Genomic DNA, 70,992 nt, shown 5'->3' with positions numbered 1-70,992 from the left:
CAGAGGGTGACGAAGTGTCAAAATAATATTCCTCTGTGTGCTCTGGGTGGCAGCCTAATTTAAAAACTTAATTTGATGATTGTCGCCATTTACATGTTGTTCTAGGCTGACTATAATGCTCAGATCCCCTTGCATTCTGGATTACTACTACAAAAAAGCTAGGGTTAATAAATAAAAGATTAAAGCTTCTTTTGACAGTGAAAATAGATATTCTGCATAGATCAGGACAAAAATAATAAGAGGAACTTACTCTAACTTACTTTATTACTTTTTGGGTCCTTTATAGAGGACCTCACAGTTGTCATTTTATTATTTATACTGATTATAAAAAAGATAAACAGTCATATAGACCAGCGGTCCGCAACCTTTTTTGCGCCACAGACCGGTTTATGTCCGACAATATTTTCATGGACCAGCCTTTAAGGTGTTGTGGATAAATACAACAAAATAAAACCAGTACCGGTACCAAAAAAAAGAAGATTTATTCATAAAACACAGGAAAAGACCCGGGGAAACAGAGTTAACGATAAAAACAATAAAAGAAAATAACAATAAAAACCAATAAAAACCCTGGAAACCAAAAAATAACAATAAAAAACAATAAAAACCCTGGAAACCATACATTTCACACCCGAGCCTCAACTCTCGCGGCCGGGTACCAAACGACTCACAGACCAGTTCTAGTCTGTGGCCCGGGGGTTGGGGATCGCTGATATAGACAATTTAATTGCAACATAAGGCAGAGGTTTTTTTTGTTAAGGTTAGCGTCATTAAACGAAAGCCTGTTGCTGACATTTCATCTTAAATTTTAGCACCCGCCAGATTTCAGCTGTTTGCTTTAACTTCCTCTACTGCCACAGGAAAGCTGGAAGATCAGCAATAATTTTGGTTTCTGATTTTAAATTCTCTTATTAATTTGCCATGTAAGGTTATTTGCTGAACTTGAACTTCCCACATTTGAATAAAAACCAAAAAGAGTTCTAAAAACTTTTGACCTCTAAATCAAAACCTAAACTTTGGGCAACTTGCAATATGTAACCTTGTACTGCAAAGCGATATAAATTACCTCTGGGATGTAACATTGTTTCTTTAAAGAGCTTATTGTTGTGGCATGTATAGGCTTCCATATCGTTAGCTTCATAGCATAAGTGCCTAAGTCATTGACTTAGTCAAATGACTTAGGCAATTATGCTATGAAGCTAACGATATGTAAGAAGTTAAAGATGAAAAGTAGAATAGTTTGAGTCTTGGACCTGAAAGACTTTTCACACAACAATAATAGTCCTGATTAATAAAAAGAAAAGTACATGTTCAGAAATATTTTCAGTATTCAGTCTGTGATAAAGCTTACAGTCACTGAGAGATGACAAGAAGCAGAAAAATCAGGGGGGTAAAAAGCTAAAGAGATGTGTCCAAAAATCCACTCAAAGCCTCAGTTGTCACGCTCTGCCTTGAGAATTAATCTCATCTGTTCATATTAAAGCAAAAGAATCTCTTTATTTAAAAAAATGTTGCAACTTTTCAATGCTGGTCCAACATTTTAAAGCTTTCCTGTAATATTGCACAGATTTTTCCCAACTGGTTCAGCGGAATGAACAATCCCGGCCAAGGCCATGGTTTTGATTTTAATAGCAGCGAGCACAAACACTATAAATTTACAGTCACCGGAGAGAGTTTTTTTAATAGGCGCTCAACTTTGCAAAGGCAGTAACTCTCCCGGTGTAACTTTCACTCTGAAATGCTCCCACTGTTTGCTGAGGTAGCTGAGGCAGCTGGCAGGACTCAGTGCTCAGCCTGACAAGGTGCTTTGAAATACCAATCACTGAGTTTATTCAACAGGGAGTGCTCGTAAATATGTCGAGTGGGAAAATATACAATGCCATACTTTGGGTTTTTTTCTGGTAACGAAGGAGAGTTATGGTCTCAGCAGTGTGTACACCTTTCAGGTGATATAATATATGCTCGGTCTTGTTCTAAAACCCATTTATCAAAGATGACAGTAGAAAGAAGTGCTAGTTCTGTTATCCTCCTGACACTCCCCAGTAACCTCACTCCAGCACCACCCACATGATATTCACAAATGCACATGGATACATGAGACACCCGTGCAGGCTGGCTGTGGCCACGATGTGAGTCATTTACAGCAGCATGTGGCAGGAAGTGAGGAGAAGACAAAATAACACCTCAAAGTGCAAGTTTTTTCTTCTCATTTCTAGTCAGCAGATGTTATTTTTATTTTTGCTGAAATGACAAGAGCTGCCCTTTGTAATTGTGATGAAGTTGGTTCCTAATGATCCCTGGGTTGTTTTTAAAAAGAGAAACCTAACTATGTCAAATTCTGTAGATGTAGACATAAATAAAAGAAAAAGAAAAGCAGTTTTTCCCAAGTGAGAGTTGAGCCAAGACCTCTGCTGATTTTATACATGTGTGTAGCATGTTTATGCTTTCCAGTCAAATCTTATATGTACCCAGTAAAACATCAAACTACAGTAGCTTTTCTCTCTTTAATCTGTCTGTCTATTAAAATGAAGTACTTTTCTAAGGTCTTTCAGTTTTCAAGGCAATCCACAAAACCAGCTGTCATGAGGAAATGAGATTCTTCATGCCTCGTGAAACTACAGCTTGCACAAAGAAACTACAACTCTACTACACCCTAACATGGTTTCCTCTCTATCCATGAACCTCCAGGACGCTCCTAAAATAATTGTTCCAACTTTCTTTCTGTAATACCTGCTGTAGAAAACCCAGGATGGAACTGCAAGTTACCTCTTTAAGTCTGTAAGTTACTGTACAATCTAACATCCAGCATTAACTGTTAAAGACGGAGGATGACAATGCCCACTGGTGTCAGTGATTTGAAGAGAGATAAAGCAGGGAGGAGTGAGGCTTACAAATAGCTAATGCATCTTCAGGATGTGAGTTAATGGGAAAGTCGCGCAAGTAATTGTAAATATAAAGTGCAATCAATGTGAAAAGTTCTGGTTTGACATCTTAGAGAATAAGACCATGTTGTTGGTCTTAAAGGTACGGTTTTATCCTGGTTTAAATCTTACCTCTCAGAGAGGTCGTTCTCTGTTGCTATGGGGCAACACTCCTCGCCCTCTGCCCCTATTTATTGTGGTGTGCCCCAAGGGTCCGTACTCAGTCCTGCTCTTTTCTCTTTGTACATGTTGCCGTTGGGATACATTTTTAAAAAATATAACATCTCCTTTCACTGTTATGCCGATGATATCCAGATTTATTCACCTTTGAAATCCGATGTGTCTGCTTCTTTGCAACCTCCAACACTCTTCTCTTTACCGGCTTCAGTTAGGTCAGAATGCAGCTGCGCGTCTCTTAACAGGTACTAGAATCTATGAACATATCCCACCAATTTTAGCCAACTACATTGGCTCCCTGTTAAATATCGCATAGATTTTAAAATTCTTTTGTTCACGTTTAAAATTCGAAATAATTTAACGCCCAGCTATCTTTTCGAACTCCTCCACTTGTACAATCTCAATACAGAACTTAGATCGTCCAATCTGATGATCCTAGCACAACCTAGGTCTCGACTGAAGTCCAGAGGTGACCGGGCCTGTGCAACCGTAGCACTTAGACTCTGGAATAACCTCCCTGTTCATCGTACCGCCGAGTCTATCCAGTCTTTTAAATCAACTCTTACTTTGGCTTTTGATTCTAACTAGTTGGCTGTTATCTGGCTTGTTGTGTTGTCACCTAGTGTTTCCTGTTCTGTTTTTATTGTTTTGTTTAATTGTCTCATGCTTTTACTGACTGTGAAGCACTATGGTCAACTTTGTTGTTTTTAATATGTGCTATATAAATGCATTTTGATTTGACTTGATACAGTGAGATTAATTCAACTTTACAATGTATGTTTCTGTTCGGGGCTGTACTAACATAGTATGCAGCAACTATATTTATTGATGTAAGGAAACAAAATGTGAACTTCTTAGAATAAATCAAGAAAATACAGCATTTAAAACAATGTAAATTGTATGTATTTCTAACTGTTGACTCTTTGTTCTATTTTGTGCATGTACATGCTACGGAGATTATATTGTAGTTCAGCTCCTTTGTTATGCCACATCAATACGTGCGACAGCCAAAAGGTTTGCTGTGTCTTTCAGCACAGTCTCAAGCGCATGGAGGAGATTTCAGGAGATAGGCTGTCCTAGAGCAATTGCCTAACAGGACCGTAGAAGGTCCTAACCTGTCAGCAGGACCTGTATCCTGTAACCTGCAACCCACCGCAGACACTAGTGTGAATCAGAAATAGAGTTCATGTGGGTATCCCAATCTCTTCCAATGAACCCTGCCCAGGACCGTGGCACCTTGTTGGTATTTGCCATAGAATACCAGAATTGGCAGGTCCACTAATGCCGCACAGATGAGAGCTGGTTCACCCTGATCACATAAGACAAAACTGAAAGTTCTTGTTGAAGCTGCGGAGGACTTTATGCCGCCTGTACCATCATTTAGCATGACTGGTTTGGTGGTGGGTTAGTGATGGTCTTGGGAGGCATATCCATGGAGGGATGCACAGACCTCTACAGGCTAGGCAACAGCACCCTGATTTCAAGATGAAATCCTTCAACTCATTGTCAGGCCCTACACTGGTGCAGTGGGTCCCGGATTCCTTTTGGTGCATGACAATGCACCGGCCTCATGTGGTGTTTTTCCCCCTGAGATCTGTTAAAAAAATTTTGAGGAGTGTTTAATCAAACATTTAACCTCCTTGTAATGAAGCCACGTGTGATACCTGCAAAAAACACCTTACTTTTTTCTCAGCTTCACCAGTGCGTGGCTTTTGTTTTCATTTCAGGTAGAGAACTTTCAAACATAGCACGTTCCCACATTTTTATAAGGTGATCGTTCTCCCACTGTCATTGTTTCCCCTGGAAATTTGAAGTAATTACACCATATGCTGTGGGCTGTAATGTAAGGTGTTGTGAAACTGTGAAACCAGCAGCAAACAAATTGTGTAGAGATCCATTTCGACTTCCAGGGGTTATATGTGCGTACTAAACAACAGAGTTGTGATATTTTTACCAGATGTGTTATCAATGTTTCTGCCAATAAGCTGAGTTACACCGAGGGGAAAAAAAGAAGAAATAACTGAGTCAACATCCTGCATGAGTAACTGAACGCAAGTGGTAGAGAATCGGTGGGAGGTGAACAGAGGGGAAAGAGTGATCCATTCTTCATACATATCAGGAGTAATGTGTATTTATGATTCTGTGGAAAATCACGACAGCATCTCACCCTCTAAAGTTCTTGTGGGCTTGGAGCTGGAGGGGAAACTGCCCTACTTCAGTAGAAATCTGAGGTCAGCGCAGAAAATATTTCACGGTGTGTCAGACGGCTTCTGCGCACGGTGAATAATGTTCAACATGACACTGTAATGCTTGTTCAGGTGAAAAACGGTTCCTTCCTCAACTTTCTGGGGCAGTGGTAATAATATTCCATCCAGTGGTGGGGCTCTGTGTGAAATATGGCACTACTTCAAATTCATGTATTCATCCTGGAGAGATAAATTAGACCCCAGACATTTCAATCTAACTTCCTAAATAGAGCATTTTGTCATCACTAACTAAAGGAGAGAGGGGGTGGGGTGGATGTGTGTGTGTGTGTGTGTGTGGGGGGGGGGGTGTTGGCTGATCAGCGGAATAATTCATGATTCGTGACATTTTTAAGCATCAGGAACAGCGGTAAAATATACTGTAAATAATTACCACGCACAACAGGAAGACAAAAATACTACTTTACTGTGAAATAATTCCTCATCCTCTTCGAGTTTGCAGCCGAGCATGAACTGCGTCCTTTGTGCGGACTTCTGCAGTCAAAAATCAAGCAGAAAATAAACTAAGAGTGCTGCAGCAGTCGGGTAAGATTGTTTGTTTGAGGTGACGTGGCTGATAGGCGTTGATTTACTTACACAATAATGGCCTTTTAATTGAGCTCTTCCGTCCTTTCTAACATCAAAGGCTGACAAGTGGTTTGACAACTGCGCTTTCTCTCCCCCCCTCCTCTCTGACTGACAGGCGCAATACGGTTGCCTTCTTCCCACTCAGCTTCCCTCTTCTGTCACGAAGCCTGAAACTCGACACCTTTGCCTAAGGGACAAACTGTATGTCCAAGAGAATTTGAAATTAAAGCAGAGTTTTCCCTGTAGAAAACAGAGAGTAACTGCAGGGCAGTTTGATTTTATTTGGCTCCGCATTAGGCAAAATGTGCAACATGCACGCTCTTGGTTTGATTTATTTGGAAAGACAGAAGTACAAATAAAGAAAGCAATCTCATTTACCACCTTCTAGTGTTGCCATAGTCTGTTAAACCACAAGTCAAGTGTGATGACAGACTTTGTCTGTGTTGCTGGCATGTCTTGAGGGAGAGCAGAGGAGGCGTGTGGTGTGTGGAGCGATGACAGATGTGGGACGAATGCTGAAATGCATCCCTCCTCTGTAATGGTGTGTTTTAAGGGTGGAAATGGTTGCCACTGACCAGTGATTATGTGGCTGTATGCATGCGGGAACACAGCCTACGTTTGGCATAGTTCACATTTGGGTTTCTAAATGGTGCATGGATTCATTCTTGACATTTATGAATGAGGGTTGTGCTGAGGGTTAAGTAAATAAAGCCATCAAAGTGGGGCACATTCAAAGGACAGAGTCATCTCTGCTGCTTCCTCTCATTCTTTCATTTTCTCCCTCGTTCTGCTCTGTTTAAACAACCTACTGGTTTTTCCATCAAAGCGGCTTATTGAACAGGATGAATCAATATGTGACAGAGATCCTGGTCCAGTGCTCTGTTACAGCTAACTGCTTTTTCTTTGATTTCATAGACAGGCCCAGGATTAATGGGATCCAGTATGAGAGCAATTGACTCCTCTGTTACTTGCTTTCTCATCATTAGCACAAGGAATCATTACCAATTTTAAATGGCTCAAAGAGAACACATTTACAACTCAAAAGACTTTAATTTGACTGACTGGCATTACAAGTATTTTTTTTTTTCATTTTTATGGGGGGAAAAGGCAAAGTTTCAGTTAAGTTACAGTGAAAAATCTGGATTTCTTATCTTTGTGCATATTTGTCACACTTACAAGCTTCAGATCACCAAACCAATTTTAATATTAGACAGAAAAAGCAAGAGTACCTGCCAGTCCTGTTAAATCAAAAATCACATAAATTGAACCTGGCTAAAAGTGAAGTAGGGTAACAGGTGGGAAACAAAGTCATTAACATCTATCAGCCTGGAAAGCCAGTTCTAAGGCTTTGGGACTTCAGCGAAACACAGTGAGAGCTTTTATCCATAAATGGAGAAAACCTGGAATAGTGGTGAACCTTCTCAGAGTGGTCAGCCCAGTAAGAAGTAATCAACTCCAGATCAACATCTAAAGAACTGCTGGTCTCACTTGCTTCAGTTAACATTCATGATTCAACAATAGGCAAGAGACTGGGCAAAAATGGCATCCAGGGGAGGAGAAAACCATTGCTGACCAAAAGGCACATAAAGGCTCGTCTCACATTTGACATCCCCAAATGATCCCCCAAACGTTTGGGAAAGATTTTTGTGGACTGACGAGACAAAAGTTTAACTTTTTGGAAGGTTGAGTCGCGTTATATCTGGCGTAAAACTAACACAACAATTCATCCCAACAGTCAAGCGTGGTAGTGTGATTGTCTGTTCTATTTTTTTTGGACAGAACAGTTCTCATAATTTGGCTAAAAGCTGTTTTCCATAACACTTTAACAATCTCCAGCTGGCTGCATGTCAGGTGGTTACAGAACATATGTAAATTGTATCCACATCACCCATCCCCACAACTACATCCTAAAGACTGCAGTGGAATTTTGGCACAGTTACAAACTGACTGGTTGTCACCACAATCGACTTCGTTCTTAGTGGATATGTCAAAGTAATCAACAAATACAGGATAAGTTTCTGTTTAGTTATTTAAGAATTGACTTTCTTGTCTATTTGCAGGGACACATCCACACTTTTAATACCTAATGTGATTCATGCTGTGGCACATCAAATGACTGCTTGCACGTGAGACTTGTAGAGATTAAACTCCATGAACAGGCATTGTTTAAAAATGTAGGCAATCCCTTTCATAAACCCTTTTGGTGAGATTTTCCCAGACGATGAACACTGGCTTTAGATAAGTCAGTGGCATAAACCCTGACAAATGTGATAAGCCTGACCTCCACTTTGCCTCTGTTTTGAACAGAAGATCAGTTGTAAATGATTACGTGGTAAAGGCAACAGGGTGCAAAGGAAACCTTTGTTTAGTGCCTCCAGGGTTGTTCTGTCACAATCAATTTCCCTGCAACTGTCAAGAAAAGGTCTGGAAGACTGTTAAAATGCCTTGAAGAGAGATATTGTTTTTGTGGTTTAGCAAAAGTCTTCCTACTTATGATGTGCTCATACCAGGCATGAAACCCCATATGGCGTTAATTTTGTGCCACTATTCTGAGCGCAGGTAAAAAAAAAAAAATTGAGCGCACGTAAAAAAAGTTTGCAGGTGCAAGTGTTGTATTTTGAGGAGAAATTTATTTTGAGCGGAAAAAAAGCTGAATTTGAGTGAACAAAATTCATTGCTGCTTGCAAAAAATGTATTTCAGTGTTTGCTATTATCCACACACACACAACAGCGTTTGTTTTAGTTCAAAGGCTTTATGGTTTTTCCTATAATACCTGGTGGTGTAGTCGGCCGATTTTTTGTCAGTTCAGCCTTATATATTATGTTTAACCCGAGTGACCACCCGGTCAGCTGGTGGGTAACAGGCATCTCCGAAAACGTTAGAGCACTTTTGCAAATATGTGATGTCTTGATAAATCGAGCAGGTATTTGAAGTTTACACAGCACCATTCTCTCCTGAAAATATCTTAAAAGTTTATTTCGTGACCCAGACAGAGTAATATTTCAAACTCCACCACGCTGTGTTCCTCCGCCACTGCCTTGTTTGAGTTTTGGATGAAATGGATTCTGGGATATTGCATTTCGTCATTTCGAGCTGATTGGAGACCAAAACAGCCAATCAGATTTTTTTGCATCCACGTCTGTGATTGGCTGGTTTTGTGGCACAACTATAACGGTGTAGAGATAGAGTTGAGCGTGCACGGGCAGAAATATTGAGAGCGCAAGCAACACATTGTGATCAACACTTGCACCTGCAAACTTTTTTTACGTACGCTCAAATTTTTTTCACCTGCGCTCAGAATAGTGGCACAAAAATAACGGCATAACCCCACCCCATCCCCCAACACCACCACCACCACAATTCCCATCCCATACTAGAATTAAGTGGTTGAGTACAGCTCAGCTTGTCTCATTCATATCAGTTCGATTCAATTCTATTTATATTACGATCATTTACAATAAATACCTTAAGGCTCGTTATGATGAAAGGTAAAGGCAAAGAAAACGCCAAAGATCAATTTGGTCACTTATAAGCAGCACTTGGTGAAAGTGGGGAGAAAGAACTCCCTCTTTAACAGGAAACCTACAGGGAAACCAGGTTCAGGGAGGAGCAGCTTCCTCCTTTCGCTATTGCGTGCACTTGCAAAGCACAGTCAGGTTGACTGAATGCATACATACCCACATCTTCAAGCAGTTGAACATACTGTGTCTTGGCATGCAACAAACACATTAGTCAAATGAACTGCCCTTTGGAGGTCATACTCTGGCATGGTCACCTAGTGTGAGGTCACCTTTTATTTGTTCAAGCTTCCCCCTTCCTGCACAGTTTACACTTTTTAAAGAGATCTAGATTCATTGTAGAAAACAAATGCCCCCCTATTCAGAGTCAGGAACCACATTTCCAGGTAAAATGACTACCGTGACTAGCAGAGTTTATCTGATCTAGCGATTTCTTCTAAATTTCTCTAAACTTCGTATTAGTATCTTGGTTTCAGTCCAGTCGAGAATGGATTTTTTCTAAAATCAGTCTGGTAAGACCTTGTTATGGTTTCTTAGTGCTAGTTCATTTAGTATTGCTTACTCACATTAGAATTCAAACTGAAAGGTACACAGAACCATGGGCGCAACTTTGTGCTGAACATTTGGGGGGGGGGGGGGTCAAGATCTCTGTCTAAATAAATAAATAAATCAAGGTAAATTCCCAGATAATTAAACATGCCGCAATTTTTCTGGTAATACCTGAATTGAGTAAAGAAAATCAACAGCCTATTTATGCAAGATAATTCAATGTTTTATTGGGGGGGTATTATATTGGTTGGGTCTGATTGTTAGGGGGGGTCATAACCCCCTAACCACCTGTTGCACAGCCCTGCACAGAACAGAAAAAGGCTATAACTGCAAATTTTTAAAAAGTATTTTAAAGGAATCACTTTTGGAATAAATTTAGTGAATAACTAAATTAAACCTGTTGTATTTAGCCTTTCCTAAAATGCACCACAAATAGTCTGCCAACAAAAAGAAGATCAGATCACTGCTATAATAGCTTTAACTCAGTCTATATGATTAGCAATAAAACCATAAACTCAGCCTAATCCCACATGTTGTTATGTAAGTTAGTAACTTGAACTGCTCAGTATAATTTGTTCTAATCCTGTCTTGGGAATTATGCATTATTCTTTCAATTGCACCCATTTTCACAATAATCGTTGGGAAGTTGTATCATTCAACTTAGATAAAACAAGCTGCATTAAACGGTCTACATAATTCCATCAAATCAGTTAAAACAGAATTCCTGCTTTGGCACTCCAACCTTTTTATCTTAGAGTACCGTCGCCAGCAGGCAGCTCAGAGTTTTTGGAATAGGATCTCCTCCCAAAAAAAGGGAAAAAGCACCAAATCTCGAGGGGTGTGAAAAAACATCTTTGATGTCAGATTTCAGTGAACAGCAGAGCAAAATCTGATTGCAGGCTGGCATCCGCTGGCAGCCTCATCTCCCTGGATCGTTCCACCCACAGGAAAAATGCATCTGTGCTTCTGAGAGTGTGAGTCTCCTGCACGCTCATCTAGGTGTGTACAGAAGAGCTGCTTCGCTTTAAATGTGTAAGAAAGACATTTTAAAACAGTTTGAAAAACAGTCTTTAATAAAATTTAAGCATTAAGATGACAAATCTGGTTAATTGCCCAATGAATTCATTTTCATTGCTGAACAGTATTCATATGCTTATGAGAAGTATAAATTATATATATTATATATAAATCTATAAATAAATATTATTTATAAATATTATTGATAAATACAGTGGTCCCTCGCTATAACACCTTTCACCTTTCGCTGTCTCACTGTTTCGCAGATTTTTTTGGTGCAATTTTGCATGCTTTTTTTTTATGTGAGGGCGGTGCAGGACGTGTATGAGGACAGCGAGAAGGTGCCATAGGAGTGACAGATGAGTTTAAGGTGGGTGTGGGATTACATGTTTGTAGTGGTCATGGGCAGGCTGGCACGTGAGTCTCCTTGGGCTATATGGTCTATAATATTGTAATCTGCAATGAGAGTAGGTATATACATACATGTATGCAGGCAATTCTCTTAATCAATTTCACTTAATCTTGATTTAGAATGAAAACTCCATAATAATGAGGTCATATCTGCTGTGTTTGCACAGGGTTACCACATCAAAGACAAAAAAGAATAGACTATCAATCAGTCTTTGGCTTTTAGCAGAGTGCAAACAATGTTTATGATACGGTGTCGTAGAGGGGCTCTTTAATAGTTGTTTTAGTCTGTCTTTCAATTTTAGTTCCATTGTTTTGCCAAGTGTTGCTCCTTTGATTATTTTGAGATAAGGGAACAAGAGGAAAGTCATTTTAAATTAAATAACAGGAAGTAGTTATCGCTGGCTGTGCCACAGCTTGTTAATGATCAACCTCAAGGAAAGTCATGGAAGGTTAAAGAGAAGAGCTTGATTGTTTTCTGGGACCTCTTTGTTAGTATTTGACCTTGGCTATTTTTTCCTCTCTGCTCACCTACCTTTTGTCTTTCCTCGCTCCACAAACATTCTCCAACTTATATTATGAATACATCCACACTTTTGCTACCTTGGAATTGATATACAAGACTGTATATACTGTGTTGGAGGGCTCACGGGTATATTTATGTATTTTATTCCATTATAAGTTTAAGATTATTTATATTGGATTTTTTCCATTTAATATGTTTTAAAGAAAAACACATTTTAAACGCAATGCAGAAACCACAATGTTTAGTCTGCCTGGGGTCTTTTATTTTGAAGGTTGATCTAGATTCTGTACTGTCTTCCTCTGTCTGACTTCCTGCGCCCCTCACCTGCTCCATGCTGCTTGATGTGATTACTTTAAAATATACATATAATAAGTAATAATAAGTATTATTTTAGTAGTAGTTCTGGCGAAATTCTAGGAACCAAAACACAACATGACCACACTTAATGTATTCCTATGGGTTTATAATGTTAATGTGTATATTTTAACCCAAGCCACAATGCTTTTTTTTTCTTTAAGTCTACCCAGTGATAGTAAAAGCAAAAAAACTTCTGCAAATTTGGACTTTATCACTCTGCAAAGGATCTGATAACTCTTTAAAAGGCGACTGTCAATTGACAGCACCCCATTTTGCTGTGTCCTGTTCACTAAGGCACCAAATTTAAAGACACTGCAACACTAGCATCACCTGACAGAACAGCAGCATTTGATGCCTTGGATATGTGGTTGAGATGTTGCCTGTTATTAGTTGTTTAAAGGTTATATTTAATATGACCTGACGCGCGCTCCATCATCCAGGTAAGGAAATCCCAAAAAGCTGAAAGTGTTGACCTGGATGTAGCGCTTTGCCACGCTGCCCCTCCTTGAGCCTGGCTGGCTGAAGGTTTCTTCCTGTCCAAAGGGAGTTCTTCTTTCCTGCTGTCACTAAGTGCTTGTGCATAGGGGGTCATCCGATTGTTGGAGTTTTCTCCGTATTATTGTGGGGTCTTAACCTTACAATATAAAGTGCCTATTGCTGTGATTTGGCATTTTATAAATAAAATTCAATTTAATTATCCTAAATGGCCTGTATTTGTATAGCACCACAATCCTATGACTGTCTTAATGTTTTCTCAGTCTCTTGTAATGACTTGTGTACTTTTTTCTCCTATTGGTACTTCCCTACCACCATTAGACTGTTTTACCAACACATACATCAAACTGCTCCTCTGGTTTCCCTGCTGTGTGCTCCACAGTGGTGCAGACTCTGACCTTGTTTCCTGATGAGATGGTGCTTCCATTCTCTACTTCTTATCACAAATGTGACATTGATGGATGGTTGTGAGTAGCTGTGCTGCTGTTTAATCCATGAGTTCAAGGTACCAGCTACTTTAACCAAATATTTGCTTTTTTTAGGGATCTGCTGATTCAGGGGTAGGCAATTAATTTTCTCAAGGGGCCACATGAGAAACTTTGACAGTTGTGGGGGACCACACCATTACACTTTTAAAGATATAAAATTAATATTAAGAAGAACTTAATTCAACTTACTGATGTGGCTCTCTGCAACAGTTCCACATGTGGACCTTTGGGAGAATAAAACCCACAGCTCTGTAGCAGATTTTAGATCACTAGCAAGAGCTGGAAGGAATGCCAAAAAAAAGAAATATTCATAGTTGACAACATTTCTAGAAGGAACACAAGAATAAACTTATCACCCTCTCTTTATATTTACATGGGAACCATTGCTTTTGAAGATTAAGGAGGACCCTGCGAGATATATACAAAAATCCGTCAGCTAATTCACATTATGCAGCCTTTTGCCCACAGGTTATGAAGGATTAGGAATGATTTTGCACTCAATTGAGGCTGCAAAGGATTCAGAGAATCAAAGCCCCTTAGATTCAGACTATTTTGGGCTTCTGCTAATAGTTCTTGTCAGCCATAATTTTTAAGTACTTTAACCAATTCATTGTATAATTAGGTTAACAAAATTAGCTCATTGCAAAGTCAGTCAGCAGGCGGTAATGCAATAAAGTTATTAACATTCCAGATTTATATAACCATTAATATGGAGGTGATTTGTCTTTATCACATTTTTCTTCACTGGTGAAAGTGGCATAAATTAATAAAAGAAATTAGACTGCAGTGTGACACGTTCTGTATACTTTATTGATTTTTGTGTGTGTAGAGTTGCTCAGAGCAAAAGCCAGAAGACAAACGATGTGTCACTCTGCACGTCAAAAGTAAACGCAAACCTAAAAGTTGAAGCAAAAGGTTAAAAGCAAATGCAAAGTAAAGTGACATTTGAAGTCTTAATGGAATAAGAATGACTCAATGTGAAGCAGCTTGTAAACAGACAGGTACACTTTAGAAGGGTTAGCATTAAGTATGTGGTCTTCTCTCAGCTGCCTATTATGTTTGCTCCATGTGTTTACTTTTATTATTGTAATAATACCCTGTACAGCGTAATGTATGCAGTATGCGATGACAGAGATATGCAAAAAAAAGAAAGAAAGAAAAGAAGTAGGTCACGCTATTAGATTTACTGCACAGCACATACATGATCCGGTTTTTCTGGACACCATACAGATATAAACATTTCATATCTCCATATTTAGAGATCAAATTACAATCACCAGTGCAATGTGGTTTATAAATGATGCTCAGTGTGCCAGGATATCCATCCATCCATTCGCTTGTCCTTTTCAGGGTCGCGGGGGGCACTGGAGCCTATCCCAGCTGTCATAGGGCGAGAGGGTTCACCCTGGACAGGTCGCCAGTCTGTCACTAACACACAGAGACAGACAACCATTCGCACTCACATTTATTCCTGCATTCATGCAATTTAGATTAATCAATTAACCTATCCCCACAAACTGCATGACGGTGGGAGGAAGCCGGAGTGCTCCCAAGCAAACACGGGGAGAACATGCAAACTCCATACAGAACTCAGGACCTTCTTGCTGTGCGGCAACAGTGCTAACCACCGTGCCACCGTGCTATCCAAGAAAATATCCAACAAAAATACACCTACATTCTTACATCAGCAACACCAGCCTGAACTTCTGATACACTGCAGGATGGATCCATGCTTTGTAGTGCTGTCAGCGTTAATCTTGTTAAAGTGACGTTAACGCTATAACTGCATTAATGTGGAAAATCTCCGTTAACGAGTTACCGCGGATCGCCCCGTGCATGGGGCTGCACGGTGTCGACGCATTAGCGCGGTTAGCTCATTAACGCATTGATGCCGTGCATCCCCACCATAATAGTGTAGTTCATAAATATCTGCATGTTAATATGCTAAACGATGTGCAAATTATTGAATCAGTGTTAAAATATTACCATCGGTTATTGGGGATTTTGCACTAACTTTTAGAAATACAGTACCCACAACCCATGACTTTTATTTTGTTTATATTTACAGTGTACCCAAAGTTAATGGATTTCTTTGATGCTGAGGAACACTGTGTGCACCAGTGTGACAAGACAAGAAAAATAAGGACATAAATATGGGCTCTTTTTTCCTTTTCCTTTTTCTAGAATGATGCTGTTGGCAATAATGGAGGCATGGTGATCTCTGGCAATGAAAAACAAGCATCTGGACTCACAAACCCCCTTTTGGTTTTTGTCCTTTTACGCAATGCTTTGCTTGTCGTCAACTGAAAGATGACTCATGTGTCTGCACACTTTGTTCTCTGCACCATTACCCTCACAAAAGAGCATTTTTAGTTTTAATAAGAGGTTTCTGAACCGCGTCCCAGCAGACTCATGGTATCCCTCTCTGCGAAGTTGACAGCAGACTATTTTCTTGTGTTCGGTGAAAGTTCTCGTCCTTCCCTTTGATCCTTGTTTCATGAAATGATACGATTCGAATTGGCATTTGACTAAAGTTTCGTCTTCCAAATTTGCTCGTGATTGTGTGGTTTTATTTAAACGCTGAAACGCCACATGCCAAATATTTGTTGCACACAAGCTTATGATCCAATGGTTGGGATTTTGTGGTCCCCACAGAGCGTCTACTTCGTTGCTTAAACAAACTTGTTTTTCCATGACCTCAAAAAAGTTCGATTATCAGATATTTTCTTTTAATCATTAATTGTTGACACGACTTTGGAAAAATGCCCACCAATTTCAGCCTTTATGTTTGTGCAAATTGAGATGTAGGAAACCATAGATTAAGCAATTTTGGCTTAAAATGAAGGATAACATCTGTCCAGGGGTTTAGAGCATATAATTATCTGATTTGAAGATGCAGATTATTAATTTGTCTGCCAAAATAAATATTTTTACAGTATTACTTTGGAAGTTCTTTTGCCATTTATGGAAAACAAAGTCAAAGAGTTATAAACTCCTGTATACAGTAAAATAAACACATTTAGTTAACGTACTGTTTTCAGTTTCTTCCATAAAATCGTAAGACTCGAAGATGTAATTTGTAAGATTAAAATCGTGGTTGGAAATCCTTAGATTGTGACCCTGTAGGAAAATGTTGTTTCAACAAAGTTCTACAAATGTTCAGTATATGCGAAAAAGTCAACACTGTATTAAAATCTAATCGAAATTCATCTTGCTCATTTTTACTTTCCATTTAATCATCTCACAACTGCTTAAATTTATTGACCTACTCCTTGAAATAGCCCAACCTCTTGGTTGGTTGTTTTTCCAACAAGACATTTTTGGTTTATTTTTATTTTAACTCTTTTTATGGATTCTGTTAATAATGTTAATGGAGTGTTTTGGAGTGTTGCATTGTTACTTTAAGTAAATGGTTTGAATACTTTATCCAGTTACTTAACCTCCATCATATAAATGTCTTAAATGCAGGATATAACAAACTTATAGCATCAGAAGTAACGTATTCATCCAACAGAAGGTCAGCCCTGTGAGTAATACATTATCATTAATTAAATATTGAAGCAGCTTTAGAGGGAGTTCTTTTTTTCCCCTACAGTTAGTGGTTTCTGACCTTTGGGTTAAGCTTCGCCAATGGGCCAACAGAAATATCTGAGGTTATGAAATTATTAATGGAAGGGGAAAAGAAGAAAACACCGTAAAACAAAGTAATTATGCATAAATTTAAATGAATTTAAATTGATTTTTTTCTGGGATCATGTTGTGCCTCAAGATTTGATTAAATGGGGTGAATTTATTGGGACTTCCAGCAAATTCACCAGCAGGGCTCAAAAAAAGTCCAAGAAACCCCCTCCCCCTCCAAGAGCTACACCTTAGACTCTAGTTACAGGCTTCAGTTAGCATGTTAAATGTTAAAGTTCATGACCGTGCAATTAGAAAAAGGCAGAACAGGTGTGGCGTGTTTGGAAAGATTGCCAGGAGAAAGGCCTCTGTGTTTGTGAAAAGAACATGGCAACATGGCAAACCTTTGCAAACGTCTCACCTGAACAAAGCACAGGATTTCAGGACTAATGTCCTTTGGACTGATGAAACCAACTTGGAGATGTTTGGTCACAATGCATTGCCATATTTGGCAAAAACCAGGGTGAAGATTTGAGCTTGCAGCCGCAGGACCTGATACCTTGCAGTTACTGAGTAGGCCATGAACTCCTCTGCATGCCCAACTATTCTGTAGTCATATGTAAGGCCATCTGTGCATAAACAAATGCCCACATTTTTCTTCTTCACTCTACATATGTATTTTCTGTAGAACATAGTGGAAGACATCCACATCATCAAATCACACACATGGAATTTTGCAGTGTGAGAAACTGTGTAAACAAAACACGTTTCATATTTCAGATTCCTCAGAGTTTGCCTTGATGACAGCTTTGCACGCTATCAGCTGTATCTTAAGCAGCTTCATGAGGCTGTCACCTGGAATGGTCCTTGATAAACAGATGTTTTTCTCATACTCCAGATGTTGATCTTGCAGCTTTGACTTTCCAACTAAAGAGTTCGATCACAAATCTTAGATTATTGCAATTCTCTTTTAATAGGAATTGGGCAGGGCACTTTGTCACGCTTGCAATTAGTGCAAAATGCTGCGGCACGATTTTTATAAAGTCCTTTTATTGGTTTTTAAATCTCTAAATGGTCTGGCACCTGTTTATTTGTCTGACTTGTTGAAGCCCCACGTCCCCACTCGTTCCCTTCGGTCAGCTGAGCAGTTGCTGCTTTCGGTGCCAAAGTCACGGCTGAAACTTAGAGGAGACCGAGTGTTCTCTGTTGCAGCGCAGATGCTTTGGAATAACTTTCCTCTCCATATTAGACAGGCTACATCAGTGCCAGTTTTTAAGTCTTTATTAAAAACCTCTTTTTATTCCCTGGCTTTTAACTCTGTGGGTAACTGATATTTATATATTTTATTTTATTTTTTTATTTTATTGCTATGTCTGGTTTTATTACTATGTGCATATTAGTATTGTACAGCACTTTGGTCTACCAGGTGTGTTTTTAAAGTGCTATATAAATAAATGATGATGATGATGAATTAATCAAATAATTCTACGAATAATTATTTAATCATCAATTATTTATTTCCCAATTTAATAAACTCGGGACACATTTAATTAAATATTTCATAACTTATTCGTTTAATTCATTTTTGGCACTCGTGGCTTTCCATATCCTCCACATACTTGAAAATGATATTTCAGTATAGTATTTGAGTAAATATACCCTGTGACACCACTCCCCCCCCACGGATGATCATATAAACAAATCAAAAGAGTAACGATCGTCACTGGCAGACCGAGGTGGCTCCGCCTTCACGAACGTCCTCCCCGCCCCGCTTATTACCGATGCGGCCACCCAGCGGACGGACGGCGGCTGCTGCACTTTGAAGTCCGCCAGTTGTGATCAGTGAGCTGCTGAAGTCCTGCACGGAGACACGCAGTGGGACGTTTCCCGAGCACTCGGATTCTCAAGTGGCTCTTTTCTCGTTTGCGCCTTGCCAAAAAGGACACCGTGCTCTTTTTTGTGGACTTTATTATTATTGTTATTTATTTATTTATTTTGTGGGGTTTGAAGTCGGAATACAGGAGACGTGTTTGGGACGAGGATGCTCCAAATGAAGTAGCGCACTGGGGCTGAAAGGCTTCTCCGTCCTTCGGGACATTTAAGGACGGCCGTCTGTGTTTCATGTCCGCTGGATTATATTTACCAAACCCATTTTGAATCATTATTTTTATTCATTATTATTTTTTATCCTTTATTTTATTATTACTATTTTTTATAAGTTTTTTTTTTTAAATAAAGTAACGCACGTCCACGGCCACCCCCTGCGCCCTCTCTCCAATGAAATATCTCCCTTCAGGATCAGCTGTTGATCGAGTTAGCGCGCGGATCGAGCTCAGTGAGACCAGCGTTCCTAAGAAGTCCCGTCCCGGTGCTGCGCTCTCTTTGTTGACCCCTCTGGACCCACTTCGACAGGCAAAGCGGCTTCCTATCCGAGTTATCAAGATGTTGACGGCGCACACCGGACACTTGCTACACCCGGAATATTTACAGCCTCTAACACCCGCACCAGTGAGCATCGAGGTATTTATGGACTTTTTTTTAAATTTATTTATTTTTTTAGCGTTCCTTTGTAGAGAGGACTGTTCTTACACTGCAGATCTGTGGATATGTCGCAACACAGGGCTGAAATCTGCTATGACAACAGATAAAAAAAATCCCGCATTTGCAGGGAGCTGATAATATGCTGTGGTCTGTGTTTTTTAACTCCACACGCTGACACACACACGCGCACTGCGATAAACTGATATCTATTTAATTCTATTCGCAATTTACTCCAAAATTAAAAACTGATTTGTTGATAAATTGTTAAAGTTAATGAAGATTTGTTTAGATAATCAAATCCTTTTCTTGCTTTTGTTGTCTGCTAACATGTGATGTAATAATTATTATTATTATTTTCACTTAAGTGAATAGCTTTTTTGTATTAACCTACTTTAGTGTCTAAAAGAAGCCATCCCACCTTCCCAGAGCACAGGGTGAAGTTCTCAAATGTCAGATGTTTTCCTAAAGAACAAAGGCACTGAGTGCAGTGTAATCGATGTTACAGAAGGGCATTTTTTTCTTTGTTTTTATGCTTTAAAAATGCTGATTTATTTGTAATCATCTGAAGCTTAAAGCTTAAACACCCCCCCCCCCCCCCCCCCCCCCCCCCTGACTTCTAGGAAGTTACAAAGACCCCTCTGGCATTTTATGCACAGAGCAATAAAGCATTTGGTACATAATAACTGTCAGCAGGCCTACACAAAGTCACACAAAACTTCTGGGTGTTTTGTTGTTTAGTTTTTTTGGAAAGCTTTAAAAAATGTAGTAAAACTTGTTTAATTTTGTTGTAGCTGGATGCAAAGAAGAGTCCCCTTGCCCTGCTTGCTCAGACCTGCTCTCAAATTGGTAAACCGGACCCTCCTTCTTCCTCCAAGCTCAACTCCTCCTGCAGTCAGGGGGACAAGGAGCCCAGCAGTCGGTCATCTGTCTCCAGCCTGAAGCTCGGCGAGCACCGCCACGCCCTGGAGGACAAATCCAGCTTCAAGCCCTACAACAAAGGCAGCGGTGAATGTCGCAGAGACGGAGCCACCAGCAGCAGCGGCTCCGGCAGTGACAAAGTCGGCTTCAGGGTGCCCAGCAGCAGTAGCACTACCGCTAATGGAAATTCAACCAGTGGCCAGCAGTCCTATCCGCCTCACGCTGTGTCGCCCAGCTCCAGAGCCAGGAGCAGCACCCCACCGGGACATGCTCAGCAGCTTTCCAAACAGAGCCACTCTCCAGGTGGACAGCACGCCCCACACTCCCAGAGTCCCACTGGTGAATCTGCACGTGACCAGAGCAGTCCCACCAGCACGAGCAGCAATAATAATAACAACAATAACATAAATCCCAAAAAAGACGCTGAGGTAAACAAGGCCAGCTCGGACAGCCCGCACCACGCTAACTCCAGTCACGTTCGGGCCAGCACAAACTGCAGTAACGGAAGCTCTGACGGAGGCTCCAACCATGACGCAGGCAAAGCAGAGCCCACCCAGCCTAACCTTGGCCCTGGACACATTACGCCCATTTCTCCTTATAAGACCAGCCAGCCGCTCTTCCCTCTGCCTTCCTCAAATATGGGCTACCATGGATCTGTAGTGGGGGGCTACGCAGGCTACCCATCCCAGTTTGTTCCTGGGCTGGACCCGACCAAGTCGAGCCTGAGCGTGGGCAGCATGGGCGTACCAGGAAAGCACCCAAGCTCCAGCCCTCTTACGGGCGCCTCCCCTCCCTCCTTCATGCAGGGTTTATGCAGGGACCCCTACTGTCTAAGTTACCCAAGTGTATCCCATCTTGGTGGAAGCAACTGCAACTCCTGCATCCACGACCCTTCCTCCACCCTCAAATCCAGCTTCCCCCTGGTGTATCCCTCCCACCCCCTCCACTCTCTCCACCAAAGCTCCTTGTCATCCAGTGCATCCTCCTCCCTCTCTCATCCCCTCTACACGTACGGCTTCATGCTCCCCAACGATCCCCTGCCACACGCTTGCAACTGGGTCTCAGCCGGAGGGCCGTGCGACAAGCGCTTCGCAACGTCAGACGAACTCCTGGCTCACCTCCGCACGCACACAGCCCTGCCGGTGGGGATGGACAGTAAGCTGCTCTCTGCTTCCTCCTCAGGGCCTGCCTCCTGCCACCTTCACCTCCCACATCAGAACAGTCCAGGCTCCATGCACAGCTCTCTTTCTCTCAGGGCTCCCCCCAGCCTGGGTCTGGCTCGCTATCACCCCTACAGTAAGGTCCATCTCCCCTCTGGACCCTCCTCCATCTCCCTGCACTCTCTGCCCACCACAGGTCCATACTACCCTCATTACGCACTCTACAGTCAAAGACTGGGGTCTGCGTCGGGATACCAGTGATGCACCACCTACTTAAATCTTTAGAGGAATGGTTCAACGTGTTGGGAAATAATGCTTATTTGTTTCCTGGCTAAGAGTCAGATGAGAAGATTGACGCCGCTGGCGAATTTCTATTTTAAATATGAAGCCAGTTCATTTAGCTTAGCTTAGCATGGAGAAGGGGTAAAATACTGAACGAGCTAGCAGAGATTTTAGCTGAGGAGCAGGTTAACACGTGCCCCTCACAGAGTTCACTCCATCTTCAGCCTGTACGCTAAGCTTAGTATCTGCTGGCTGTCGCTTCATATTGAGTGTGTGTGTTCATCTGCTCAGCCAGGACGTTAATAAGCGCCCTCCCCAAAACGTCTTGATGGTTACTTTAACTTTAATCACTGCAACTTGCTGCTTCCTTTGACTTCGCAGCAGCTTCAAGTGGAACTGGGAGGGACTTGCGACTCCTGGATTTTAACTTGAGAGCATCTTCAACTTTTTTTTTCTTGGTTCTTTATACATTATCTGTTTATACAAGATTTCTTGTTTCAAACCAGGACCTACTGCTAAAATTCAGTGGACACGCAGCTCTTGCATGTCTGCACATTGCTCGGATGCTTCTGCAGCAGGCGCAACTGCTCTGAGAGGACACTTGCCGCCCTGTGGACTCGCCTGATTGATGGATGGACGCTGCGTGACAGCTCTGGGATTTTCAGGGTTCTCGTTGCAAATGTTGATGATGATGATTTTGAAATGGCAGCGAGCTCCAGCATCGGGATCGGTGTTAGTGTGACTGCAGTGGCTTTCTCCCTGCATCAGATGCCTGTAAGCTCAGCGCAGTGCACACACTTGGTTTGCCCCCGTGGTTTGTGATCATCTGTTTTGGTTCCTTGTTTTTTTTTTTCTTTTATTCCTACGGAGAACTTGTATTTATTTTATAAAAGGGGAGCTGACTGTAAACTTTACCACATAAATCTCTCCTCGTTTTCAAGTGCACACACGGCAGGTGTGGAATGCATTGTGTCTTAAAACTTCTCCGAGAATGAATGTTACAGTCACATCTCTCTCCGAGCTCCTCGCCTCTTTTGATTGTTTTTATTTTCACACGGCAAATCGACTGAGATGTGATATTTTTTGTAAACTTGGAGCACCCTGTGGTGGGATCCAATGAAAGGGGAGGTCATATTTTAGTAAATAAATAACACTGAAGATGTATATTTTGTTGTCTTCATTTCTGATGTGAATGGCTTTCAGTCAAAGATTTCTCTTTATTAGCTTTTTGTAGTGCATTTGTTAACCCAAGGTTTAATTCACTGTGTTGCCTTTGTTGGAAATACTTGACAACCAACACCTGACAAATGATATTTCTTGATTAATAACAAGACGTTTACTTATGTCAGCACTTCTCAGAAAAATCAGTACCGACAAGAAAAGTGTCCGAAACATTTCCCAGACCAGTTCTGCCACTTTGCAGATTCCTGCCTTTTAAAGGAAAAACAAGTGAAGTGGTGAAAGGCAGGCGTAAACCCTTCTGAGCATATATGTCAGCGAGGCGACAGTATAGGTGATCCAGATGTGTACAGGCAGCTATTCTTGCAGCGAAAACAGTTACTTGATTGACGACGTCGGGTGTGCTTTACCGTTGAGCTCCAGCTTATTCCGTGTCAACCTCAAGCTAAAGCATCCTGATTTAATGCTCCCAGATTTAGCGTTCAAGTGCGCTTCGTGAAAAATGGCGACATTTGTGCCTGTCGAGATGTAATGTATATACACTGTAGCCACTAGCAGCCGCTTTCCGTGCGATCGAGACGGAGCCCTGACAGTTGCTCAGGTTACCGCAGCCAGCGCGTGATTGGCAGCAGTAATATGCCATTTCCTAGCAACATGACTCCGTGACACCCTTGGCAAAGTATAGATGACCCATGCTGGTCAATCACAACTCTGACAAGGCTCCCAGAGGGGTCAAAGCGGCCTGTAACAAGAGAGAGCGCTCCTGTTTCAGTGGTCTGACTTGCTGTTGTGGGGCTGTCTGAGTTCGGCAGCCCCCCCCGAGTGTTTTGTGTTGTCAGATATGCCCCAGAAAACAGACACTCTTTAGTTTATTAGCTCTAAGAAATAAGTTGGCAGTTGTTACCAGTTAAGTTTCACTTCTCTCTTTCAGTGCCAGACTTCAGGATATTTTGAGTTGTTTTCGTTGGATTTCTCTCCACATTTCCTCTTCAGGTGTTATCAGTCACTTGTGTTTACTGTAGCAAAGATGCTATGGCGTTGGATTGGGATGCCACCTATTGGTGACCAGTGATATCTGTATGTTACCAGGAGGCAACATCACCTGCCTCTGTGGTAATCTTCTACTCATTTGCTTGAAAATGGTTTAAGTAATGTTAATGAAATTATTCAAGAGGCCAGAAATGGAAAAAGGCCACGCACGCCTTTCTTTTTGCTGAAGGGTAGTAACCCAGTTTTTTATTTCTTTCGGAGGTGAAAACACCTCTCAACATTTTGTCATCCCAAATTTAGATTTAACCCTTTCCTTGTGAAATGTATCACCTCAGTTTAATATTAAAGATCAGTTATAAATTTGAGGTCACAAAATATCAGCAGATCCACTTTATATTAGTTTAGGGTAGCAAAAAATGTTAGGGGGTTCAACCCCCAGTGGATGTTTAGCTCATTCTACAACAGTGATAATAACTCATTCACCACCACAAGTTATTAAAAAATATAGAGCGGCTTTTGGCAACTTCTAATTACGTTTGTAATATCCAATCTGGTGTTTAAACACATTTACAGTCTTCAGATATTAAGGTTTAAATTACACTATGACTTTATATTTACTAATGCCGAGGCAAACTGAACCAGTCCAGTGCTGTGATATTATCACAGGACACTGAGGGGGTGTTTTGCAATGAATCCTGGTGACACTGGTAATTTGTTTTTCCTAGTGGCCCCATGAGGTTAGTATGTTTGATTTAGAGCAACTCAACTCCTATGGGATGAATTACCAAACAATTTTCTACAGACAATAACTTTTCTGCGGTGACCTGGAGGTGAGACAAACAGCATCATTACACAAAACAAAACAAGACGAAGAACACGGTTTCACGAAACAAAAGCATTCAGGATATGTTTCCATTTTATTGTTTTGTGAAATATTCTTTATTTATTTCTAATTTTTCATTTTAGGTCCACCATACCTTGAAGCCTGTTTAGCTAGCTTACAAAAAACAAACAAAATTCTCTGTAATTTAATATATAGATAAAAGTTTAGATCTAAATCAACTAATTTAAATAAGGCAAGTGACATTCAATTAAAATTTACTTATATAGCACCAAATTGTAACAGTCACTTCAAGTTGCTTTTTTATATTGTAAGGTAGAGACACTAAAATCATGTAGAGAAACCCCCAACATCCAGCCAACCATCTATGAACAAGCACTTGGAGACAGTGAGAAGAGAAAACTCCCTTTTAACAGGAAGAAATCTCTGACAGGATTTTCATTATAAAAACACAGAAAAATGCTATGAAAATAATTCAGTAACCACAGAGGTCTTGAGTCCCGCCCAGCTCTTAAAAAAATAACCGCATTGTAATGGTTTTTTAAATCTAATTTTAAACGAAAAATCTAATTAATATGTGCAATAATTCTAATCTCAACTTTTCTTCTTCAGAAACTCACAATCAAATGCAACAATACAAACAGTTTAAGATGCTAGCATTAAACCATCCTTCCACTTGTTTGGCCAGTTGTACCGTTTATTTAACATTAAATATAAAAAAATGTCAAAATGCATTATCATAAATTACTGTTAGTTTAAAGAAAGAATTAATAAATATTGCACTATAGTAGATTCCAGAGAAATCACACTGTTTTGTTGCCAGATTTTTTTTTTTTTGCTTTCTTGTGCCTGCAGCACTTTACCCTCTTCTACCCACATATGAAAATCACTAGACAGCGATAAAGACATCTTATTCCACTGATGTCTTGATGTCCAAGTTTGAAGTCAATAAATGTGTGGAAAAAAAAGACTCACTGCATGAATGAGTCAGTAAATGAAGCAGTGAATGATGGTTAGGTTATGGTTGATCTTTCCACGAAGGAGCGTGACTGTTCCCCTCTATCAGCCCATCGCAGCAGCTGCACCATCACTTGCAAAGCCAACAAACCACGTGCACAACATTTCTTCTTTCTTCAGCGATGGCCCTCACACCAAGGCTTTCTAGCTGCAGGATATTACAGACAGCAACCCTGACTGCAACTAAATAACATGAATTAAGAAGCTAGACGGTCTCAGTTAGCGTTAGCTAGCTTGGTTAGCAAAACCATTAACAAACATACAGGCTAATTAGCGCCACGTAACAGACTAATGAAATATTTCAGTTTTATGGTAAATTCTAGGATGGTCTGCACCACATAGCACATCACAGTATTATTCAGATAAACCATTAAAAATGCTCCAACATAGTGGATGAGGCCTAGCAGACACATGACCGCACTATCACCTGTCAGTCAATGCGGTCATGCACCCAACTCCAGTATTCAGATGGATGTGTTGTTAACAAAAAACAACAAAAAAACTCACTGAGATGTGTTACACATGGGAAGACTATACATAGAGGCCAAAAATTGTATTCAGGTTGTTAATATGCTTTTTTTTATGCTGTATAGTTGAACGTTTTAACATGGGAGTCTAAGGACAATGACTCCATTTAGCAGCCAGCCTGAAATGGCACCGAGAGGATCTTCTGCATTGGGTTCATGTTTTTTATCTCTGGAGAGTACCACTTGGCACAGCTCATTGACTGTATAAAAGTCAGTGAACACAGTCATGTGTGCGCTGACTTGCAGCAACCTCACAGAGCTGCTGACTGTATGAAATCTTCATAGAAAGGGACACAATGTTTACAGTTTTTGCATTTTAAACATTGTAAGCATACTTTACTTATTAACCACTGATTCAGGTTTGTTTTGAGTAGTCGTTATATTTATTTCTTTTTTCCTCAAACCTTTTTTGGGGGGACGAAATGTTCTGTGCAAAGGGAACTGAGAAGCAGCAGGAGGGGAGATGGAGGGCACCCACTGACTATTACATCTATATTTAAACAATATGGTTTACCCATGGTTTCATCCATCACATAACAGCGCTGCTTTTCCAATGTGTTGGTTGCAGACATCTTTGTTTTCTTTTTAAATTTAGCACTCTAATTTAAAACCAGTGTTGCGAACACATTTCGCTGTAATGTATAAAAAGCCTTCTGGTATTATTCTGGTTGATATAAGTGAGTCCTTGGAGCAGCCTGACAGCCCTGATGATTAATGGTGACAGACTGTGGAGCTGCCCCTTCATTACATGACAAGCCTCTAACCTCTCTATCAGCCCAAACCGGTGCAGGTGAAACACTGGGAGAAATTAGATTTTAAAAATGCAGATTTTTTTTTAATCGATCGATTGATCTCCAGAATTTTTTGTTGTGTCTTCTCCTTTGATGTCAGACGCTGTGAAATTTCCTGCATTAAAATCATTAGGCGTAGTCACAAATTACAAACATCTGCCCCGATGCTTCTTTTCTGACTCGTCTCTGAGTTACAGATCACACACTGTTTCCCAGAAATGGACTCCTCTGCTTTCATTTTGTCTTCTCTCCAACTTTATCACTTCATCCATCATCCGACTATGAGGGCTTTTCAAGCAGTCCAAAAATAAAGCGGACACAGATGTCAGCCATGCTGTACTGATGTTTCTAAACCACCATAAACCCATCACTTACATCCACCCACGGGCTGGGAGAAATGTTGAAAATACACTTTTCTTGCTTAAAGAAGAAAGAATAAAAGCTCTGTCACCCCATCCACTACACTACTACTCGTATGTTAAATTACCCACATCCAACAATAAATCTGCCTGCACTGGAGCAGGTATTTTTATTTCTGGAAAAAAAGAATTACTGAGACCTCTCTTGCCTTATGGCTTTTTTTTTAAGTCAACAGAATGAGTTTAGTGGTGTACAAGAGGGCAAATGCAATTATGGCTTCTCTGCTAATGTGCATGGCCCCAGCTGGTTTTTATCTGGCTGAGCTGTAAGGGCTCCTAGATCAGTTGTCAGCTCTCATGCATCATAAACCCAGTGCTTAACAGAGAAACGTGCTTTGGCAGTGACCAGTGGAGGCCTGGAGGCCAGCAGCGGCTGCCGGTGGTTTTGGCACATGGAGAGAGGGGGACACGATCCTCTGCCTTCCGCATCTGGATCCTCACAGCCACATTCTCTCATTCCTCGTGGTTTTTACCCTCTTCACGAACACAACACGCCATAATTGGCTAGTGTAACCCATAGCAGACGCCACACCGGAGACTTTGGGAGGTCAAAGAAAAGGCTCCAAACTACACACATGTGGACGGCAACATAAAGCAAGGCAGAGAGAGCTATCTGATTGAGAAAGAGAGAGAGAGAGAAGCTTCATGGAAATAAGCAGACGTGATTACTCAAATACAGTCATTAAGGAGGAAACGTTGTTTTTCAAGCTGTCAGGATGATTAATGATCGAGAGCAAATTCCACTCAAATGCTGTTGTTTAGTCTAACCAGCAGACCTGATCTTTGCCACTATGTTACAACAGAAATGATGTGTGCGTCCAGCAATGTGGTGTGTTGAAGTGAAAAAAAGGCGAAATACTGAAATAGATACAGGGAAAAGAATGTGTCACACGTTTTGTCATTCCTGTAGTGACTGCTACTAGTATTCCAAGAGGGATGAGAAATGCACGTCACATAATCTGCAAATAAAAAGCAGATTTGCAAACGTGCACAAGAATTTGCATAAAATGTCATGTTTATAACTCCATTACCCAAACAAATGCTGCTCAGTTTGGGACACACTGAACATCAAGTTGCTTTTAAACATTCACTGATTTAGCAGATCATTCGTATGTAAATGCACAGTCATATGCTACCTTTCCACATGAAGTATGAAGGAATACTTCTTTTTATTGCGCTCATATTAGCGCCTTTTATTAGCATGCGTGGCTAGCCACAAATGAACATGTTGTAGGCTTATGTTAGAAAACCAATACATTTATCTCAAACGGCACATTCACTAATTAATATTTGCTAATTTTATGCCAGATGAAAGCTAAGCTAATACCATTAGCAAGGAATGCACGTGTCCTTAACAGTTACCTTGCTAGTAGCTACCTGCATTTAGGATATTTAGGATAAAATAATAAGTGCACTCTGGGGTACATACCTGGAGAAGGGTCAGGCAGTCAAAAGCTGAAGCAAAACACCCCTTGCATTTGTGACAACGAGCACTGACAGCAAACTGCAACTGCACTTTTGAGCATTCAATTCTCAACACCATCAAGCTATTTTAAGCCTGCACCACTACTTGTTGATATTTCCATCCATATACAATTTATCCCTGGGGACTGTTTAATACCAGGTTTTTGTACCCATTCCTACATATGAGCTGCTTCTCTATTTACACATTTTCCACAAAGCTAGCTAGGATTATGAAAGCCATTTCCACGGAAGCCTGCTGTTGTTTATTCTAAGCTGAAATCAAGGACCCATTGTTTGAAATATTTAACAAAATTTCAAGAAAAACCTTGCCAGCATGATCACAAATTGCATGCACAAATTGTGAGTTTAAAGCAGGACATGTGTAGACCAGCAGGGCTTAGCAAACGGTCAGCTTCCAAAATGATTTCTTTCCTCAATATTGGTTATAAAGAAAAACGTTTCCTGCAATTGCAAATGTCGATTTCTAATGAAAAGCAATCTAAAGATGCTGTCTTCTGGTTTCCCTCATGTGCACCACATTCATTCAAAGTTCATGTTATGCTGCAATAGATCACCTGGCCTGAAGTTGTAAGTGTCAACACATTCTAGAAAATTAGCCTTCTTTGTGAGTTTTCCAGTGCACACATGCCAAAGTCCTCAGAAACTCCAGATGTTCGGCAAATCGCGCTGGAAGGCTGATAAGGAATCAGCTTTCAACAGATGTCTTGTGCCTGGACTCGCTGATTTAGTAGCTGTGAATGATGAAACAGTGTTTCAGTGTCTCGCAGCCTGACTGTCTTTTATCATTATTCAAGCAGCTGTGAATCTGGGTGACATCATGTCAGCGGATGGGAGTGAGAATGAGATGGTACATTAGGTTTTTCACATTTTTGTGTGTTTGAATATTTGATGTATTTGACTTGAAGGAGTCTCTGCTGGCTAACTGATCACATACAATGATGGGAATGTGGAACTTAAGCATAAATAATCCTGCTCCAAGTTGCGTTCATCAGCTGTTAAATGGCTAAAAGTTTCCTACTGATAATGAAAATAGCAAGAAATTCAGACCTGAAATATGGAAGGATCCAATAATTAAATACGCATCCGCTAGCCATTGGCTAAAAATATTCCAGATATCAGACTGACTGTATTAACAGTCTAATCAGGGTAAAGTTATCAATAAAAAACTGTGAGCATGAAAGGAAACAGCACCAGAAGTGCTGCTGTTGATCAAGAGGAGGTGGTGTCTGACAGCACCAATGACTGACACAAACAGTGAGGGAGTTGGACAGATGAGAGCCACAGGCGCTGGGAGCGGGGGCGTACGAGGGTCAACACATCGCCTTTGCAATGAGTGTGGCCCAGCAGCTGTATGCATAGGGGAGCCTTGGCCTCTTGCTCTGCATGTCAGGGGCCGTGATTAATGACCCACAGGCCTTGCTCTTAACACCCCCGCTGCCCCGCAGAAGTCACTGCAGCCACTGCACGTTTAGCTAATGGGCATAGCCAGCGACAGACAGGCACAGGAGATGAGGGGTTACGTATGAGTGCACGTGCGTATATGGAGGCAGACTCAAAATGAGAGCAATTTACCGCTTACAAAACACTGCATACCACTGTTGCAGTCTCTATGTAATTTCAGGGTGAGAGCAATGATTTTTTTAGATTAGTGTGTGCCTGTGTAGTGTCGAAGCTGAGAGGGTGCCCGTGCCTGTGTACTGGTTCCCAGCTTGTCAGGCAGCTGTCGAGGAGTGATTTATGACCACTAGACTCCAACCTGTCTTCACTGCCAGTTCAGTATTGTTACAACTGACAGCTAATGAGGCCAGACATGCTTTCAAGCAGAGCACTTAACAGGACTTCAATCTTCCCCCGTCACAAGTACCATTTTTGCACTCTCTCTCTCTCACACACACAGCAGCCTCCTTTCTCTGTGCTTTCCTTGTTCTCTGTCTTTCTGTGGTGGAACATATGACAGGCACTGAAAAGGCTTCTGCCTACAGAAGATGTTTCTTAGAAGGCAACAGCAGCAGAGAGCAGCACTCTTTCTCACACACATGAACACATACTGGCTAAGTTCGACTTCATCTAATTATCACCCTTTTTGATTGGGCTTTAAAATAATGAAAATGTGTTCACGCACTTAGTTGCTGAGTATTACGTGAGGAGATTGGTAATGCTCTCTTGTCCTGTAAACATTATTTAGCTAGAGCGAGGCAAGCACTAGCTTAGCTTTGCTTAGCATAAACACGGGAGGGAAACAAAGATTTCAAAACACGGCTCCACTTCTTTTACTTGACGTGTACAGCAGCAACTCTCTTTTAAAGTTGCCTGAAGTACAGTGAACACAGCAATTAGCTGCCTGGAATGGTAATTTTGCTAACGGCATTAGCTTTGTCAGTATCTAGAACTTGCTAACGTACCTTGAAAAATCCTCTGCTGCTTTATACATATTCATTTTAGTGGGACCTTCAACCAAACTGTCATGCATTTCCAGTTATACTAAGAATTCAATTTCATATTAATATTAATTTATTTAATTGTAAATTTTCATATGCATTTACCATTAAATAGCACATGATGCATTTATAAAATTAAATACTAAATATTAAAGATTAAACTCCTTTTTACCCAGTATTTCACAACTGGTGTCAGTTCCACTTCATTCAATGTCAAAGGTACAGAGACTTAAAAAACAATAATTAATAAGTCTGTAATGAGATTTTCTAACCACCATGTATGATCTCACAGTAAATCTGATTCTCTGGAAGGGCTAAGGCCTTATTTTGGGAACTCCTGCAATAAAACAGCATATAGTAGACTGTGAATACAACAAAATAAAGTAGTATTTTGAAAATAAAATTGAAGTAGAATTTTAAAATTGAAGTAGATTTACATTTTTATACAGATTCCTGAATCAGGAACAAGTGTGTCTTTATTGTACGAGTAATTTGTTATAATTTGTTCAAGGAACAAAGAAGGACAAATATTTCACTAAATCGTACAGCTCCTTTAAGTCTGGACAAATGGTTATTCTTTATATTATGTATTCACACTTGCATTGTTGCATGCATTATTATCAGCCAAAACAGCGAAACTGAACATAGTTTTGGCTGTTAGTTATTGAATTCCAGTATTTATAATAAAAAAAAAAAGAGAGAGAGAGAACCAAACACACAGGATTGCTGTTTTCCAGCGCTCATTCAGTGTAAAGTCACTCTGGCAGCTTTCCTTCCTTTAATCCCGAATTCTTTGTCAGCCATGATTAATGGCAAACCTACTAGCTGCTAGCTTGCATTGCACTGCTGGCCGTGCCATTGTCTCCTGGATACTTAATGAACTCTGACAAGTCTTCTGTTCCTGCACTGACTTTAAATACAGCAACAGCGACCCCTGGAGGTAGAAAAGGGCGTTTCATTCAATTTCACAATAAATTACATGCAGCACAGTGACACTTTCTTCGGTTTTAGTGATAAAGACTGCAGTTATCTGAACTCAACTAGCATAGTTTATAGCAAAATTAGGTTAACAGTACAATGAAAATTCAATCTTCTTGGGTGTATCCACTGTAGTGACATCCAAACATAGGCTACTTTGAGCTGCACCTTTGCCATAAAGCATTACCACAGGAGATAACTCTGAATTATAGATTTTGCAGATTTACACTGGGAGTTGTGTTGCCTCCTAAATCAAACCAGGGATTGTTTTAGTTAATTCAGTACAATGTAATTCACTGCACTGTAAGCTATGGTTGTTGGCTGCGCGCATCCATGACGCAAACATCCCATTCCACCAAATCCCAAAGGCCCCCACAATCAGCTGAGACCAGGTGATTGTGGGAGCCACTGTGAACTCAATGTCAGGTTTTTAAAAAATCAGTTTGAGATGCTAGAAGGACAGGAGGATAGACGTGGCCAGCAAAAATATCTCATGTGAGCTGTGGTGTTTAAATAATGCTCAGAGGGTCCAAAGTGTACCAAAAAATATCCTCCACACACCACACACACTCTCAAAGGCCACTTCACAGAATCACAGGTGATTTAATCACAGGTGATTTAAGTGACTTCAGATGCCAGATGAGCTGGGTTGATTATTTTAAAAACTGCTGATGTGCTGGGATTTTCCCATAAAACCATCTCCAGGGTTTACATAAAATGGTCCAAAAGAAAAGAAAAGAAAAAATATCCAGAGGGTGACAATTTTCTCAGAGATATAATATGTTGAGAACAATAGCCAGTCTGATTCTAGCTGACAGGAAGGCAACAGCAACTCAGATATTGTTACAATCAGTACGCAGAAGAGCATTTCTGGATGCACAGCACATAGTACCTGGAAACAGGTGGACTGCAGCAGCAGCAGCAGAAGACCACACCAAGTGTCACTGCTGTCAGCTAAGAACAGGAAGCTGAGGATCATTCACACAGGTCACAAAACTTTACAGGTTTGAAGTTGGAGTCTAAAGGAGGCCAAGTTCATAGACAAGGATGGTTCTACCCATGATTACTGAGAAGAGATCGGCAGAAGTAAAAAAGACCAACAGGCACGTGTGTTTTTTACTCCACAAATAAAGAGTCTTGATTGCATAATACACAATACTAATCAAACTGGATGTGATCTGAAGACTCAGTTGCAATTTTTTGAAACTATTACATATTTTAAATGTAAAATCTTCTGGAAACTTTCAAGTTTGTTATAGTATATCTGTTACATGACATGTACAATTTTCTCTGCATTACCTATTTACTTGCATCCTTACAATGTGATCATGGATTGTCTCTCTTTGTTGTTGTTTCTTTCAGCTGCTCTGGGATCACTACTTCAGATGGATTCGCATATTTGCTATGGTACAGGCTTTTTCCCCTATTCCTAATACAACCCTCCGGACTTGTGTCTCCTCCCCATCTCAAACCAGAAATGTTATTGTCAACAATTGCCAAAATAAATAAATAATACTGGTATTTAAATTGTTGTAACTTTCTAGCCTAAAATCTGTACACCAAGCTAGAAAGAACACTTCTGTCACAGAAACTGCATTCATTTTTTTTTTTTTTGGTAAACTCACTTTTATATAATCTTTCAGCTTCATAAATAATTATGAAGCTGAAAAGTGTCCCTGACATTAAAACATGTCTCTTTTAAAGAGAAATTGCAACAAATATAACAGCACAGTTCTTTGAAGATATTTTAAGCAGCCAAAAAGGACTGCCCTGATTATAATGTAGGGACAACAAGGGGCATCGGGGATGTCAAACATAAGGCCCAGGACCCAGAACCAAAGACTCAGATGACGCCCACTGATAAATTGAACTTTTTCCTCTTATATTGGGATATCTGAGAGATTAAATGTGCAGTTAAACTTCTCTGCACTGAGAGAAAGACGAGTTTCACTTGTCTGCCCCCCTAAGATCAAAGTGTGCATTATGTGGCTCACGATGTAAAATGAGTTTGACACCCCTGCTCTATTTATCAGTATAAGCAAAAGCATTACAAATAGAAAACAAATAGAAACACTGGGAATCACTTTTCGGCACACAGGCGATCTTTGGTGAACGGTTAACCGAGAGAATAGTTTCAGGTAATCTCACTTGAAAACACATTTATCACGATTTACACTCTGCTGCCCTCTGCTGGAGGTCTACCATAAGTACAATCACATTTCTGGAGTTTTAAGCGTATAAACATTTGGTGAGGGAAACAGTCACTCTTTCAGAGGAGTCCTGGAAACCTTCACTTAAAGCTTACGCAAAGCTTTGACGTAACATTTAGTGTGCGTGAGCATTTTATTACAAGCAGATAACAGCCTGTCCCAGCAGGAGTCCTCTTTGCTCTTTCCCTGTTGCTCCTGACGTTGGTCCCAGCTGCTCCCTCCCCCTTCCCGGCTCCTCCTCTGTGTGGCTTCTTGATCCACAGACAGATTGTCCCAAACTTTAAATCCTTCCTGAAGCTTCTCCCTTATCTGCGGCGCGAGAGCGAAAGCAGAAGCCGATGGCAGAAGTATGAGATATGGTACTGATGACCGAGCAGGCGGACAGACCTCTGACCCCGTTATTCTCAGCAGAACAACTTCCCTGCAAGGACTCCCGAGGGAACCGCTCGACGTGAGTGTGGGAAAGATGCAGCCAGGGCCCGAGGCTGCCTTTCAGTTTAAGTTGGGGGAAAGCGATTGATGGGGGTGGGGGTTTAAGCGTTGGGCTTATTTGCATCTGCATCCTGCTTCAGAGTGTGGATTTGAATTAAAGGCCTCTGCTGGCTCTGTAAAAGCACGAATTTAGCGAGTACGTGGCACGAAATACAGCCAAGATAGGGTTAATTTGCATTCCAGATGGCAAAAGTTATGTTGTAGCGCCGAAGGCCAATTTTACGCCTGCCCCGTCTCTTTAACTCAAAGAGATGTTTCTGTGCGTTTGAATGGGAATCTCCAGAATCTCGGTGCCCCAACATGTTTTGTTCCTGTGATATAAACCATTACAGCAACACCGGGTAATACGAGCACGGGGAGAGACAAGTGGAAACCTGAGGCAGCTGCTTTTTGAGAACGTTTAAAGATTACGTGAGAGGTGTTCGCTACGGCACAAGTTTGCCAGCTTCTCCCAGGAGAACAGAGAGCAGCGACTTAACTGTGTCATGTCTGCAGGTCTGAGGTGGACAATGGAGGCGAAGGGAGGCAGCGGAAGCACGGAAGGTCACCTGGGGACCTCCAGCTCTGTCTGGAGACAGCGTCTGACCAGTCCAAGAGCAGGAGGAAACCACTCGGCGTCAGGTGGACAATGTGTATATTTTTATTGTTTATAAGCACTATATAAACCTTTAATGACAAATAATAAATTAATAACAAGTTCATTTTAATGTCAAACATAAAAGGACTAAATTAAAGTGAAAAGAAAGGATTTTTTTGGACTTGTTTTTTAGTTCAAAATGTGCTAGTTTTCCATTTTAACTGCAGCTCTGCAGCTGCGCCCATCCTCCTACATACCTGCACGACCAGAGAGCTGTTTACTGATTATGTTGCTGCTGTTCAAGCAGCTTTTACTTAACCACGTATGACACGCTGCGGAGCCAAATTAGAGGGGTTTACTTTTTTGCCTGATAACAGTGTTTAGTGATAGTTTGAGTTATAAATCTGTGACAGTACTTTTCTTTCTGCAGTTACTGTTACTCGTCCTCCTCAGGTGTTGCCATGATAGTTAACTGTAAACACTGACCTTTCATTTGCCAGACTGAAACCTGTGGAGCAGCTTTCGCCAGTGCTAAGTCCATGTGACTTAGAAACAAAGTTTGAAAGGAAGAAATGGCAGCCTACCCAGGTAAAAGAACAACAACAACAAAAACAACCCACATACTGATCCATTGACAAATACCACCAAACCCCAAACTGTTTTTATGTATATACATTTGCCATTTTCTTAATTTAAAACTTTGCCTTTCAGTTGTCAAAAACAAACACCCAGTTCCATAAGTTATTTAAGGAGGTCAGCAAAGATGAGCAGCTCAAGCAAAGTAAGTTTCACCTTTTGCTTTCAGGCAAAAAACAAAGGAATGTGACAGTATTAATGTGAAAATGTAACCAACAGGTTACACTTGTGCCCTCCAGAGAGATATTTTGTATCAGGGCAAGTTGTTTGTCTCTGATAACTGGATCTGCTTCCACTCCAAAGTCTTTGGCAAAGATACCAAGGTACGTCACTGTTAACTCTAGTGAGGAATTTATCTGAAATCTTTGCGATTAGCTTGTTTGTTAAAGAACATGAGGTCTTGTCCTTCACAGATTTCAATCCCGGCGATGTCCGTGACACTTATCAAAAAAACGAAAACAGCGCTGTTAGTGCCAAACGCCCTCGTGATCGAAACTCCGAGTGAACAGGTAAGAAAGCATTTGATGCAGTCAGCTTTTCCCCGACTTTCCTCTCAACCCGCTACCTGGCAGATGGGGGGCTGTAGTTGAGTCTTGTTCTGTTAGAAGTCAATAGGGCGATCGTGGCTCAAGAGTCGGCAGTTCGTCTTGTAATCGGAAGGTTGCCGGTTCGAGCCCCGGCTCCGACAGCCTCGGTTGTTGTGTCCTTGGGCAAGACACTTTGCCCGTTGCCTACTGGTGGTGGTCAGAGGGCCCGGTGGCGCCAGTGTCCGGCAGCCTCGCCTCTGTCAGTGCGCCCCAGGGTGGCTGTGGCTACAATGTAGCTTGCCATCACCAGTGTGTGGATGATTGAAAAATGTAAAGCGCTTTGGGGTCCTTAGGGACTAAGTAAAGCGCTCTACAAATACAGGCCATTTACCATTTACTTCCTGTTAAAAGGGGAATTTTTTATCTCCACAGTCACCAAATGCTGCTTCTGCAGTATATGCTAAAAGTAAAATGGAATTAAAATGAAAGTGATGCTAAATCTCTCTTTTCCAGCATGTGTTTGTGTCATTCCTCTCTCGAAACGCCACCTACAAGCTCCTGAAGTCAATCTGCCTTCATTTAGAGGTAAATGGCATCTTCTATACGGGTTATGCAACTTGTTCTAGCGGTATTCATTAGCTAGCTACATTTAGTCTTCTGCAGGAAATCTACGTCCTAATTTACAACACAACCATTGTAAGTTAGAATATATTACTTTACAAAAACACTGAGCATTTTCTCTTCACCCTGCACCACAACCTTCCACACCATTCGAGTCATTGCAGGCTACGTAAACCTGAGGTGTTGTTACATTTGTCGAGATGTGCTCGTCAGGTCATGTGGAACGTTCCAGTTAGAGTTCCTGCTGAACCATAATTCAGGCATTACTGCTGAAACACGTCATGTTCTTTGCACTTTAATAAATCAAATTAACTACATTTTTTAGAGAGTGTCTGTACTTTCTTTCTCTTCTGTGTTTCTTTAAGACTGGGCAGTTACCGGAAGTTACTTTGTATCTTGGACGCAGTATATTAAACATTAGTGTGTTCCAGCTTCCTCTCTTGTTACACTGTAAACTCTGTGTATATTAAATTGTGTCTAAATCCAATACTGGGCTCTAGCAAAGGCCCAGTACTGAAAAGTATCAAAATTCAAAAGTTAGCAACTAGTTAGCAAGTAGCTAACAGAGACAGTTTAGCATTTAGCTGCTAAAGAGCCAGGTACTCAATGCAGGAGTTGCAAGCAAATGGAAGGGGGTGATTTTTAATTTAGTCAGCTAAACAGAGAGAAATATGTTCACTAAATGCCTGTAAACACACAACTCTAGCTTAGCTTTTTTTCCTCACGTGTGTTTAAATAGGCAACTGTTTGCTAATGCAGATGAAAACTTTGCTAAAGCAAATAGTGAAAAGGCAGCGTCTAACCAAAACAGAGGGAGTGACTTCATTTTTCTGCACGTTGTGTGCATAGAAACAGACAACCAAATGAATTCTGCTGCTGGATTCTGTCTGAATAGGCAACTGTTTGCAGACAGTTTCATAAGTCAATACCAGCTAAGTCTGTTGTCATTACAGGTGGATAAGTCCTGTGGCAGCCCCGTGACTTCCTCTTGTGAAAACAGCTTCAGAATCAAGTGCCCATCGTCACTTCCTCTGGTCAGTAAGGGGTCTGTTCTTTTTCTGAGATGTTTATTTGTTATTTTCTGTTGCGATAGAAAGAGCTATACACATAGCTTGTTTTCATGTGATACAACGCCTACATTGTATGTGGTGACCCATGTTTCATGTGGGCTGCAGGACTTTTCTAGAGACTTCTCTGACCTCGATGGAGTTGTGCAGCAGAGACGGCAGGAAATGATGGAGAGCAGCAGCTCCGGGTCTCAGACTCCAGATTATGACAAGTTAGCTGGTGTGTCACCCATCTTCTTTCCTCCTGTGTAATTATATAGCTACTGTGTACTCGCTCTAATCTACTGTACACAGTTTGTAGAGTCATTGTTTGTCTCTGTAAGGGGTGTCAGGTGTCACTGTGGCTTAGACAGCCTTTAGTATTTAGCTGGAGTCAAGCCAAGTGAGCCTCTGGGACTTTGTTTTTATTATAGTGAAGACACTTTTCACAGAAAGAAATCTCATTAAATAATTAACGTAATCTCCATTTTATTCTCAATGACAGCCATCAGCACTGACACAATTAGTTGTTTTTTTTTTCTATTTTACAGACTAAAAGGACTTGTCACATTTGCGAGCTTGTTAGCCTCTTAACATTTATTCAAAGTCGCCAGCCACTGGAGTCACAGCGTTTTTCTTTGTTGCTTTGAGCAGACTTCAGCGGCCTCCCAGGCACATTTCTGAACACAGCGAAGAGCGGAGAAGTTTCAGTCCACGCAGATATTCACCTCCAGACTCCCAGCCAAAAGCACGGACCCGCCCTCAAGAGCGGTACTTTGATAATGGCTTTCTAAAAAAGAAAAGATGCTTTGTTGTTAATGCTTCTGTAGTCTTCAATTTCACTGTTTAGCAGGAGCTATTGAATGTTGATAAATGGAAAAGTTTCAGTTGGATATCAGGATAATCCACGCTTTTGCCACTGACCTTTATTAAAAAACCTATTTTGACAAAATTAGAAGAATTATATTTGTACATTATATCTGCAAACTACAAAAGAAGGCCTGAGAACAGCTCAATATCCCAGCCTGCCGCTATCACATCCCAGCTTACCAGTCAGCATGTCATATCTTCTTTGTTTGATAACCAATAGTTTAAAGACCAAGTTTAAAGACAGCTGACATACTCATACTGTTGTATATGCTACAGTTAGAGGCACACGTGTCTTGTGGAAACAGATGCAGAACACAGAAATTAGAAATTTGACATTCTATCATAAAGTATTTGTAACATTTCTTTATTTCTTTCTAAATAGTTCCTTGCCTTGTTGATGAACATTACCAGAGATACTCATTTTTTTCCTTTGTTGCTTTCACATGTAGACCCAAGCAAGCCAACGCGGGGAGCTTCTCCAAAAGACAAGTCCTCACAGCCGATGTCATTACAAGCCATCCTCCTCATCTATCTGTTTCTGTGAGCAGCCTCTCATTATGTGGAATTTGAGAAGCCCGAGCAGTCTGACAGACACTTGTTAGGATGTCAAAATCATTTACATCATTTGGCTTAGTGACTGTTCTTTTTGGCTATGATTTGAATCCTCGTGTTTCACTGTGTTTCTGTGTATTTAACAGAGTCGGCGTTCTTGTCTTGTCCTCCTGTTACATGGCGTTCAAGATTGTGGCTCTCGAGCAACGTTTGAACTCTTTGGTTTCAACAGGAGAACATATGTACAGTGAGTAAGTAAGGATTTAAACTTCTTTAGAAACTTTAAGGATTGTGAAATACACATATTCACCACATTTCCAAATGCATGGTTTTTCTTAGGTAGCGCAACTTTCTCATTATTTGGTTAATAATTTGGTGTAAATCTTAATGCAGCAACACTGCGAGCCAAAGGTCACAGGATGAAGTGAATGCTGAGATCTACGGGGAACTGTCGACCAACCTGTTCAAGCTGGAGAAGGTTTGTCAGATTTTGTGAGCTAAACAGCAGTTATTGGTGCTAATAAAAATTGTATTGTTAGATATAATATTTGAACTTAAAATATTGCAAACTAGATCTGGCTGATTTGTCATTATAATAGAGTCAGCAAAGCAATAATTAGAGCCTGAACAACATAGGATTTTTAAGACTGATACTGATATTTATGTGATTAAGAAATCTGGAGTATTGGCTGATATTTTCTCAGATATCCGAAACAAAATAGATATTCATAGCATTTCTTATATATAGTAACTTACAAGTTATTTCTAAGATTATATGACAATACAGTTTAAAAATATTCTTCCGTTATTGTGCTATCAAGTCGCTCATTTACCTTCTGGCCGATTCTGCTCGGATCAGCTGTTTATTGTTGTGTTGCAGAGTGCCCCCTGGTGGACAAACTGTGCAAACAGCTTTAAGGTAGCTGCAGGGGTTTTTTCTCCTGTTGCTTCTTTACTCTTTAAATTTGTATTTACTGGCCATTACAAATGCTGATACTGATATATCAGCAAATAGCTGTGGGGCCAATATATTGGTCGGGTTATAACTTCTGGCCAAACTAGTGCATTTTAAAGTAGCCAATCACACCGGAAAGCTGTAAGCAGCTGTGCCTGGATGTGCCCTCAGAGGTGCTGTCCTCCTCATATGACATCATCTTAATATTGATGTCCCTCTGCAGCTAGTGCACTTTGCCTCATTCCAAGCAGCTGTAAATGCAATCAACACAGACAGTCAGTACTGCGCAATGCACTGTTGACAGGAGACTTTTAGCAGTGTGATAGAAAAATGTAACATAAACCAGTAATGCTAAAACAAATCCAGGGAATCCAGTCTAATAAATTGTACCTTCTTTGCTTTACTGTCACTCTGACTGACACTGACTGTGCTGTTCTCTCCTGATCGCAAAGTCAGGATTCCCTTTAATACTGAAACAGGTGAAAATACTAAAAACATGTATAAGGGTGACAGACCAGGGATAGCAAACTCATTTTACATTGTGGGCCACATACAGCCCACTTTAATCTTAAGCGAGCCAAACCAGTGAAACTCTTCTTTTTGTTACTGTACAGAAGTTTAACTACACTTTTAACCCTAATGAGAAAGAAGTCATTTTTCTAAACGACATAGAAATGCTAATGTAGTAAATGAAAGAAAGCACGACTGGGAATTGATAAGAATTTAACTGATTCCACTTTCAATATCAGTTATTGATTCTCATTGACCCTGCCTGACAGTCACCACCATCGCCATCAGTAAGGACACAAATATGATCTTTCTCTTAGATATGAACACAAAGCAAAGATCAAAACCAGCATGAAGAAGCTTTAAAGCGATCACAAACAGGAGGCTGCAGACTGACTGCTCATCAGTCTGTCATCAGACAGTACCTGTTGAAGTTCAGAGTCTGGCTGCTAGGCTGGGATCAGGATTCATTCAGCTAACATCACTCTGGGTTCTTGGCTAGCTTAGCATTAGCATGCTATCTGTGCAGGTGCCTGCAAAGAGCTGAAGTTGTGTTAACAGCATAATGCAATTGTTTCTGTCCTGGATGCAGTATGCACTTTACTATGGCGCTGTCATAATAAAGTGCAAAAAACCCCAAAAACGACTATACTATATTTATTTACTACTTAAATATTTATTTATGCACATGGATTTAATTATTGGGGCCAAAGCGCTCACCGTGTGACAATCCTTGTACGCGTGTGTGCACCTCTTGACCTTTGTAACCTGGCGCAGCTGGATTGAAGATGCGAGTGTAGGATCATCTTTTTTGCCCCCATTTTAATGACATCACACCCAGAAATGTGACTCCTTGTAAAACCACAACATTTTGGTTTTTTTGTTTATAGTATTTTTTTTATTTACATTACATTCATTCTGATAGAAACAGAAAGGTACAAAAAACAGAAAAACAGAGATTCAGTAAGACTAAGGTTAGGGTTGCCAACTCCCTGAAAAATAAATAAGGGACACCTCGTGGCCAGGGCCGGGCAACCCAGTTGTCTTCACCCTTCCCAGCAAGGCTGGACTGGGACAAAAAATCGGCCCGGGCATTTTGACTAGAGACCGGCCCACCAGGATAAAGATTGAAATGTGACGTCATTCAGGGATAAAACCGCAAAGGATTCTGGGAACTTGTGGCAAGAGGTACTAGCGCACGCAGGCTTTCAATTGAACTCAGTTACACAGCGATAAAAAGAAACCCAAAAAATGGCAAGAAGCTGTTGTATTATTAACTGCAATAGCCGGTCGCATGACAGCCACGGGAAGCCGATGGGTAAAGAGATCGTTTTTTTTATCGGATTACGTCGTTGAAGTGAAATTTTTTAAGCCATGTTTCCGAAGTAAGAGCCGACGGATGGTCTGGATATACCAAATATAACATCCCAGAACACTCCAGCTCACATGTTAGTCTGATCCAAGCATTCCCACAAAGGTCAGAGTTTTGTAGTAGTTAATGCGTCATTTTTCTTAACATAATTGGTGATGTAGGTTACAAGCAAGTCTGGCGCTGAACAGAAATTGTCGCGCTATGCTCCTTTGTTTATTGTGCATAAATAGTGAATTGTCCTGACACAATATTGCGTTTCGCTTCTGTTATAACCATGGTACACTGACAAAACCATATACTTTTATTCACAAGATAAAACAGTTGTTTTGTATCACTAATTGTCCATTGCGATTACAACATACAATATTATTGTCACTGCTACATTTCTGTAATGCTACTGTAACCGGTTTCTGCTTCATCCCGCTGCAACAGTTCGGCCCAAACAGACTCCTCGACTCTGCGTTGTGTAGTGTTTTTAAAAAGACAAGGAGTCTCTGATCGATCGTTGCCACTTTATTTCCTGAATGGAAACAACGGTGTATTATCAGTGCACAGGCTCGCCACACACCACTCCGCACAGCACACTACGGCAGAACATCTCATTAGCATTCCGCTTTAGCATACAGTTTCACACATTAATAAACAAATGAAAAGTACATAAAACTGGTGTTGGACATGTGTCCACTAAGCACTTATTACACTCGGTGCTCTTCAGCTAATCAAACATGTTTTATGTGTCTGTACTACTTAGCTATATTGTGTGCGGAACAATACAACTCACCTCTCGTATGGCTACGGCAGACTGGCAGCGATTACTGCAGCCAGCCACACCGAGAGGGGGGGCGCTGTTTTCCCATTACACTGATATTTGTGGCAAGTGGAATAATACCACATAAACACTGTTACACTACCAGAAATTATTTCCACTACTAATTAATTACCGTTGAGCTCAAAGCTCCTATTAATAAACTGTTAATGAATGTGTATTTATGAAGACGATTTGTGAGACTGGTAAACTTATGATATGTACAATAGTCTTTCGTTCTACACGGTGCGTTTCAAGGTCCTGTCCGTCGGTAAACTGTACCTGGGCTTGTTGCAGTGACCTGAAGTTACTAAACTTCATGAGTGTATGCACTCACTCCAAGAAGCGTATAATTATAAATCTGAGCGTGGTGAAAGTTGGGCAGCACGCTGACGTCTTTTGTCCACTCTTTCACTCCTTTGATTTTTTCCTCGTATCTTTTCTTTGTCTTTTCGTCGAGTCTGTCTTTGTACGGACCGGCATTGTTCTCCTTTTGTTTTGTACATTCCTTTTTTGTGCGGCAAAGAAAAAAAAGAAGGTATTGGAACCGGAGAATGAACGTTTTGCGGTGCTGCAAATGTTTGCATTTGATGCGGTACTTGGATTGTTTTGCCACGAGTTCCCGGCATGCAATGCGCGAAAATCACGTGATTGCTAAACAAGGGGGAGGGTGCATCCAGCCTCCTCGGCTGTAATTGGTCCAGCCCAGAGTCGATCATGACCAATTGGCCAATCCAACACCTTTCATTATATATACCCTTCCTAAAAAAAAAAAAAAAAAAAAAAAAAAATCCATCGGCCCATAAAAACAAAAAATCGCCAGCGGCCCACCGGGCAAATGCCCGGTATGCCCGATGGCCAGTCCAGCTATGCTTCCCAGTGTGGTAGCTCTTTTTTTGTGTGTGAAATTATTTTTTTAACCATTTGACTTGAAGTTGATTTAAGCAGATGCATATTCTTTGTGATATGAACACATGGGAAACAAATGATCATTTAGCCATTTATTTTTAGCTCAAAATGACAACATTAACACAGTAAAACAGGTCTCCTTCTTAAACAGAAGCCTGTCATGCTTAACTTTTGAGAATATAAGTAAATCTTTCTTTAAAAGAACTCTGTCCTGCTTAACTTAAAATTATATAAATTAATAGAAAACAATAGAAAGAAAAATATTCTTGTAACTGTGCACATATAGTGCATTTAGTACAGTTGGCTTCAGTTGAGGTATTATTTCAGCTTTTCTAATGCTAATCAGCTGCTCCTGTTTGTAAACCCGCTTGTTCCCATGATTACGCATCATAACTCATCATCATTATTCATCTATGTATTACTTTTATGTATTAGTCATCTATTTGTTGTAATCATCTATCCTTACAGATGTTTATTACACAAAAATAAGTTATATTATCACACTTCTGGCCACATAGCGCTGATATTCACTGCACATGCCCATATTAACTTTTTCCAGCCAGGTGTTTTCCTTTTCCCATTCCTCCCTGTGCTTTTGCAGCCTATTTTTCTTTCTCTGAGCGAACAAACATTGCTGCTCTAATGCTGGGCTCACACTGTGCGATTTTTGGCCCATTTTGAGACGATTTCTGAGTCGTGCGACGGATTTGGTGATCAGACCGATTTTGGCCTTCATCGTGCGTCGTGTAGTATACGTGGGGTAACGAGAAGCGATTAACACCTCACGACCAGCTCCCGATCATCAATCGCTCGTGAGGGTGTCACCGCATCCGCTCACACTGCTCACGCGCAAACACGTAAACGTCGGTGAAAAAGACGGAGCAGCACAGCTGTGCAGCGTGTGATCTGGACACAAGCCATGGAGGCACAACTTGTAGAACTTTGGAAAGCTCATCCGAGCCTTTTCGATGTGGCATCACAAAATTATCACGACCACAACAACCGTGAAAACAGTTGGATTTACACTGCTGCTCAATCACAGCTGCCTGATCATGTTTTTCATTAGCAATTTAGCAAAGTTGATGGTGGTGGTGTGTGTGTCTGTGTGAGTGAAAGACAGAGAGAGCGAGCGACAGATTGTCTGTTATAACCTTCATTTTATGGAGGCACAGTGTGAGCTCTCAGGTCGCATCAGAGCATCGGGCGGTATAGTGTGAGACCTGCATCGTGACCTACCAACTTCTAACCCCTGCGAGTCAATCGTGCAGTTTGAAAATCGCACAGTGTTTGCCCAGCTTTAGGTGTACTGTCATCCGAGACTTGCACCGCAGTGTCGGCGTTTGTTCCCCTGTTGGCCATGCTTGTTGTTGTGGTCATCTGTTGTCTTCCGGTATTTTCTCTGTAAGCGACCTTTCCTCGACCAATGAGATGAGCGGTAATCTGAATTGTCATACTCGAATTGTCATAAGTGTGCTGTCAGCTCATTGGTCACAAAGCAGGAGAGGGGCTGGGAATTATGTTTTCAAACAAAGCGTTAATTCCATTAACATTTATAGACTACTTTTGATTCTCACTATATTACGGGACAAAGTGCGTCCCTTATTAGCTCAATACGGGACGTGTACTTTTGTTTCGAAATACGGGACGATTCCGTTTTTTAAGGGACGGTTGGCAACCCTAACTAAGGTGAAGGTGACTTTTATTAAGATGCACATTTTAGAAAAAAGAAATTTCAGAAGTCTTGGCTTCAGAAATATTTTACTGGGAATGAAATGATGATTGATGGTGTCACATTTTAAATCTAACCACAGTTGTACAAAGCCAGCTGTTGCCTTCAAGGACCCAGTCTTTATGCTAAGCTAAGCTAATCAGCGGTAACATGTTTAACATAATTGTGAATTATAAAGTATCCCTCACTTGCGTTTGTTTTTTCCACACCACAGATTCAGAAAAACCTCCAGAAACTCCTGGAGGAGACTTAAAAGAAGACTGTGGTCTGTTGTAGTGTCCACAGAGAAGAGCGAGTGCTGTGTAGAAGAGATCGTGCTTGAGCTGTGCAGATCAGCCGTGATCAGATTTGGTCATAACTTTCTTGCCAAAGCATGGACAGCTCATACACAAAGCATTCTTTAGACTGTGTGAAGTGAAATTGTGCAATAATGACTTCTTTCCCTTTTGCACTCAGGACTATTTGATCACTTTTTTTTAACAGAAAGCTGTGCTGAAGCAGTGTGCTAGTTTGCTAGTGGTAGTGTTAGCGAAGTGACTATGTTTTATTTATTTAGCTTTCATGTTACATTTCACAGTAGTAAGATTGTTAATAAGTTGTCAGGTCCAAAGGTTCTATTTCATGTCAAGGTCAATGTTTTTGTCAGCATTAAAATGTCAGTAAGTTATATTTTTATCATGCTTATGACTCACTCATCAAAAGATTGTACAACACTCAGCTTGTTCTTATGGTGTGATGTCAACAGATATGTATAAATATACACTTTGCTTTGTGAAATCACACAACAGTAAGAGCAAATCAGAGTTTAAAATATATTTTTTATTGTAAGTGTGGGATTTTTAATTTTCATACGAACCAACTGCTGTTTCATTCAGATGCAATTGTATAGTTTCTCAAACCTAGCAGCGTGTACTGCATTTACCCTGTTCCCATTCTGTTTTCACTTTGTTTGTGTGTATGAAAAACAAAAAAAAATTGTGTTTAACTTTAGTTGTGACCCTTCAGATCACAGCTTGTGCCTTTGTGATTGTATCACAGCTCTAAAATAAACGGTTTTTCATGAAGTGTTTCTTGAAACTGGCGTTAACAGCTTTTTTACTTAGGAGCACCAGGTTACATAAGGCTGATCACTCAGCCAGGTGACGCGCCTGCAGACCACAGACAAATGAATGCAAACAGCACCGATGTAACCCAAGAACATGATGACTGGCCTGCTCACAGCAGTGAAAGAAGAACTCTCTTTACTACAGTGTACAATAACACTTTACCACAAATAAAAGACTAATGTGTGCGCTTTTTAAAATTCTGCAGTGGGAGTTTGTTTTTGTTGTAATTTTTCCCCTACAGTGTTTTTATTGGGTGACAGGTAAAGGTAGACCAGTTTGGCATGGAGTAATACATGGAGAAAGTGATTTGGAACTGGCTTCTTGACATAAGCCACACCTTACCTGAAAAAGACGTCATCTGGATGGCAACGTGTTACTCCAAAATTCCCATCTTAAACAAGCTCGGCCTCAGAAAACATATTGATCTTGTTTTTTTAATCTTTGCATTGAATGTTATCTTGCATTTGTGAACTGCTGTTCAGTCACACTTCAGTACAGTTCAGTAATGGTGCTCAGCATTGTCCTTGTGTAGTTTTCTCTGATTTCAATTCAGAACATTATGCACCATAATCGTTGATAATACCACATTATTTGTAATTTTATGTTGAGAAATAAGTGATGGACATTTAAAACTGAAACATAGTTCAAACTGTTCCGATGATGAGGATGCTGCTGTGACTTATAAAGTGTCCCCTTATTTTTATTTGTTCTCTAAATAGTGTCACCAACATTAGCTACCCCAAATCACTAGAGATTATCAGTTCATTTTAACATTCCAGGTGACAGCAAGTCAAAATTATGTTACCTGTCCAGCAGCAGCCTGCATTAAGCTTTAATATTGCTATAAACTGAAATGGATCAGTGTACGCCTTTTATTCACTGTTATGTTTAAGTTTTGGGTGACGGCACAAAGACTGAGAGAGGTGGATAGAGAGGGAGAGAGTAGGATGAACACAGCAAAGAGAGAGCAAAAAGAAACAGGTAAGAGTGGACATGTGGTCAAATTCACCAAAAATTATATATATAGGCCTATTGTATGCCTCTTTAAAATGTGTGACATTTAAGGGATCTTTATTGTGTGATTGAAATTAAAATTGTCCTTAAGGTAAGTTTACTCAGTTACAACAATAAAGTACAAATTCAGTTCCATTCAGTTTTATTTATATAGCACCGAATCCCAACAACAGTGACCTCATGACATGGTATATTATAAGGTAAAGACCCTACAACATTAGAGATAAAACCCCAAGAATCAGATGACCCTCTGTGAGCACTTGGCAACAGTGGGAAGGGAAAACTCCCATTTCAAAGGAAGAAACCTCGGGCTCAGAGGTGGCTACCATCTGTCGTCACTGGTTGGGTGTGAGGGCTCTCTGGATGAGAGCCAGAGTTATATTAATAACTAATGATTAAATGCAAAGTGGTGTATAAATACATGGAGGGTGTAGTTGCAGTTAAGTAAAATGTGAAAAAGTCATCATGTAAATGAACAAAACATTACTTTAAAAAGAGTATTTACAGTGCAGTATTCAGTTACAAAATGGGTGACTTTCAGTATTTGTACTTCATTCCCTACTTTGCATTGTACTTTGTAGAAAGAAAAAAAAACCTTGAGCAGCTCAACATGCTAATCACACTAATACATGTACTTAGTCATTCAACTACTGTACTGTACTGTACTACATATTGGGCCCAATATGAGGCCATGAAAAGCGCAGTGAATGGTTTTTAAAGTACATTTAATGATATATCAGTACAGATGCTCAGAAATTTACAAATGATAGAAATACATATGTTGAAACAGACTGAAAAAAATTGGTTGTCAGGAAAAAAAACTGTCTTATAAAATTCGCGATTTTTTTGCTTCCGGATTTCCAATGGCGTGTCCAGCGGGGTGGCCTGGGGGGGCACAGGCCACCCCCCCCAACCAGACTGGCCACCCCAGGTGCCACCCCAAAGGTAAAACAATAAAATTCAATCAAATATCAAATGTACGATTATGTTTTCACGGTGAAGCTCAGATATCCGAGTGTAAGTGAATGCAGCATCGGCTTCTGCGCTATGCGCATCACGTTAGCAAAGGTAGGAGAGCCAAGCACGAAGGACAACACTGCAGGAAACAATTTTTCGGTGAAAGAAAATGAGGACAGAATAAATGTCCCGGTAAGTAATATTAAGTTTGTTGAGTTTAGTAAACTTCGGTGAAATTAGAATACCAAGGAAAAAAATAACACTTAAAGAATTTTTGCAACCATCGAATATTTCAGACAGTATGCTACTGAGGGCAGCTAACATAAGAGTTATGAGTTATAAGATGCAGGTCGATGTGTAAAAATAACTCAATGGTTTGGTGGTGGCTATGGCGGGGCTTCCACAGAGGCCAGCAGGTGGATGAGGGAAGGGGAGGCAGGAGGAGAGACCCGAGGCGGCCACCAGTCCGAGTGTCAGGTGAACTGAACTTCAGGTAAGAAGTTATGACCTGCAGTCTATCTGGGTCAGATATAAACCAAGTTTAGGTGGAGTTTATTTTCGTTGTGCTGACTTTTTACAGTCAGTTACAATACCTCATACTGCGTGAGCTAGCATGACGAGTTTATACAGCTGTTCGGTTGCTATGATGTTACTGATAGTGAACTTTATTTTATTCATAAGGTTAGTTAGTAGAGTTGCCAACAGCTCCTTAAAAATGGAATGGTCCCTCATTCAGAGAAAATATTACGGGTTTGGTATTGAGCTGAGAAGAGACGCAGTTTGTCCCGGACTTCAGCTAGGATGGAAAAAGACACAAAACTGGAGTTATTCTGTCTTTACAGCTGCACAGCTGCCTCTTCTCCTCTCATTCTCTCTCCTCTCTCTCCTGTTGCTACTTCAATCATGAAACTGATCAATGATCAGCTGATCGTCTCTCTTGTTTGTTTATCACCCACTTTGCGCCAGAAAGAGGAAACCAGCAGATGTCGCGCTAAACAGCAGCAGCACGTTTAAGCTTGATCAGCTGTTGTTAGAATTTATTTAGTTAGAATGTTTGCTGGAGCCACAGCTGTAAAGCTGTAAAGCTGCTGGTCATGATGTCGGTTTGGATATGTGGTGAGAGGGAAACATGAAGATGAAACCAGGAGATGTCCTTACTGAATCATCAGAGCTGAACAGGTGATGGAGAAACAGGTTTACCTTTTAGGTGACATGAATGAGTTGAAGTTATGAACTGTTTCTGAGAGATAAATAACACCAGGATCCTTTTTTTATGTAGCTGACAGCTGGTAACTGTGCAGGGGCGGGTCTAGCAAAGTGTTGCCAGGGGGCCAGGTAGGGCATTAACAGGGAGAGGAGGGCATAAAGAAATACTTTTCTTTTTTATTCTCATTTAAAATATCTAGCTTTTATTAAATAATTATCTGAATCTTGCGAAGAAAGTTTTTATCTGACGTAAAATGTATAGAAATCATACATATACCAAAAAGACTGTACATCACTGTCACAACAGCATTTGTTTTCATTCAAAGGCTTTATGGCTTTAATACCTGGTGGGCCAATCTGTAGTGAAAATGCCCAATTTTTTGTCCCAGTCCAGCCCTGCAGGTTAATACTGGCAGTGTCACCATGCCAGCTGACTGCATTTCATCATCAGCCAGTGTTGTTCTCAATATTACCAAAGTAAGGCAGCATATAAAGTATTTACTTGCTTTCAGGTTTTATTCAAATGTTAGTCTTTTCAGTTGTTTCTCCACTTTTTTCCTGTTTCAAAATCAAACACCAGTTTGTGAGAAGATTATCTTCTTTTTTTTTTTTTAACAGGCATTGGTTTTGCATTGGAATTGGCTAATTTGCCAATTGTATGTTAAAAATGTTCGTATTTTAATATTCAAAAATGTTTTTGCCCAAAACATATGTGCACTACATGTCAGTAAAAATACTATGCAAATATTGATGTCCTTGAATGCTGAATAAACACTGACTGATTGTATCTCTTGTACTTAATCAACACAGTATCTAAACACTTTGCACCGTAGTGGTTAAAATCTCATTCTAATAAGGTTACGGTTATTAGGTTTACAGGGTTATTGAATTATGGTTAACGGTTGGTAGAATTGTTTTTAACATTATCTGCCAATTACATCTGCCACCCTTCTCCAAATCTGTGCCCCTACCTGGCCCCCCCAACAAAAATTTTCTAGACACGCCACTGTACAAATGCACAAAAAGACCCCAAAAAAGAAATCTTTCTACCTTCTGCAAAGTTCATCGCCCCAGAAAAGACAAGTCAAAACAAGTAAAAAAAAATAAAAAATGTAACAGCCTCCCGATTATGACCGATATATCATTTACGTCACTGATACATCCGTAACTGAAATTAACTCAGAACAATTTGTTTATTTTTTTAAATGGTCATTCAGAATCAGAAGATTATTTACGGTGATGTTTTTGGTGGGAGTGAAACAACAATCTACTGATAAAACCAATAAAAATAAGATATGATAATAAGAAATAACCACTGTTGGAAGCCTTATTTACTCTTATCGCCTTAATCATGTGCAGTAATTAAAGTTGAAATGAGAAACTTTGCATTTGAAAGATGCTCTTCTACTGGGCACTCAAAATGCTTTCTTACAACAAGCATCATTCATCCACACCTTCATACATAATGTGTGCACATTTTAAATATAAATTAATATTACTGTAGCAGTATTTTTTTTTTTTTTTTAAAAAGATAAAATGGCCACATTTAAGAAGGCAGGACCTGCAGTTATTGTCCTTTTCCAGACATTTATCTGGCACTTACTTTGGGGTTTTCTGCAGCTCGTCCTCGGGGCCCTCCAGACACAGAGACAGCAGGTCGTAACCCAGGATCTTCTGGGCTATGGTGAACATTTCTTTAATGTTGGGGTATTTCAAAAGTCCTCTGCCCATGCCCACAAACTGGCTGCCCTGACTGGGGAAGAGGAGCACGGAGCAGCCGCTGCTTTTGGGTCTCCGCTGAGGCGCCGCTGCTGGCTCGCTGTTCGGGGGAAAAGCGGGGGCTTCAGCCGGAGGAGGGTAATCTCCAGCCGTGGAACCGGGCTTGTTGGTGGACAGCGTCCTGCTCAGAGAGACCAGCGACCTGACCTTCCCTCTGGAAGATGCCGCCATCCTGACTGCCACTGATGCCAACATGAGCTGTTTCTCATCCAACGACGTGTCTGCAGATGAAATAAGACGCACAGCCCGCCCGGACAAACTGTAATCACCAAAAGAGTCAACTTTGCTTGAACTCAATTCTGATATCTGCTCGGCATGACACCTCACAGGGAGACGAAAACAACCGCCAGAGGAGAAAAGAACAAAATCTTCAGCGAAGGAAGATGATATCTCCAATAAAACTATTTTTGAAGCCATTATGGGACTTGACAAAAAATTTGAAGCACAACTGGAGGATATCAAGGAACAAAACAGACAAAGTGCAGCTATGGTTGCCAGCTTGGCTAAGGCTGTAGAGTTTAACGCTGCAGAGATAGCTGATTGCAAACTGAAAGTTGTTAAACTGGCAAATGCGAATGAACTGCTGCTTAAAGAAAACGAAGACTTGAAAAGAAGAGTGAGAGAACAAGAGCGCTACCGAATGAGGTGGTGCCTAAAACTGAAAGGGGTGAAGGAAGACAAAGACGAAAACATTAGAGTGAAGGTTTTGCAAACGCTTCAGAAGATTGCCCCTGACTTGAACTTAGAAGAGGCTGTTGATATTGTCCACCGCTTAGGGAAACAAGTTGATGGCAGAAACAGAAACATCATTATTCTATTCACACAGAGGCGAATTAAAGAAGAATTGTGGAGGCGCACCAAAGATTCTTCAACCTGCAAGCAAGAAGGCATCAGCTTCACAGAGATGTTGCTGCAGGAGGACATACAAGATCGACAGCGCCTATGGCCTCTGGTGGAGGAAGAAAGACGTGCAAAACTACAAATATCTGTAGTTTCCACTCCGTATATTTTCAAAACAAACTCGTTACTTTGGGTTTAACGCATTTGGGGGAAGTTAATATTTCACGTCACTGCAGGCCTTCAAACAATGAGATTTGAGCCTAAACAGTGAAAGGCAGTCGTGTTTTAATCAGTAGAGGATGTCGCATAAAAAGAGATGAAAGAACAAACCATGTACTGTAGTTTTGATTTATTTATTTTTAGCACAACACCAGAACAACCCCACGTGCCCATAATTTGCGGTACTTCAGAAAAAAAGGAGTGAACATAAAAGGGAGTAAAATGTTGTGTCAGGTAATTTCAAATGCAGCATTTCTATCACCTCAACAAACACTAACTGTGTCACAGTGTGTTGCTATCTAAAGCTCTACTTGCTGTATTTCACAGGAAGAGAAAGAATGAGAGCTAACTTCACTCAGAGATATAGAAAGAAAGAGAAAGAAACCAGGCTGTATTTAAAGGTAAGGACTGCTTAGTGATATTTGATAAAATGTAGTTGTATTTTCACAGGGACATAAAGTGCTTGTCTTACTCCCTTCTTCTAGCTCGAAATTACTTGCCAAGTGGTAAGGACCGTTCATGGTCACACGGTGAGAACATTGGTGTTGACTATGAAGAGATAGGGTCAGACAGGGGAGGGGCCAGTCAGATTTATCAACTCAACCTCCTTAAAGCATGGAGAGAGGCTGAAACCAATCTCTGGTGAGCCCGGTTAAGGAAAGAGATGAGTTGGTGCCTGAGATGCCAAATTCCAACATCCTCATTCCCGCCATTGAGATAACACTCTCACACAGGCCCAGAGAGCAGATGTTGCTGCATTGCAGATGTGTTATACCCCCTGCCCAGCCGAATGACTCTCAAAAAGAAAATTTTGCAGAAAATCAATGTGATCGCTTGGATCACTGGAATTATCATCTCGATATCTCTTGTCCTTCTTTCATTTCAGACGTCTTGAAAACAAGTTTTAACAAAGTCCTGGAGAAGTGCCCAATGCTGGAGGACCTCCTGCTTTACCCCTGGCTCAGATAAACTCCTCTCTGACACAAACACACACGCATACTGAATTCACATCTTGCCATACAAATGTGATACAGTAACCAACTTTCTTTCTTTCAGAAAGAAAGAAAATTGGGAGATTCAAAAATTTCCTCACAGTAATGTTTGCATCAGTCTATCAGACGAATCCCCTCCAAGTCCAATATTTACATCAGTTACAGTGATAATGCTTGGTGTCTACTTTCAGCCACCGCAGTAGAATGCCAGGAATGAATCTCATTGAAATTGTAGTTGCATTTGCTATTTCATTTAATTGTCATGGATGATACACAGATAACCCAACAGCAAACAGAGGAAAACAATGGGCTTAAATACACAGAGGGATAAATGAGGGAATAAGACACAGGATGAGAGCACAGCTGCGAGAAATCACAAACAACAAGACCATGGGGAAGGAAAACTGAAAACACTAACATAGTCTAAGGAGCTTAGAAAGAAAACGTCTGGACTTCTTTAAGTTGCTTGAAGACGTTCAAGCAAAGTTTAAGTTCTTTTCATCCGAGAAGGTGAAACATCTTCAAGCAACTTCAAGTCCAGACGCTTTCTTTCCAAACTCCTTAGACTACGATGACCTAGATGACTGAGAACCTTCACAGACATGAAAACACTAACACAGCACACATGACTATCAAAGTAAAACAGCAAACAAGAGACTTTTACAAAGACACAGAGTTGACACAGAGACATGACTGACTGGGGAGAAATTGGGGAACATGGAAACAAGAGTGACTAGACATGACACGTGGGACACAGGGGCAAGGCAAAGTAACAGAAACCTAAAGCCTAAGAATATAACACAAGAAGAAAACAATAAAGAGAACCAAAAACATACATAAGAATAATCAATGAATATAAATGAACAAACACAAAACACTGGGTCACAGACTCACTACCATGACAGTTAAATGTACATAATAAATACTTTAAATCAGATGACAATGTAGCTGACACTGTGTTTATTATAATGTGTGTGGTCAACCACAAATCTTCATACTGTCATCCATAGATGAGGTCTTTATACAAATGATGAAAGATAATGAAAGAAACTGTTTAATTGATATGAAATGATTGAATTATATGAAATATTATGGCTTTGTCTGCCAGTGTTTTTCTGTAAACTACTTTGAACTACTGGCAGTCAGTGAAGTCACTGAAAGGCAAGATTCTATGTTGTGTTGCCGTAGTTTCCAGAGTTTACTTATAAAGCTCACTTACAGAATTCAGTTAGAAAAGTCAAGCATTTGAAGGGTGCACATTTGAAGGAATATTAACTCAATCTTAGCTCATTACGGTTTACATTTTCGATTTTAAAGGGTCTCCGAAATTACAATGAAAAAGGAAACAAGAAAAATTGCCACTCCAGCCGATAAGAAAGATTCAGGAGATCAAGGTAAGTAAAATAATAAAATCAAATCCTGGTAAAATCCAAATCCTAGAAATGTTGACACTGTGTGAATCATTTTTGGAGCAATTGAATCATATGTTTAATTGAAAATAGCTTTAATACAAGATGTCTAATCAAAGAAAGGTTACCGGTCTTTTGGTAAAATAATGTAATAAGTTTATTCTTGGACTCAACAGTAAAAACAGACCAACAAGTGCCATCAAGATCTAAGACTTAGTAAACCTAGTATCAACTCGCACTGATCAGTTTTTTTTTTTCATCCCAAGATTAAACTTGTGATCATTTAAGCAAAAGCAATTTCAAATTCTTTGCCATCAAACTGCTTCCAGTCTTGATGTCGGGGACTCTTTTTCACCACTGTGTTGTTGTCGTTTATAGATCGTAAGAGCAGGACTGCTAAAAGAAAGGCCAGTCCTGAAAAGAAGACCCCAATGAAAAGGAGGAGGGTCGCTGAGCAGGCTGGTCCTTCCACCAGCTCAGATGTGGTCAAAGGAGTGAAGCGCAAGGTTGTGCAAGATGAAGAGGACACAACAAAGAAAGCAAAGAGGGCTAAACTTCTTGACCATATGAGCGGTGACAAGGAGCAAGCATCCTCCTCGTTGGACTCTGGTAAAGGTAGGCTAATTAGTTGAATAAGGGGGTAGATTAAGTGTGGTTGCTAGGTTTAAGATATTGGTGTTTAGTGTTTGTGTCTATCATCCAGTGAGCTGATGTGCTTTTGGTGTTTTCCACATCTCCAGACTTGAACAACAAACAGGTGTGCGCAAAAAATGGCAAAAGAAAGGCCACGGGAGACAACAGAGAGCCACCCAAGAAAAAAAAAAGGAATGTGGACCAGGACAAAAAATCAGTGGCAGACCAAAAACGTAAGTAGCAAGCAGCTTGGGTTTTATATTCAGGGGAAGGGCAAAAGGAACATTTAGGCTACAGAGGAGAGTAATTTGTGTCACAGCTGTAATAAAACAAGATTTGCTGTTTTGTCTGTTCAGGTGAATTCCAAGCCAGATATGTGGAGGAGCACCAGCTCGGAGAAGGAGGCTGCGGAGCAGTGTTTTCTGGCTACCGGATAGAAGATCGTTTTCCAGTAAGTGTTCAGATGATGGTAGTAAGACAGGCAGTAACGCAGATAATGGATAATATCGTAAACTGAGACGTCTGCTGTGTTTCCACCTTTCATTATGTCATACTGAGGAAATGCTCACCAATGCTCTGTGTCTTCTAGGTTGCCATCAAACACATTCCCAAAAATAAAGTCTACTGCAAAGTGGCGGTAAGCGTCCAACACTTGAATTAGTTTTACATTACTGGATTGAATGCGGCGTTCCTCATCATCCACTTTGTTGTAATATTTCAGGATGAAAGCGGGAAGATGCTCTCGGTGGAAGTGGCCATTATGGTTAAACTTGCAGGTGAAGCAGAAGGGTCAGTGGGAATATCAGCACCTGTGTCCTTGCTGGAGTGGTTCGACCTTGGCAAAGAGCTGATCCTGGTGCTGGAGAGACCTGTCCCCGCTGTGGACCTGCAAAAATACAAAGCAGAAAATGGAAGAACTTTACCAGAGGACAAGGCCAAGGTAGGTTGACTGGGAGAGCCTTAGACTGTACAGCATTCAATCAAGGCAGAAAAGCATTAACTCATTATTGTGTTTTTCATCTTTTCCAGGTCATTCTGAAGCAACTAGTTGATGCTGTAAAGGAACTTGAGGATAAACACATCTTTCATCGGGACATCAAGGGAGAAAACATTCTGATTGAGACCGGCTCCGATGTGCCTCGAGTTCGCATCATTGACTTTGGACTGAGCTGCTTTGTTAAACAGCGATCTCTGTATCGCGTCTTCTATGGTAACATATTCTGCTCCTGCTTTTCACAGATGTAACAATTTGTGTCTTTTGTTTTAGAAGAAATTGTAATTGTGTCTGTTTGTTAGGCACTCCTCTTCACACCCCTCCCGAGTGGTACAGGAGGAGCTGCTACAGGTGTGGACCCACCACGGTGTGGCAAATGGGAGTGGTGTTGTATGAAGCGCTTCATGCACGGCACTTTAGTACCGAGAGGTTCCTCGCAAAGAAACTGAGCATCAAAAAGCGTCTGTCCACAGGTAAGAAAACTTCACACTTCCAGATTCACTGATGTCTTGGATCACTAGAACTATCATCTTCATCTTTTGGATCTTTTCTTTCTTTCAAGAATGCCAGAATTTCTTGGAGGCATGTTTAACTACAGCCCCGGAGAAGCGCCCAACACTGGAGGAGCTCCAGCTTCACCCCTGGCTAAGATAACACACACAAACACACAATTCACACCTTATCATATAAGTGTGATACATTGTGGTAACCTCCTTTCTTTTTTCTGTTGGACAGGAATGGGTCAATCTTAAAAAATAAATAAATAAAAAATTAGCTTTTTCGGACTTCCTGTAACCCCCCCAGCCATCCCAGGAAAGGGGATCTCTCTTTGAATGGGCTTTCCCGAGGTTTCTTCCCATCGATCTGGCCCCCTGGGGAGTTTTTCCTCGTCTTCATAGAGAGCTTGGGCTGGGTCAGGAGCTCCATCAAAACTGTCTTTATTTGATGACATTAAAGTCATCAAATAAAGATGTGTTTTACTTAAAGTAAAATTGGATCAAAATAAAACTTGTTTAATTCATCTTTGCTGAGGATTCTCCTTCATTACTATTTTGTTTTGTTTTGTTTTTTTTTACCCATGGTGCATTTTGACAAATAAGAAAACTGAATCAGGTTAAAGTGTGCACAAAGACAGTCACACTGCAAATGATCTGAAGACTTGCATCTGTTGCTCTAACCCCCAACTAGTTTAGACAGATTTCCAGGTTCTACCAGAGGTTTTTTCCTTCAAGAAGGGAGTTTTTCCTTCCCACTGTTGCTGAGTGTTTGCTCATAGTGGGTTGTAAAAGCATAAAAGTTAATAAGAGGCATTCATAGCAGAGTTATCACAGAGGGAACTATATAGCTTAAATGTACAATTTCTACAGGACGAATTATAATTTCATTATGTATAAAAGCTTCTGTGGATAATTACTCCTATTTGTAACTTTACACAAGAGAAAGTTTGGTGTCACACTATTTATAACAGGTTGGGTTTTGTCCTCTGAGTTGAGCCTTTGGTTGCAGTTTATTGAAGAATTTCCTCTAAAGTAGCTGTTGATAAAGATTTAAAGTCCTGTTTATATACGGTACAGAAATATGCTTTAGTTCATGTTTTTTACATGTCTGCCTCAGTGGATCAGTAGAAGATCTGGCACAGGAAACTAGATGATGAAAAAAGGGTACGAATACACATATATATCTATATCTATATAGATACAGATATATAAACACACACACACACACACAGGTTGCAACGTAGTATTTTCATTTTTTCTTAGCATTTCTTTAACGCCTTGGTGCAAAAGAATACCTGCATCTGTGTGTTGGAAAAAAGAACTACAAATTTGGAAAGGAATTTATTCATGTTCTTACTCATAGATGGAGTACATGGTTTAAAAAACACTGAGGAAACAGATATGAGGCGGCTGTATTAACATAAAAACATTAATACAGTTAAAAATGAATAAAAAGTTGCACGCTTAAACTTATTTCTCTACAGTTTGTACAATTAATCCATGTAACAATAGGTTCTCTCTTAATATAGTAGTTATTAAAAGATCTTTACATAAAAATACATTTTTAAGTACTCTCCAGTGGAAGTCTGTTGTGGCTTATGTTTCTAAATGACACAACCATAAAGCAGCCCACAGAATATACAAATATGTCTTTGATAAGTGAATGTTGGCTCCCACAATGGCCTGTTAAGTTATTGCAAAAATAATTTACTGCATAATATGTCAGATTAGAACATGTTATAAGCACAAAACTGAAGGGGAAACAATAAAAACAAAAATGAAAAAACAAATACTAAATTAAGTTAAAGGATATTTCTTACTATACTATATAATTGTATAATGTTGCGTTTGATTGCAAAAGAAAACCCACCAAGAAAAAAAGAAAGAAAGAAAAAGAGAGAATAGTTTAATATATTCAAAACACATTCTTTTCTTTTATTTAAGCTGTAGCGAGATTCAGATGGACAAAAGAGAAAGAAAATTATTACAGATTTGTTTTATTAATCATGAATAAACTTTATTATACACAACTCTAAATTTCAGTTGGTCTTAGTCAGATGTGTTTTTAATTAAATCCTGCAACACTGTGCTCGCTGCCATCACTTTATATCTTAGTGTGCAATTCAAATATATACTTATTACAATATTTTTCCCCCTTAACTCTCAACTCGCGTTTTTAAAATGTCTGTGATCATATTTGTCTGTTGACTTCTGTCTGGGCCTCGAACGATTCATCAGACAGGTTGGCAGCCTCCAACTGATGCTCCAGACTTTCATCATCGCCTCTATTCTGATCAACTCTTATCTTAAACTTAGTGATGAACTCATTACTGGCCAGCGCGTCCTCCTTTTTAGGGCATGTGGGCTTTGATAACAGCCGGCTTTCCAGTCGCTCTCCAAAGAAAATTCACAAAACATTTCTTATTTGGTAAGCTTGTTAACAAATTTTAGTTCAGTTTTGCTGAAAGTTATAGCATGCATCAAGTAAGAAGCAATTGGTTTTTAAAAAGCATATACATTCCCCAAAACATTTTTATTATGTGCATTTTGGAGAATAAAAGATTGTACACAATTTCCCTTTTTAAAGTAAAAAGATTATTAAGTCTAATTCTTACTTATTCAGTAGATTAAAGTGTTGAAACATCATTATTCATAAAATATGCACATTACAAAATTAAAGTTATTCAAAAACTACTCAAGTACTTACTCCAATACTCACATTATTCAAGTAAATTAAATTTTTGCCAATGTAATGTCACATAAAATCTTAATCTGAATAAGGGATTTGAACCCCACTGTCACGGCCAGGGGATCAGCAGGCCGCTGACTAGTAGTGTTCTCTCTCTCTCTCTCGCCAGGGCGGAACTCATGGTGGGTTCACGCCCTCGGCCCACGCCCCTCTGAGGAGGAAACACCTGGGCCTCATCAGTGCAGCCAGCATTTAAGCCAGGGAGTGGCTTCTACTCATCACTGGATCGTTGTGTGTGACTCGCGTCAGTGCAGCCCGGCTCTGAGCAAGTTCTCTTTTGCTTCCCTGTGCAAAACCTCTAACGTGTGTTTCCTTCTGTACATAGATCCCCTGGACCCGACTCTGCATCCCCCGAGCGGTGTTTGGAGAGAGAGTCAGAAGAGGAGCAAGTGTCTTTTCCCTACCTGGATTTCCCCAGAGCCTTTTCCCTGTCACCGCTTTGTATATAGCACTATCCCCTGCACTGTTTGTATATACACCTGGTGGAACTGTAATAAATACAGACTGTGCCTCTGAGTCCTGCGTGTGAGTCCTCAAGCGAACCGTGACACCCACACAGATGAGAGCTTAGCAGTGAAGCTCTCTCTTAAAATTTGAGTTATAAAGTCAGAAGTTATCACTGACAGAGATCCATGTTCTTTTAACATAAGAAAGAATATTTGCTGAAATTGACATTAATCCAAGCCCTTAAAACGCCATTTTGGATTAAGCATTTCCTTTTAGAAAAGTCTTCAATGAGCAGGAAGCTCCAGTACTGAAAAAAGAAGCCAACATCAACTGCTAAACGTGCTAAAAGTAAGTAAGTCCCCGTAGACTCCTATGATCAAAACACATACAGTATAAAAGTTATAGGTTACAGATCTGAAAAGTAAAACAAATGTCAAAGTGCAAAAAGACTTATGGTCCCATAGAAGTCTATTCCATTTGCCTGGAATTAGGTGAACACCTTTGTGACAAATTTAATGGCTCAGTCATTTGTTTCATGTCATATTTAATAAAAGACTGACATGGTGGCATGTGGAATTGTCCATTTTGCACATATTTGGTCATTCTAAGCGTCAGAAGGGGAAAGATCATTCTGGGAATGCCTACTGGCGAAGGATGTGTGACTGACAAGTCCAGTGTGTGAAGTTTAACTACAGTCTAAGGAGCTTGGAAAGAAAAGCATCTGGACTTCTTTAAGTTTCTTGAAGATGTTTCACTTCTCATCTGAGAAGCTTCTTCAGTTCAGAATTTCTTCAGAGAACTGAAGAAGCTTCTTGAATGAGAGGTGAAATGCTCTTCAAGAAACTTAAAGAAGTCCAGATGCTTTTCTTTCCAAGCTCCTTAGACTACGATGACCTGAACGACTGAGAACCTTAACAGACAGTTCTTCCCTTCATTCATCATGCCTGATTTCAAAACACCAAGATGGCAGTCGTGAAAACACTCATCTTGAGTCTTCATGGGACTATGGTGAGATCAGTTATGCCTCTTATGATGCTGTCCCAGACTTCAAAGCAGTATAAAACATGTTTGCAGCCTGTAACAACTGTGCATGCGGTTATTTTTCGTTTTAAGATTTCCGTGTTTAAATCATAATAAGATTTATTTTTAATTTTAATTAACTTGAGGTGAGTCAGATTCTTTCATTCAAGTCACTGAATGAATCTCTTGACATGTTTGGGGGTAGGTGCCTTTTGTAGCATTTTAATGCAATTATCTGACAGATTATATGGTCTACACCATAGGTGTCAAACTCTGGCCAAATTTGGCCCGCAACCTAATTACATTTGGCCCGCGAAGCCATACCAAATTACTATTAGAGCTGGCCTACTGGTATTATACAGCTAATATATATATTGTTTAGTATTAAGCTTTGCTTGTTCCATATTCAGTTTTTCAGCAAAATGTGTTTGAGTCCATAAGAAAAGATTCATTCTTATATCTGGAGGAATAAATATATTTCAATAAATATTAAAGTTAGCCCGCGACTTTGATCCAGTTTTGAATTTTGGCCCACTGTGTATTTGAGTTTGACACCCCTGGTCTACACTGTTATTAACTATACTAACACTCTGTTCCAGAAGTCTGTGCTGCAAAGAGGCAAAGTGAATACCGCACCTGCAGGAGTAATGGGGGTCATCAGTCGGTTCAGCTGGATGTTCCAGTGCCGTACCTGTTGACTGGCATTCCTCAGCCTCTCCTGAACCTCCTGGAAACAAAAATCATGCAGGCATCTTCATCAGTGTTGTTTTAGAAGAGCACTAAATAAGATGCTGCTCACAAAGCCAGTCAAAACAAACTTGTTCACCTCCAGACGCTGGTGACTTCTTTGGCGAGATGCCTGCAGATCCTGGAGCTCCTGAGAGGCAGAGTTGAGGGCTGAGGGGGTGTCCTCATCGGGACTGCCATCTGACAGCTCCTGTATGGGGCTGAGGTTTTGCATTGTACGTTGCTGCTCCTGGAGGAGCTGGAAATGTTTCCTCTTTTCATCTTCAGCCTGCAGCAACCTGAAGGAGGGGAAAAAGGGAAGAAGCAACTGAAAATGTTAATACTTCTCATGGATATCTCAGATCTCCATCACAAATAAAATAATAAAGGGCCATAATAAGAGTTAGAAATCCATTGTTACCGCTCAAGCTCCAGTCTGGCCCTCTCCTCCTCCAGCCGAGCCTGGATCTCCATATTAAGGGCAACTTCCAGCTGCTGCTGTGTCAGCTCCAGCTCCCTGATCCTCTTCTTCTGTTGTTCAGCCTCCTTTTCCTTCACCTGCATCTCAGCCTGCATGCTGTCTTTTATCTATGCACACACACACACACAGCTACATAAACAGATGCACCAACAGAGCGGTATAAACTGACCTATTCCTGAATTACCTTTTCCTGGACTGTCATAACCATTTTTCCAAATCATTAAAGACTAGGTGTGAATTTTATAATGACAGTCAACATTTTGCTGGAGTTCTCAAAGATCAAAGTCAAGGAGAAAAGACTCTGTACATAATTGGTGTCAAGTGGAAAACTTTTTTTTTTACCATCACAGCCTCTTTCAGCTGTCTTTCCAGTTCCAGCTGCACCTCCCTCTGCTTCCTCCGCTCTCTCTCCTCTGCCTCCCTTCGGCGAGTTTCCAGTTCCCGTGCATGCTGTGAAACAGATGAAAGAGACATTGTTTGCTTTGTGTTTTCACCTCTATCCAGCAGGTGACACTAGGCCATCAGCTTCGAGGTTCAACGTATTGTGCTTTCAGCGGTGCTCTTCTTGATAACTTGGTTGAAGTAAGTGGGTATTTGAGTTCATGTTGCTTTCCTTACAGCTGTAAGTAATCTGCTCATTCCGCTTTTGATCTTTGGCACCAACAAGTGATTTTTTCCCAGAGAAGTGCTGCTCACAGGAGATTTCCTCCATTTCAGACCATTTTCTATAAACCGGTTAGATGGTTGTACAGTTTCTGAAATACTCAGACAAGCCTGTCCGACACAAACAACAATGCATGTTCAAAGTCATTTAAATCCCCTTTGACCTTCAGCAGGTCATCTTATTAATGTATACATGCCTAAATGCACTGAGCTGCTGCTATGTGATAGGCTGATTAGGTATTTGACCTAATGAGCAGCTCAACAGGTGTATCTAACAAAAATTTGGCCAGTGAGTGTACAGTGGGGCAAAAAAGTATTTAGTTAGCCACCGATTGTGCAAGTTCCCCCACTTAACATAAGAGTTATGAGTTATAAGATGCAGGTCGATGTGTAAAAATAACTCAGTTGTTTGGTGGTGGCTATGGCAGGGCTTCCACAGAGGCCAGCAGGTGGATGAGGGAAGGGGAAGCAGGAGGAGAGCCCCGAGGCGGCCACCAGTCCGAGTGTCAGGTGAACTGAACTTCAGGTAAGAAGTTATGACCTGCAGTCTATCTGGGTCAGATATAAACCAAGTTTAGGTGGAGTTTATTTTCGTTGTGCTGACTTTTTACAGTCAGTTACAATACCTCATACTGTGTGAGCTAGCATGACAAGTTTATACAGATGTTCGGTTGCTATGATGTTACTGATAGTGAACTTTATTTTATTCATAAGGTTAGTTAGTAGAGTTGCCAACAGCTCCTTAAAAAATGGAATGGTCCCTCATTCAGAGAAAATATTACGGGTTTGGTATTGAGCTGAGAAGAGACGCAGTTTGTCCCGGACTTCAGCTAGGATGGAAAAAGACACAAAACTGGAGTTATTCTGTCTTTACGCTGCACAGCTGCCTCTTCTCCTCTCATTATCTCTCCTCTCTCTCCTGTTGCTACTTCAATCATGAAACTGATCAATGATCAGCTGATCGTCTCTCTTGTTTGTTTATCACCCACTTTGAGCCAGAAAGAGGAAACCAGCAGATGTCGCGCTAAACAGCAGCAGCACGTTTAAGCTTGATCAGCTGTTGTTAGAATTTATTTAGTTAGAATGTTTGCTGGAGCCACAGCTGTAAAGCTGTAAAGCTGCTGGTCATGATGTCGGTTTGGATATGTGGTGAGAGGGAAACATGAAGATGAAACCAGGAGATGTCCTTACTGAATCATCAGAGCTGAACAGGTGATGGAGAAACAGGTTTACCTTTTAGGTGACAGGAATGAGTTGAAGTTATGAACTGTTTCTGAGAGATAAATAACACCACGATCCTTTTTTTATGTAGCTGACAGCTGGTAACTGTGCAGGGGCGGGTCTAGCAAAGTGTTGCCAGGGGGCCAGGTAGGGCATTAACAGGGAGAGGAGGGCATAAAGAAATACTTTTCTTTTTTATTCTCATTTAAAATATCTAGCTTTTATTAAATAATTATCTGAATCTTGCGAAGAAAGTTTTTATCTGACGTAAAATGTATAGAAATCATACATATACCAAAAAGACTGTACATCACTGTCACAACAGCATTTGTTTTCATTCAAAGGCTTTATGGCTTTAATACCTGGTGGGCCAATCTGTAGTGAAAATGCCCAATTTTTTGTCCCAGTCCAGCCCTGCAGGTTAATACTGGCAGTGTCACCATGCCAGCTGACTGCATTTCATCATCAGCCAGTGTTGTTCTCAATATTACCAAAGTAAGGCAGCATATAAAGTATTTACTTGCTTTCAGGTTTTATTCAAATGTTAGTCTTTTCAGTTGTTTCTCCACTTTTTTCCTGTTTCAAAATCAAACACCAGTTTGTGAGAAGATTATCTTCTTTTTTTTTTTTTAACAGGCATTGGTTTTGCATTGGAATTGGCTAATTTGCCAATTGTATGTTAAAAATGTTCGTATTTTAATATTCAAAAATGTTTTTGCCCAAAACACATGTGCACTACATGTCAGTAAAAATACTATGCAAATATTGATGTCCTTGAATGCTGAATAAACACTGACTGATTGTATCTCTTGTACTTAATCAACACAGTATCTAAACACTTTGCACCGTAGTGGTTAAAATCTCATTCTAATAAGGTTACGGTTATTAGGTTTACAGGGTTATTGAATTATGGTGAACGGTTGGTAGAATTGTTTTTAACATTATCTGCCAATTACATCTGCCACCCTTCTCCAAATCTGTGCCCCTACCTGGCCCCCCCAACAAAAATTTTCTAGACACGCCACTGCGGATTTCACCTCCTATTTCAATTGAATTTTATTTATACAGCGTCAAATCACGACAACAGGCGCCTCAACGCGCTTTATATGATAAGGTAGACTACAATAATACATAAAGAGAAAAAACACAACAGTCATATGAGCAAACACGCACACCAGCGCTGTTGTGGCGGGTGTGTCTAAACAGCGACACCTGCCGTTCAGGAGAATACTGCAGGGAGTACTCGCGCCCTCAGCTCTGGAATAAATGGTACCGACGTCACTGTTTGCGGCCAGTGTAAACGGGCCCATTACATTACAGTCTCCGGCAGCAGAGCAGCCCGCCTCCTCTGGATTGTGGACCAATGACTCGGACGCCTCTACATCTCGTCTGCCTCTCAACCCGCGTTCAGCCCCTCGCATGACGTAACGCCCAATCTGAAAGTGCAATGGCGATATTGGACAATAACAGCCATCGCGCTTGGGGTCCACATCTATATTATGTGGCTAAGGTTCAAGAAAACACCTCCAGCCGGCTGCAAAACCACATATAATATCGGCACAGAGCGCGAGCGTCAACCTGCGACCAGGAAAGGTGATCGCCCAGCCTCTGCACGCGATGACAGCTTAGAATAAATCGCTGGTGAGTCCAAACTCTGCTGATTGCAACAGCATTCGCCAAAGGGGAAAAAAGGCTTTTCCAGTAAATGGTCTCTTGCAGGCAGCAAGCCTGAGATTTCAAAGGGGCGTGGCGGTATGCTGGGTACTACTTCTGACTAACGGATGCTGATAGCTTAGCAACAGCGACGGGGAAGGAGAGCAGAGACAATGGATGTGCCATTTGTCAGCATCGTTACTGGGCAGGCTGAGCTGAGCGCGTGTTTGCTGGACTAGAGAGAGAGACACGATCCTCGCCACTTTGTTCCAAGTGAGCAGCAAGGAGCCGTGGATGCGGAGTGGAAATGTAAACAAAGGGTGTGGGCCTTCCAGCTGGCCTGTGATGCTCTGCCACACACATGAGCATCATGTAGTCATGTCAAGAAGAAGGCCAGCCAGCTCTGGATCACAGCTGCTCTAGAGCCCCAGAAACCCAGGGGTCCCAAACATTATACTGGGTCTCTGCAATAGTTTTCAAGCTGCCAGCTTTTATTTGCCGTGCTGGATTGCTTTTCTATTGTTGAGCAAGCTATTTTAAATTTCATTGCCTTGGACTTCAGGACAGTCTAAAACGATTTTCACTATTTTTGACATTTTATAGATCAAACAGCAATGCTTCCTTCATTTTAAATAGCTTTAATAGCCGTGCAAACATCAGTAAGCCATAGTTAACACTGTATTAATTAGTTTATCTGAATTCAAAAGTACAGCATTAAAGTTATATTTGTATTGTTTAATAGCAAAGCCACTGAAATACACTCACATCATAAAACTCTTCAGATTTTTTGGTTACAGTAATTCTAGTCCATGCGTCCACCAAACGTTTAGGTCAATGAGTTAAAATCCTAAGATTTTATATATATCTTATTGTGCTTGGAATAAAAATAAAACAATGTTTCCATCCGTCCACCTGTTCATTCCCCTATTTATCCATCCGCTGGATTGGTTGGGCTTAAGTCTACCTCAGCCATCATATAGCAAGAAGTAGGATACACCCTGGACAGGTTGCCCGTCTGTCACAGGGGGAACGCAGACAATCACTTACATTTACTGCTGATTTAGGATCACCGGTTAACCCTGTATTTGGACTTTGGCAGTACACCACTGACTGAACACACTGAACCCAAACAGAGAGAGGACCTTATGAGGTGATGGTGCTAACCACTGTGCTGCCCTGAAAGACACTTTTATTACTTAAAAGTAACAACAGCACCCACAGTATAAAGGTAACAAAGTAACATCCATGTAAATGCCATTGTATTCCAATGAGAAAACTTCTATTAGTCACTTGGCCTGTCAGGTGGTTTTAAATTTGTGGCTAATCAAAAGGATAATGAATGTGAATATGAAGGCATGGGTTAAATACCAACCAGAAAATGCAATCCTGGACTTTTAATGGCCATATGAATATTGAAACTTGGTTTTAAAGATGTAGAGTATTGGTTCCCTTTTGGGTGTGATAAAAAAAACAATGACAATCCAAATGGACTCTGAAAGTGAAACTGTTGCACCTCCCAGGCCTGACATTTCGCTTGTTTCCTAGGTGTGACGTGTGAACAGACACCATGGCCACACAGGAACCGTCCCCTCCTTCATCCATGGAGAGCAATAAGCCCGGCTTCCCCAAGAAGATCCTGGGCAACAAGCTGGAGGACAAACACCTGTGCAACTGCTGCCACAATATCCTCAGACGGCCTTTCCAAGCCCAGTGTGGACATCGCTTCTGTTCCTACTGCTTTAACAGGACTGTGAGGTGAGGAGTGGAATGGCCAAAGGCTAAAATAAGTGCTTTGGAAGTGATTGTAAATATTTAGATTAAAAAAAAACAAAACTTTAATCATTTAATATATAGTAATGTTGCTCATTCTCCTTTGTTCAGTTTCAGGGAGCTGCTTTTAGAGCTTCTATCGGGCTAAGAGAAATGAAAAAGTTAATTACTACTTAAATGATTCTAATCCAGCACTATTTAATTCCAGCAGTAATTAGCGCTCAACTGGTAATAAATTAGTGCTTACACTGGATTAGTGTTATTAGTGTCCCACTGAAGTGGGAGACTGATGTGTCACTGATTCTTTGTGTGTTGCTTATTCTTTGTCAAAAGCTGTAAAACCACATTGTCAGCGGTTCAGTATTTTTTGAGTGGATCTCTTTGCTTTGACACCATTGATGCATCTCTGTAAAATATCTTCGATGACAGAGACTTGATCATATTTGGATGAGGGCGTGGAGCTGAAAGTAATCAGCTGAAGCTAACGAGCTCGATTTGCAGTGTTCTTCCATAGGCTGGATGGGTCGGCTGTAGGACAGAATCCTGCCTAACATGGCATAAAATGCTAGATTTTTACTCATGAGCCCAGTGGACAGAATGTTAGCATAAATAACCATGAACTGACTCTATTACTGTTCTGATAAAGTACATTAAAAAATGCACCAAAAGCACAAACATGATCGGGAGCTGCTAATATTATTAATATCTTTAAAGTGCATATAAATCAGCAGCTAAATCTTTAACTCATAATTTAAGTTGTCATAGCATATGTCAGTAGCATAAATTATTGGCTATGTTGTTGTTTAATTGCAGTAATGGACCTCAGAAATGCAATGCTTGCATCAAAGAGGATATTTTTGAGGACCCTACCTCGATTTTAAAACAAGGATGTGTGAGTACTCTTTTTTCGATTACTTTTTAAAAAATGAAACGAATCACCTTGATTTGAATTGGTGAAAGATTAAAAGAAAAAGAGCAGAAAACAAGCTTCTGAAGTTAAAATATGTCTGACGTGAGCTCTGCGTGTTGCCCCGTTTACATCATGTGCAGTCTGTGCAGTAGTAACAGCAGCGTGATGATGCTGGTGATTATGAGTTTCAGCTAATGCTTAGATAATATAATCGTCACCAAATTAAATCATATGTAAACTTACAGTAAAGTAACTGCGTGCATGTGTTGAATGTGCAGCTTTTCTGACACTGATGAACACAGCAGCTGGACGTGCGTTTCACAGATGCAGCTCAACAGCAGATCCCTTTTTATTTTCTCTCGTTTTTTTCAGGCTTTTCCAGACAATGCGGTTCGAAGGGAAGTTGAAAATCTGCCAGCTGTTTGTATCAATGAAAGCTGCACTTGGAAAGGAAGTATAAAGGAGTACGAGGTGAGGCGGCTTTTTTTCCTTCACTTGTTTTTCAGTAACCAGGTAGCCTAATGTTTTGTCTTTGTCACTTTGAAACGCTCGCTAGCCCCGCCTTGCATGGAGAGTACTGTGTGCATGAGACAAAGCAGCCTTGGCGCTCTTCTTGAGCAACCATAATCTGGATTGCAAACAGATGTTTAACAGAGTTTCTACAGCAGCCTGTGGGAGGTGGAAATGAGGCTGGTGCATTTATGAAACGGTGTAAAGGAGGCATTTGGATAACGTGGGAATGTGCAAACAGAGCAGATATTTCTACTGCTTTCAAGAAGTGGGAGGAAAAATCGATAAAGCATAGTATCACAAATTGTGACATTGCATCAATACAGGGACACCAAATTTCTGGTTTGTTTGGGTGTTGCAGGCAGGTTCCAGTAGACTACCTCGCAGCTGTGGATGAAGTTCAATGGGAATAATGGCCACGGTGCAAATAAAACTTGTACAGCTTGTTGTTTAGATTTGAAAAAGCACAATCAAGTTAAACAACTTAAATCTAGTCTCCTCCGTATCACATGTCCAGCAGCTGCCTTTAGACAAATGCATACATTATGTAAACATATTGCTGCCACATTTCCTGTCTTTATATCTACCAGTTTCTTTGTGGGAAATTGTGTTTGCATGTTTTTCTTTGGTCTCTGGGGGCCGTAACATCTGCAGCTGTTGTTCTCCTTCTTGTGGCTGAAGATGGTTCTTTATAGCTGTGGTTTTTACCTTTGGACTCATCGTCCTGTTACAGAATGCTAGTGTTGCGTGAAGGATAAGACTCTAAACATCTAACATTGTTAAAGCTACAGCGCTGTTCTGTACGTAGACAAATAAGCCTCCCAGGTAACAGAGGTTACCATTCTGCCACAGCACCTCAGCATAAGCTCCCACTTTCCACAGATGAACCACGAGGGGAAGTGCGAGTTCACGATCA

The 70,992-nt window shown here is 40.6% G+C and overlaps 5 protein-coding genes across 7 annotated transcripts in view; 4 read left to right on the top strand and 1 right to left on the bottom strand.

Moving 5' to 3' along the window:
• The first annotated feature begins 19,183 nt into the window (after positions 1-19,183).
• On the top strand, positions 19,184-21,786 carry LOC146629294 (zinc finger protein 703-like). The gene is made up of 2 exons (XM_085358475.1): positions 19,184-19,426; positions 20,239-21,786. The coding sequence occupies exons 1-2, from the start codon at positions 19,184-19,186 to the stop codon at positions 21,784-21,786; spliced, it is 1,791 nt and encodes a 596-aa protein (XP_085214601.1).
• Positions 21,787-34,976: 13,190 nt separating this feature from the next.
• LOC146629293 (GRAM domain-containing protein 2B-like) lies at positions 34,977-46,626 on the top strand. Its single transcript, XM_085359994.1, has 14 exons — positions 34,977-35,133; positions 35,670-35,795; positions 36,252-36,339; positions 36,463-36,532; positions 36,607-36,710; positions 36,801-36,896; positions 37,428-37,499; positions 38,489-38,569; positions 38,711-38,822; positions 39,236-39,352; positions 39,901-39,991; positions 40,150-40,254; positions 40,397-40,481; positions 46,495-46,626. The coding sequence occupies exons 1-14, from the start codon at positions 35,039-35,041 to the stop codon at positions 46,531-46,533; spliced, it is 1,281 nt and encodes a 426-aa protein (XP_085216120.1). The 5' UTR covers positions 34,977-35,038; the 3' UTR covers positions 46,534-46,626.
• A 9,100-nt stretch (positions 46,627-55,726) lies between these two features.
• On the top strand, positions 55,727-58,110 carry LOC146629292 (serine/threonine-protein kinase pim-1-like). Its single transcript, XM_085358474.1, has 9 exons — positions 55,727-55,787; positions 56,181-56,417; positions 56,543-56,668; positions 56,792-56,886; positions 57,025-57,072; positions 57,157-57,375; positions 57,465-57,645; positions 57,732-57,902; positions 57,992-58,110. Exons 1-9 carry the CDS (start codon positions 55,727-55,729, stop codon positions 58,081-58,083), a joined length of 1,230 nt encoding a protein of 409 aa, XP_085214600.1. The 3' UTR covers positions 58,084-58,110.
• A 4,789-nt stretch (positions 58,111-62,899) lies between these two features.
• LOC146629291 (uncharacterized) lies at positions 62,900-66,654 on the bottom strand. Its single transcript, XM_085357126.1, has 4 exons — positions 66,547-66,654; positions 63,692-63,799; positions 63,290-63,456; positions 62,900-63,167 (listed from the first exon to the last, which is right to left on the bottom strand). The coding sequence occupies exons 1-4, from the start codon at positions 66,652-66,654 to the stop codon at positions 62,900-62,902; spliced, it is 651 nt and encodes a 216-aa protein (XP_085213252.1).
• A 1,799-nt stretch (positions 66,655-68,453) lies between these two features.
• The window catches only part of LOC146629290 (TNF receptor-associated factor 2-like), a 6,073-nt gene continuing 3,534 nt past the window's right edge, over positions 68,454-70,992 (top strand). For all 3 annotated transcript variants that reach the window (XM_085359993.1, XM_085359992.1, XM_085359990.1), the window contains exons 1-4: positions 68,454-68,641; positions 69,470-69,548; positions 69,939-70,037; positions 70,959-70,992. The exon at positions 70,959-70,992 is cut by the window's right edge and continues 128 nt beyond it. In XM_085359993.1, coding sequence (XP_085216119.1) covers positions 68,454-68,641; positions 69,470-69,548; positions 69,939-70,037; positions 70,959-70,992 — 400 coding nt within the window. The remainder of the gene's footprint in view (positions 68,642-69,469; positions 69,549-69,938; positions 70,038-70,958) is intronic.

The sequence above is a fragment of the Diplotaxodon limnothrissa genome, linkage group LG7, assembly GCF_057381915.1.
Source record: "Diplotaxodon limnothrissa isolate DT_005_m linkage group LG7, D_limnothrissa_male_GT1.1, whole genome shotgun sequence".
In the NCBI taxonomy this organism is placed as follows: Eukaryota; Metazoa; Chordata; class Actinopteri; order Cichliformes; family Cichlidae; genus Diplotaxodon; species Diplotaxodon limnothrissa.
The sequence above is the reverse complement of the archived record's forward strand: the minus strand, read 5'-3'. Positions and strand labels throughout refer to the sequence as shown.

What these genes read in the sequence shown, in the direction of transcription:
- LOC146629294 (XM_085358475.1), top strand. Translation starts at nt 19,184, where the DNA reads ATGAAATATCTCCCTTCAGGATCAGCTGTTGATCGAGTTAGCGCGCGG. An exon ending in CCGCACCAGTGAGCATCGAG is followed by an intron (nt 19,427 to 20,238) that starts GTATTTATGGAC and finishes ATTTTGTTGTAG; the next exon opens with CTGGATGCAAAGAAGAGTCC.
- LOC146629293 (XM_085359994.1), top strand. Translation starts at nt 35,039, where the DNA reads ATGGTACTGATGACCGAGCAGGCGGACAGACCTCTGACCCCGTTATTC. An exon ending in TCCCGAGGGAACCGCTCGAC is followed by an intron (nt 35,134 to 35,669) that starts GTGAGTGTGGGA and finishes TCATGTCTGCAG; the next exon opens with GTCTGAGGTGGACAATGGAG. An exon ending in GCCCATCGTCACTTCCTCTG is followed by an intron (nt 38,570 to 38,710) that starts GTCAGTAAGGGG and finishes TGTGGGCTGCAG; the next exon opens with GACTTTTCTAGAGACTTCTC.
- LOC146629292 (XM_085358474.1), top strand. Translation starts at nt 55,727, where the DNA reads ATGAAAAAGGAAACAAGAAAAATTGCCACTCCAGCCGATAAGAAAGAT. An exon ending in CTCGTTGGACTCTGGTAAAG is followed by an intron (nt 56,418 to 56,542) that starts GTAGGCTAATTA and finishes CCACATCTCCAG; the next exon opens with ACTTGAACAACAAACAGGTG. An exon ending in AAGTCTACTGCAAAGTGGCG is followed by an intron (nt 57,073 to 57,156) that starts GTAAGCGTCCAA and finishes GTAATATTTCAG; the next exon opens with GATGAAAGCGGGAAGATGCT.
- LOC146629291 (XM_085357126.1), bottom strand. Translation starts at nt 66,654, where the DNA reads ATGCGAGGGGCTGAACGCGGGTTGAGAGGCAGACGAGATGTAGAGGCG. An exon ending in AGCTGAAAGAGGCTGTGATG is followed by an intron (nt 63,457 to 63,691) that starts GTAAAAAAAAAA and finishes GTGTGTGCATAG; the next exon opens with ATAAAAGACAGCATGCAGGC. An exon ending in GCCAGACTGGAGCTTGAGCG is followed by an intron (nt 63,168 to 63,289) that starts GTAACAATGGAT and finishes CCCCTCCTTCAG; the next exon opens with GTTGCTGCAGGCTGAAGATG.